We start from the raw sequence: 60,948 nt of genomic DNA, 5'->3' as shown, positions 1-60,948 counted from the left end.
ATCCCAGGACCCTGCGATCACGACCTGAGCCCAAGGCAGAGGCTTAACCCACTGAGCCACCCAGGCACCCTCCCTCACTATTTTATCTTATTTTATTTTTCCTTCCCTTCTACTAAATTCACCTGTTTTGTTTCTTAAATTCCTCCTTCCTTGACTTTCTCGATGCTGTTCTAACTTATGCCTTCTCAGTCCACACGGACTTGTCCTTCTCTGCCTTTTACCTTAAGCTATTGTTTTTTTTTTTAAATCTTGAAGTCTGTACTTTTCCTTGACAGTCTCACCCACATGCAAGATTTTAATGATGACTTTTGTGCTGATAACACCTAAATCAAAGCACATACGAATCTTCAGGAAAGAAGCAACATATAAACAAATAAAGGCTACCTGCCACACATGTGAGTTCCTGCAGACTTCTCTCAGGAGCTCCTGACTCCTTCACTGCCTGAGACAACTCTGGTGCATTGTCCTGCAGGGAACTCAACTTACTGTGGCCACCTGAACTCCCCCTTCCACACAAAACCTGCTTCTTCCAGTAAAAGACAGTTCAGTCTTTTACTTTCGGGGACATGACCAGGCCAGGGCTGTGTAAATGCCATATCCTCTAAATCTCGTTTATTCTGGTTCCTTGTTCTCTCTTGGATCTGATGCCCACCCCCTGCTCACATTTGCCTTTCCGCCAGAACTTTAGTTTGGCTCGCATTGACTTTAACAAGGAAGATGTTGGCAACTGCCTTTTAAGCCTCACCCTGCCTTCAGTCTGGCACTCCCCAAACCATTCTCTGCATGGTGACTTGTATCATTTTTAAAAATGCTCTTCATGGTATTTAGTAAAAAATTCCAGATCTTCATGACTCATTCCCAGCTTCACTATATGGACTCCTTTCTCCCATTTCCCAGGATAGGCATTACTCTCCAGTCGGATTGAATATGGTGGGTCACCAGAGCCTGCCCACCTGAACATCCTCTCCTTGCATTTGTACTTACTGATTCCTCTTCTGGAACCATCCCTATGCCCCAATTCACCCTGGTTCCTGCTGATCATCCAACAAGGTTCCGTGAGTCTTTCTACCTCAGGAAGCCTTTCCTGAGCTAGCTGTCCTTCCCAGATGATATATTAATTTTTGTTACAATTATCACATTTTATTAAAGTGATTAATTTACTTTGTTTGCCTTTCGAGTTGGTGGTGAAGAGTAAGAAACAGAATTCTGTCTTATTTCTGTATTCCTAATGCCCACAACTGCATGAGGCACGTAATTGTTATTCAATAACGGCTATTGAATGAATGAGTTGTGGACAGATGGCTGCCTGGAGCTCCAGGTTGATATTCTGTTATTTCAGTCAACTTGCTGGGGGGAACACACTTCTTTCTCAGTAGTCCAAGTGTAAGTTCAGAGACGATGCTTCTTGGACATGTCCCTGGGCATGCGCTAACTGCTGAATTAATCACTGTGGCCAGGGAGCTGTGAGACTCTTACTGTCCAGGTAGGAATTTTGTGTCGATTCTTAGAGAGAGGGAGGGTCAGTCCTATATGTGCTGTATAAACTGAGAGGGGGCAGGGAAGTTCATCGGAGGATAGGACGCTGGGGAGGCAGACATAGCAATGTTCGCCGTCGTGTGTGCAAACAACGTAGGCATTGGGGAGAGCTGGGGCTACATGCTGCCCCACGTGGCTGGCTGAGGCAGCTGGGACAATCTCTTCAGTCTAAGCTTTTTCTTTTCTTTTTTTAAAATTTAATTTTATTGTTTCAGTGTTCCAAGATTCATTGTTTATGCACCACACCCAGTGCTCCATGCAATACATGCCCTCCTTAATGTCCACCACCAGGCTCATCTAACCTCCCACCTCCCTCCCCTCCAAACCCTTGGTTTGTTTCTCAGAGTCCACAGTCTCTCATGGTTCATCTCACCCTCCGATTTACCCCAATTCACTTTTCTTTCCTTTCCCTACTGTCCTCCATGTCCTTATGCTCTACAAGTAAGTGAAACCATACGATAACTGACTCTCTCTGCTTGACTTATTTCAGTCTCAGCTCTTACCACTGCTGTCTTAGTCTGCTCGAGCTGCTATGACATATTCCACAGGCTGGCTGGATTCTTTTTTTTTTTTTTTAGATTTTATTTATTTGACAGAGAGAGATCACAAGTAGATAGAGAGGCAGGCAGAGAGAGAGAGAGAGAGGGAAGCAGGCTCCCTGCTGAGCAGAGAGCCCCATGTAGGACTCGATCCCAGGACCCCGAGATCATGACCTGAGCCGAAGGCAGCGGCTTAACCCACTGAGCCACTCAGGTGCCCCAGCTGGCTGGATTCTTAACAATGGAAAATTACTCCTCACAATTTTGGAGACTGGGAAGTCTCAGTTCAAGGTGCTGGCCGATTTGGAGTCTGGTGAGGTCTGCTTCCTGATTCACAGATAACCTGTGTCCTTGTGTCTTTGCGCGCAGCGTGTCCTCACTTGGCAGAAGGGTTGACGGAGGGCACTGGGGCTCCTTTTACAAGAGTACTAATCCTGTTCCAGAGAGTTCTATCCCATGACCTAATCACCTCGAAGGCTCCCTCTCCTAATACTATCACATGGGGATTAGATTTCAACATACAAACTAGTGGGGGAACGCAGACACAGTCTCTGGCAACTTCTTCTTGTATCCAAGGCTTTAACCACACTGCACATAAAACTCACTGAGGATATGCTGAATACACAGGCCCTCCTTATCTCTGAGCCCTTAACCTAGACAGCCTTTGGTGGGAGAACACGTTCTCTCTTGTTCTCCTTCCCCTCTTTCTAGACTAATGTACTCAGTTTCTCTCCCATTTCTTGGTTATTAAAGAGAAGCAGGGACTTTTGGGGGATCTTTTTGCTTTATCAGAGAAAGTATGGAGAGTTTCAGCTTCTGGGGGAGAAAATATTTTTATTACAACAAATAATGAATTAATATTTGTCTAACATATTATTTGTTGAATGATAGAAATATTTTTTTTTCACTCCAGGAGTAAGACTATATACCCCTGTCAGTTTCACTTAATGACATCATTCATTCACTAAATGACATTTGGACCAGCACCAGGTCGTGATGGCACAGTGTCCATGTCATACAAAGTACTGCATCTTCAGTGAGAAAGGAAATATCCTCGGGAAGCTGGTGCAGAAACAACATCGCAGAAGCGATGTCGGGAAAGGCAGTAAGTAGTTACTCAGCATGCCAGGAAACGCTAACATTCGTTTATGGGATCCTCCCAGAAATAATGAACTTTGGCCGTCTCCCTTGTGATACCTGCAGACATCTATGCTTAGAAAAGAAACTTCTCCATCATCTTGACATGCCCTTCGATGGCCTCCAGAAACTGAAGTTTGAACTTTGTTTCTTGGCATCGTTAAGTGGCTCCTATGAAAGTTGCCCTGATGCGCTCAGTTCAGCATTAGAACAGCACTCCTGGGCTGCTTTGCTCTATCTGCAGTCATTTATCCAAACTGAGAGAGCAGGGATGTGAGTGTTGCTGAAATACGTGTGTACTGACGCTCTGTACAGGCATAGGCTCTTTCTGTCCATGGAACAGTGGGCAGAGGAAGAGAACCAGCAAAATATTATGCACATTTATTGACTAACAAATGGGACAAGGAGAAAATGCAGAAATTAACCTTTGAGTTCTTATTTTTATGATTATCTATCTATCTATCTATCTATATGTATATCTCAGGTTGAATGAACCTATTTACACTGACTGATCATTTGAAGATTGTAATCATTGTGTTCTCATGGAATAGCTTTCTAAATAATTGCATTTTTTTTTTTTTTTGCATTAAATGTGTCGCATGGCTATTTCTAACCGGTATGCTTTTCTGAACAAAGCTTTAACTAGAAGTGCTGTGGCTGATTTTTCCTCCACTTGATGACATACTGACACCGCGTGAGTTTGGTGAAATCTCTTACCCTTTCTGGTCTTGCTTTTATTGTCCTCAAATTGACAAACCCTCTACTGATGCCACTGGGTAATGAAAACAATGAGCCAAGGATGGGCATGGATTGGGAAGAGAAGCTATGAATGTAATGGTTAATTATGAGACAGAGGGCAGAATAAAAACAGAAACCAATAACCTCAGATTAGATTCTAAGCCAGTAATAAGGAGCAGCTAGGATAAAAACTAGATATGAGCTGCAGTGATGAAAGATCAGTTAGAACAGATACCCTGAACAGACCAGAAACTAAGTCTACTGCTGGGCTCTTTTAAATAGCAACATTGACAATTGACATTTGTCCAACACTTGCTATGCGTAGGTGCTGTGCTAAGAGATTATCCTAGGTCATGCATGCATTTATTCATCAACTATTAATCAAGCACCTATGACATACCATGAGCAGTACATTATCTCATTTACCCTACAACAACTTTGTGAAGATCGTTGTACTGTTATTTTAAGATCATTTAACAGATGAGGACACTTAGCAACTGAGAGCTTAAGTAACTGGCTTGAAGTCCTTCAGCTAGTCCTGGAGGTTCTGGGACTCTAATCCAATTCTGATAGCCAAGCCTGAGCTCGTAACTGCTGTTCTGCACCATATTCATGAGCTTTGCACACACCTTTAACGGAATATAGGAACCTAGAAGAGGAAAGACATTGAGTTTTTTTTTTAAATTTATTTTTATTTATTTCTTTTCAGTGTAACAGAATTCATTGTTTATGCACCACACCCAGTGCTCCATGCAATACGTGCCCTCCTTAATACCCACCACCTGGTTCCCCCAACCTCCTCCCCCCCGCCCCTTCAAAACCCTCAGATTGTTTTTCAGAGTCCATAGTCTCTCATGGTTCATCTCCCCCCACTTCCCCATTTAACAGGCACCTTGATGTTCGTCTGTATATCATTTCGGTTCACCCGCATTACAGCCCTGTGGGGGGACTTTCAAGATTTCATTTTAAAGATGAGGAAACTGGGTCTCCTAGATATTGAGTGATCTCCGCTCCCCCCCCATCCCCTCCCCCGACCCTCTGAGACACATGGCTGGGAAATGGCATAATTAAAACGAAATCCAAAAGTCAACTCCTATTTTCTTTTCCCTTGGGCCTTTGCTGTTCAAAATGATTGAGGGAAGAATATTTTATAAGGAAATATCAACGGGATGGGGAGGAGGCCGTGCTGACGGCCATGATGGCTGCTTTCCCTTATTCAAAGGGTTTAACCAGACTCTGAGTCACGTGTGTGTGTTAGACATCAGGAAAGGCATCTTGACTCTAAAATACTGGGGTGTGAGGGGCGCCTGGGTAGCTCAGTGGGTTAAAGCCTCTGCCTTCGGCTCAGGTCATGATCCCAGGGTCCTGGGATCGAGCCCCACATTGGGTTCTCTGCTCGGCGGGGAGCCTGCTTCCTCCTCTCTCTGTCTGCCTGCCTCTCTGCCCCTTGTAATCTGTCTGTTAAATAAATAAATCTTAAAAAAAAAAAAATACTGGGGTGTGTTTCCATAAGGAGCCTGAAGACCCACCTTCACTGGAGAGCCAACACTTCCTGCCCCAGGTAAACTGAGAGAATGTCACTAGGCTCCTGGGTCCCTATAGTGTCTTATGCAACAGAGAATCTGAATCCAGCAGGAGAGCTTGGAACACCAGGGCTCTGCAAATGCAACAAGCTGAACGTGAATGAGGACTTGGCCTGAGTCTCCCTGGCTTAGATCCTGCTTCACCTGCAGGGGCAGATGCTTTCTAGAGATTCTTTCCAGCTCATCAGTCAGGTGTCTGAATGTCTGCTCTTGTTCAGAATGAGTCTCTTAAACATTTCCAGCAAATGGCAGAAGTGATCTGGGGGGTACAGGGTACATGCGTGTGACTGTGTAAGTGTGTGTGTGTCTATTTGTCCCATTCCAGGTGTGAAATTTCTTTGAAGTCTCATGCTTCATAGTAAAAATTAATGCAGATTTGAATTGCATTCCTTAATACTCAATAATATAATATTTGTATTCGTTTAAAATTAAAATACATTTTAAAATTGCTTATACATTAAAACTGGTGCCTATCCTGCGGCGTCCTACACACCCTTCCTGCAGGTGCTCTGTCGTGAGAAGTACTGGCTGTGCTTTGTTGAAGTCTAGTTCTGGTGATCTTATCTTAATCCACTCTTTTCGTCCTAGGTAGTATTTGACATAATTTCCCTTGATCTCCTGGCTTCGTGCAGGGAGGGGGAGCACTGGACTAAGAACCTGTGCATTTCCCAGAAGTGACGGATCCTCAACTAATCCCTTCCTGATGACTTGTGCAGAACTGTTCCTAGGCACTTTATAGCATTTCCACGGAACCAACAGTTAATATTTATTGAGCATTTACTATATGCCAAACACTTGGGAAGTGTTAATTTCATTAGAACCTTGTAATAACACTGTGAGGTCACTTCTGTTATTGTCCTCGTCTTACAGATGATGACAAGGAGACACAGAACGACTTGCCACATGTACGCAGCCAGTGGATCGTGAAGCGGGGAGCTGAGATTCACTCCCAGACAGGCTTATTCTGGGGCCGCCGGAATAAGGTGTCCTGCTCCTCTGGGGAATTTGTGTCCTATTAGACTCGCTGGCTCGGAGAACGCTCTGCGGTGACAGTGCTCTATGTCATGTAGTGGCTGTGTGAGTCACCACCACCTGCTGGCCCTTGAGGTGAGGTTAGAAGTCACAGCGGCATCTGTCTGCCACCCACTCATCCTGGTCCGGGGGCATCAATAAAATGGGGGCTGGTAAAGTGAGGGAAAGGTAGGCCATGTCTACCAGTCCAGGGCTGCTAGGGAAGACTAGAGCCATTCTCTTTCTTGAGTGAAGTACTTCGTGGCTCTTGGCAGCAGAGAAGGATACGGGGGTGGGCGGGGAGGGCAGCTTTGCAGGCAGTCAGGTAGGTGACATTGCAAGGAGTGTGCCTACACAGTGCTCCTTGGTCCTGGAGGAAATCGGCTTTGTACCCAAACCTCCACTTCTAAGAGCCACAGTCCCGGGACTGGCAGGAGGCTGATGGTGCCTGGGCCAGGCTAATCGTCGCTGGCGCTCAGACCGTGTTTTCCTGGCTCACATTCTTCCTGATAACTGGAACTGCTGACTGGCACATGGGTTCGGCTCCTAACCTGACACCCGTCGTACCTGGAGGACGGGGCAAAGCCTTGGCGGCCAATGACCGGCTGAGTCCATGAGTCCCCAGTCTCCAAGGCTGGCTCTGAGTGGGGGCTTTGCTGGAGTAAAGAGGCTGCTCTGCCTGAAACCTTCACCCTTTGACTCATTCTTAGAGTCAGAGGTAGGAGAGGCTTGCTGACTAAAAGAGCCTTCACATCTCGGACGTGGTTGGAAATGCAGCTGCGGACATTAGCCATTCATGCTCACTGACAAAGAGGTGCTTTGTTTTTTTTAAATTGTGATTTAATGTCCTTCCCCCCCATCATCCCATTGGAGCATGTGTCTTTTTTTTTTTTTAAAGATTTTATTTATTTACTTCACAGAAAGAGAGAGAGAGATCACAAGTAGGCAGAGAGGCAGGCAGAGAGAGAGGGGGAAGCAGGCTCCCTGCTGAGCGGAGAGCCTGATGCCAGGCCTGATCCCAGGGGCCTGATCTGAGATCATGACCTGAGCCGAAGGCAGAGGCTTAACCCACTGAGCCACCCAGGCGCCCCTGGAGCGTGTCTCTTAAGTATACATAGGGACCTCCGTTGAACAAGGTGTGCAGATCATTTGAATCTGTTTCTGTCTCGTCTCCACATGCCATCCTTTAACCGCTCTCTGGTCAGTCCCGTGAACTTACTGACTCAACATTCTCTTTTCATTTCTCTAGAAACTATCCCAAAGTTTAGTCTTATGCTCAGTATATGACAACTACTAGGTAGAATCAGACGGTTAGACTGTTGCTGCTGTCAGTGCGAGGTGTCCACTCACTTATAAAAAACTTTGCTGAGCCTGTGTTGTATGTCAGGCACCGTGCTGGGCACCACGGGCAGGTGTAGCATGGAATGAAGCACAGCTGGGCAGGGTGCCCATGGAGCTTCAAGTTCATCTAGGTGTCCAGTAACAGCTGCGTTTCCACCCTGCTTGTTCCTCTGAGCATGCGTTCCTGTGCACTCCCACCTTCCACGCAGGCAGAAGCAAACCCTTAGAATCAAGTCCCGTACCAAATGCTTCCCAATCTCCAGCCAGTGGAACTTGCCAGGCTATTCCATGGAGAATTCTCCACAGCTGGTGGCCATCTGTGCTCGTCTCTACCTCACTCTCCCTTTCTAAAGGGAGAGGTGTCCTTGCTCTTAGCTGGGTTCCCTTTTTGCTCCTATACTCCGGATCCCATCTATCCAGCCTCTTTGGGGATTTCCTCCTTCAGCATCTGTGTTTCTATTCTGTATCTCCATGGGAATCAACATGGGATTCCCTTCTGTCTTGTCCACACTAACCTGGTTTTGCCATGCTGAGTGTCCCGTAGCAACCCTAGCGACTGTCCCTGTTCTTCACATCTGGGCTTCTAGACAGAGGGGTTTTCCTGGCAGTCTCCTTTTCCTTACTTTCCATTCTCTGCACAAGTGACTTCTGTGCTGAATTCCTCGTTGCCCATCGTTCCATTGAAATCGTTCCGGTTATGATCATCAAATCTCCTGGCTGTCAAATCCACTGACGTGGAGAACACTTCCCGCTGGTGGCCTGTCTCAACATTTCCCTGAAGGTCGGCATGGTTGACCACTCTCCCATTTTGGAGCCATCCCCTGCCCTGGCTCCTGGCACACCATCCACCCCTGGCTCTCTGCCTGCCTTCCCGGCCCCTCCCTCTTCTCCTTCATGGGCTCCCCTTCGGTATCCAGCTCTTACACGTCAGTGTTTCTCAGAGCTCCTTTCTAGGACCTGTCTTCTAATTCCCAGCACTGTTCAGGCAACACTACCCATGCCTGTGCCTTCAATCACCCCGTCTCCCTCCTCAGACCTCTGTCTTGAGCTCTAGACTCTTAGCTTCTGCTACTTCTTGACCACTCTTACTGCTGCCCACAGGTCCCTTGGTTAGCAAGTCCAACACAGAAGGTGTCATCTCCCCCACCAAACTGGCTCCTCTCCTGAGATTATTACCCTCTCCCCCCCACCAAAGGCAGCGTGGTCCCCTCTCAACAGCCTGGAAACTTGGAATTGTCCTTCATTTCTCTTTCTTCATTTTCTACATTTAACAGAGTATCATTTCATGTTGATTCTGTTTTATAAACAAAAATACATACATATGTGTGTGTGTGTGTGTGTGTGTGTGTATGTATTTTATTTAAATATACACATAGTCTGTGTCTATATATTTTATTTCTCCCCTCTTCTCCATGTCTGAATGTCTGATGCCCCACTGGACTGAAAGCTTCTACAGGGAGGGATTATATGTTATTTATCTTTATCTTCTATGCCCGTGACAGTCTGAGCATATAGTGGATGTTTAATAAACATTTATTTAGTGAATGAATGACTTCTGGAATCTTATTTCCAGAAGAGCAGACTGAGCATTTAACCAATCTTGGACACTCTGAGGTGTTCCTATCCCTTTTAGCATAATTGTTGCCTATGAGTGCATAATTGTTGCTGACATGACGACACATTTGGATCAAGTATTGATTAAAAATAATGTTAGTTGATTTTTTTCTTTAAAAATAACATGTTTATTATAGAAGAGTTAGGAAAGATGGATAAGGAAGAAGAGAAAAATCCTCCACCATCCCATGATCCAGACCAATAATTACTGTTAACCTGTTGGATAAGGCCTCTCAGTCTGTTTTCTAAATTTTTACTTTTAGGAAAGGAATGGGGTCAAGCCTGGGGCACGTCTCCACCGCTGGGCTGTCCCTTGCAAGAGTAGGCAGTCACTGAATCATAGCGCTCACGTATTCCTGGCCAGCCTGACCTGGAGCCAGGTGGGTGTTCGCATCTATCAGCACTAGTCCTGTGGGGAGAGAGTAACAACATTACTAGCAGCGATGATACTCTTGTTAGACAGGTGTCAGACCAGGATAGTTTCTCCTATGTGAAGCAAGAATTTTGTCAGTGGCCTGGCATTTGGAAAGGGGAAGAGAGACTGGGAAAGGAAATTCACATCAATTAGCCAGCGGCCTGGGCTCCAAGTCCAGTGAAGAGTTGGAATGGAGAGCAGGAATTGGGCATGAGGATAGGACACCTGGGGAAGGGGATAATGTGAAGACTATAGCTGTTCCAGCATTCAGAAGCCTATGGGATCATGCAAGGGCCTTGCCACCAGGATTTGGGGTGACAGGACTAATTTTAGCTCACCTCCTGGTGGGGACAAACTGCTATGGTACTATCTAGCTGCACAGATTTGGTTAGAAACCAGGAGGAATTGAGCTGCTAGTTTGAAAGATTTAGTAAGTGTAGGTACGTAGGGCTGGGAAAGGCAGAGGTTGATAAGTTCCAAACCTTTGAAGTGGTGAGATCCACCACGATCTATTTCATTCCATGACCCATATACTGTTGTCTGCCATATGTTGATATAGAATAATTAAAGCTAATTAAAATTAATTTTGGTGGATGAGTATTTGAAGAGTTTCATAATAACACTTGAGATAATTAGAGCTGCTTTGGGGTGTCACACAAGGAACATTTGGAATAACTGGGCTAGATGTTTAAACCAGAGAGGTGCAATGGAAGCTAGTAACAGAATGATAATTTTGTCGTTCAAAGAACACTGAATCAGGAAGGAGGACTTCGGGGGCATCCTTAGTATGCTGTTAAACTTGCCCTCTGAAATCAACAACCACCACCTTTCTTTGTAGCATTTGGGAGTTTCTGTGTAAATCCTCCCACCATGATGGATTCCAGATTACCAGTGGTTAACTACTCAATGTTCCTAAGAACATTCCTGAATGTTCTTAATTCAGCTCTTGGAAGCTGGGTGCAATGTAACTTCAGGTTACCACTGTAATCCTGACTGAGCTTCCAGTTAGCTGTGTGGTCTTGGGTAAATCACTTCACTTTTCAGGAACTTAGTTTTATCATCAACCAAGTGAAATCACTAGAATAATCTCAAGGTCCCTTCCAGAGTTAACATTCTAGTAATGTGGAGAGCTGGCGCTCAGGACAGGACTAGCGTCGTGTCATAAGCCAAAAGGGTTACATCAGATTTTCAGGAATATTACCGTGATGTACTGGAACACGTAATTGGATACATGGGCCAATGCCATAATCAGCCCTCTTTTGATTCCTGCAGCTAATGTGTGTGTCCTTCTCTAGTCCCCCTTCTCAGGAGGATTAAAAATGGCAGAACAGCCAATGGCTTACCTGTGGGGGGTTTCTTACCTGTGGTCAGAGATGCTATACCCAGCTGCCAGGCTGGCAGTCAGCTGAAGTCAGCCGAAGCTAGGAGTCAGCTGAAGGACTGAGACAAAATCTTATAGCTTAGGTACATTACATTCTCTGACCATGAAACCCACCAAGGTGGTCTTCCCCGGACCAGTAGTAACATGAGAGTTTAACTTCCTCCTGCTTTTTGAAGTCAAGGACTCTGTCTTTCACAGTTCTGTGTCTCAAGTCCTGGCACATAATAAGCCCTCAGTAAGTGTTTGCTGAAAGAAAGAATAAGTGATTTGGGCCTTTTTAGAGCAAATTCTGAATTCTATTTATTTCCCTCCAGCTTTACTGAGATAGTTGAAATATGACATTATGCAAGCTTAGGGTATCTAACATGACGATGTGCTGAATTTTAAAACAGTGATTCAAAATCGGACATAAGCTTCTCTATGTTTGCCTGAAGAAGTGCATTTTTAAAATGCAAACAATGATTTTCTTTTTGTAATAGAAAACTCAATGCATTTAGTTCAATATCAGTCATTCAATCTGCCTTCCACCTGCTGCCACAACCAGAACCCAACAGAGAGAAACACGAATGAGAAAACCCCGAACCAGACATACCAGGTGATTACTACACACCAGTGAGGGCTCTGTCGGCCTCCTTAAAAGATTTTATTTATTTAAGAGAGAGTGAGAGAGAGGTCATGGGGGGGAGGGGCAGAGGGCGAAGCAGACTTCCTGCTGAGCAGTGAGCCTGATGCGGGGCTCGATCCCAGGACCCTCGGACCAAGACCGGAGCCAAAGGCAAATGTTTAAGCTACTGAGTCACCCAGAGCCCCCTTCCCCTTATCCGCAGTTGAAGTTGAGAGAGGAGGAAACAGACTCAGAGGATGAGCTTTAGAGCCCGCAGCGGCAGAGCCCTGAGTCAACACCCCAGAGGTGGAACGCTTCTCCTGGCCAGGCTGCCTCAGGCTTTCTGCATTTCCTCTCCATGCTGTCTCTGTTCCTTGTTTGCTCTGGGATTTGGATGCAAGTGACATGGGCTCAGCCCCAGGCTCCCACAGGCTTCTGAGCAAATGTGCCCGGGCAGCCCTGTCCCCGACCAACCGACCAACCGAGGTAGTGGGGCTGGACTTCGCCCTCATGAATCAACTCTATGCAGGCTGGCGGTTGCAACAGACACTTGACGGGCTGGAGGTCTGAAGGCCAGGTGAGTCTTGGTATATGTGGCACCTGGACTTTGACATTCCCCAAGAGGAGAGAGACACTCGTGGGCCTGGAGAGGGCTGGAGGGAGCGGCACTGGAGGAATGGGGAAGCCATCGAGCAGGTGCGTGGGGACGCTGGCTCTCTTGCTCTCTTTGTCTTGACTGTGCTGTACTGTTGGATTAGGAAAGGCAGTTTCGCCCTTGCTGGGGCCAGGGAGGGTCACTTACAGGAATGCAAAAGTGTGGCTTGTCCATGTAGATGCGAGGTCTCCACTTTGAGAATCGTGGGTGCTTTTCATTTGGGGTCGTTAACGATAACCTGAGGTCTAACCTATGGGAGTTGGTATGTCAGCGACAGAAAGATGGGATTTCTGCAATGGGATGGGGTATGGGACCTCTGCGACTGAAGAAGGGCTGTCTAGTGAAAAAATCTGCAGACAAGGCGAAAAAGGCTTCCTTCTCGTTGAACTTACTTGTGTCCAAGTGGTATCAAATTCCATGGAAAGGCCCATGTGCCCTTTCACTGTGTTGGAGGATTTGGCTTTTGCTGGGATTTGCTGGAAGAGGCTTGCATTGCACCTGGCTGGTTTCAAGGGAGGGGGCTGACACAGGAAGGGAGGTATGCGTTTTTCTGAGCTCTAACTGATCTTGAGGTAGAAGGCACTTCTCTTCTCTGTGTTCTGCTCACAGATCTTGGCTCATAGCTGTGGACCCTGCGTTCACAGCATTCAAGCCCAGTGATATCTTGATTTCAACATATACCCTTTGACCTTATGTTCTGATACAATTTTTTTAAAATGTTAGGCTGGGAGTTTCAGGAGTGGGAGCGAGTTAACTGTATTTGATCAGAATCTTTCAGCCTAAAACAGTTCCCAAGAGAGAAGAAACACGGGGTCTGACTGAGCTAACATACTCTCCTGATGTAAGAGAATCCCCAAGTCACCAGTGAGGGCTAATGTGCGCTTTCTCTTTGAGACAGCTGGAGGCAGGTGCTCCTCTGTGATACGGGGCAGAGGAACTTGGAAGACAACGTCTTCAGAGCTATTTCTCATCTGGAAAAATAAGTGGGGAAAATTAATTTGACGCTGAGAGATTTAAAAATTTCCAGCTGGGTGAAGAGTGTAAACCTGGCAATTCACAGACCTATACCCCTGGGGCTAATAATATATTATATGCTAATAAAAAATAAAAAATTTAATAAAAAAAGTTCCCAGCTGGGAATATGACAGAGACATGGCTGTCCAGTGGGTCTTGAGGACAATCCCAAACTTGATTCTCTTGCAGGAGAGGCAGCCATGGTATATTACAAAGCCTTGTTCTTCTAAGAGGTTAAGGATTCAGAAAAGAGGTCCCTTAAGGTCAATTTAGCAGCTTCTTTTTGTTTGGAAAATGTCTTCATCCATTCGTACTGCTATTTTATCTCTGGTAACACCAACTACTGCTAAAACGAACAATTACCGTGTATCAGGCAGTGTGCTGCGCACTTTGCATAAGTTTTCACTGACTCTGATGATATTCTTGCAAAGCTACTCATTCTATTTCTCAAGGAAATTGAGGCTTGAAAAAATTAACTGGTGAATAAGTGGCAGACTTAGGATTTAAACTCTGGCTTAATTCTCAGCTCACCTATTTCTCTGATAGCCGAGGGCTTCCCCGGTAATTGTTGAAGGAATCATTGCTGATGGGATAAATGAACAAACATGTATTTAATTGGAATACTTTGCTAGTGTTCCGGAGCTTTATCTCGCCCTGTTCTCTTCCTCCCCTGCCTCCCACATCTATTGTTGCTCCAAAAGACACTTTTTAGTTTTTAATGCAACATCAACGTAATTGTCTAGCCTGTTCTTTATTTCCTGTATCTGCTTGACATATTTTTTTCCAGACATATCTATGTGTTTTGTTTTAGATAAAAGATTTTGAGGACCATAGGTGCTTTTTTTTTTCTTTCCAAACCGATTCAATCATCATGTTTGGATATAAACCTAAAATGGTGATTTTTTTTTTTCGGCCAGCAGGAAGAAGAAATAACTATACAACTGACTAAAAATACGAGGGAAAATCTGAGGGTCAAGGATGGAGTTTTGGGCTCCCCAGTGGCCACCGCAGCCACGGGGGAGGCCCACAGCTCCAGCAAAGGAGCCAGACCGAGGGCTTCAGAGAGAGGGAATTCATCAGGCCGTTCCTCACTCTTGGCACAATGGAGAGAGGTACCGTCAGCGACAAGACACCCACGGGAGCCCCGCATCACAGCAGGACCCCAGGACAGACCACCAGCAGCCTCGTTATGCATCCAGGCCTGGGGAAAGGCATCGGCCTGTGTCCGGGGCTGACTATTATGAAGGTGGTTATCCCGGTCAGTTGTATTCAAGGTATGGTTCTGGAGCTTGGAATTCACCCAATTCCTAAGGGCTTCTGAATAGATTGTTCCTTTTCTTCTTCCTTTTCCTATTATTCCTGTTCTTTTTCTTCTAGTTCCTTCTCTACCCTATTACATGGACTTCCCTAAACACTTTCCTCTCCCAAATTGGAGTTCAGTGACTGTAAATAGTATTTCCCTCCTTATTGTCCCCTCATGGGTCTTCTTAAAGAGGCTATGACAGTGTGACTGGGGGTTGGGGCCAGGGAGGGGGTAGAAAGAACGGCGGATTCAAGGCAGCAGATGAGTCCCTCTTGCTCTGGGATTGCAAAAGGTAATATTTGTAGATTTTGGAGAAGTCTGTCCTAGAAATTTCTATAAAAAGTTCTTAGCGTTGTGAGCGTTGACACTAGAGCACCAAGAAGAGACGCAGTGCCTACAACAGAACTTAGGGTGTGATAGACCCCTGGAACCAATATGTGTTGGATGAGTACATGGGAATATTTTAGAAAATGAAATCAACCTCAGAGAAAGCGGGTCTAAGGCTACAGCCTCCAAGTTCAGAATGAAGAGGTCTCAGTGAGGTAATTGTAGGAGAATCTGGAATTCCTGTTCCTGAATTTTTTTTAAAAGATTTTATTTATTTATTTGACACAGAGAGATCACAAGTAGGCAGATAGGCAGGCAGAGAGAGAGGAGGAAGCAGGCTCCCCGCTGAGCAGAGAGCCCAATGCGGGACTTGATCCCAGGATCCTGAGATCATGACCTGAGCCAAAGGCAGAGACTCAACCCACTGAGCCATCCAGGTGCCCCCTGTTCCTGAATTCTAATTGATAGCAGAGGATTTAATATTTGATGGAATATTGGAAGCCATCTATGTTTCACTTTGGCTTTGCCAAGTGGGGCTATATTCACCTGCCTACAGATTTAAGATTGAAATTGTGACAGTTATTGTAAAGCATTTGCTCCTATGAAATACTAAAGAATTATTACTTGATAAAGAGACTAACAACACGACATTCCTTTCCCCAATCTTCTTGTACTGAATTCTCAAAGAAAGGGATGTTAAGGGCAGAGGCAATAAAGGCGATCAGATTTAAGACATTCCAACATGACTTCTTCATCTCATTTCCATCTGTACGTAACGTGCATGGGAATTACAGTGGCATATTGGACACCTACACAGTCATCTGAGGAAGGGGTATTCTTTTTTTTTTTTTAAAGATTTTATTTATTTATTTGACAGACAGAGATCACAAGTAGGCAGAGGCAGGCAGAGAGAGAGAGGAGGAGAAGCAGGCTCCCCACCAAGCAGAGAGCCCGATGCGGGGCTCGATCCCAGGGATCATGACCTGAGCCGAAGGCAGCGGCTTTAACCCACTGAGCCACCCAGGCGCCCCAAGGAAGGGGTATTCTAAGATAATATCATGACAGGGTAGGGATGCCTGGGTGGTTCAGTTGGTTGAACATCTGACTCCTGATTTTGGCTCAAGTCATGATCTTGGAGCTGTGAGATCAAGCCCTGCATTGGGCTCTGCGCTCAGTGTAGAGTCCGCTTGTCCCTCTCCCTCTGCTCCTCCCCCTGCTCGCTCACTCTCTCTCTCTCTCAAATAAACAAACAAACAAACAAACAAACAAAATCTTTTAAAAAATCAGGGCAGGGTTTTCTAAGAAACCCCTAAGAAACAGAGGTTTCTAAGATGGGTGTATTTGACGAGAAGGAGAAGTCATGGGGAAGGAAAATGAGTCGTTTGGCTATGGTTTTACTATAAAAAGCCCAGCCTCGTTCTGAAACAAAGGCCCTACTCCTGCTCTGATTCTGGATCTTCTGTTTATGGGATCTAGAATCAACTGGGTTGTAAAGCAGTTCTAGACTGAGGTCACAGTTTCATCCTGTGAAGTAGTCAAGTCCTCCACTGGTTTCTCTGTTTACCACACTCACCCTTGACCAGCTGGCCTTCTTTGTGGTGTTTTAGGCCAGGCATGGAGGATCCGTATTGGAGCTATCATTCTCCAGCCCTAAGGGAAGAATATGCTTATGGAAATTATTACTATCATGGACACCCGCAGCAGATGCCGGAAGAAAGAGGTATGCAGTAATCTTCAAGGAGCCCACGGGGTGGCACAGATGATCTGGTAGACAGGGCCGCTCAGAGCCTACCTTGGCCATCCTGCTCAGCTGAGGTGGAGTCCCTGTCCTCACCCACTTCTTTCTTGGTTGCAGAGGCCACAGCAGGTCACAGCAAAGACATTTCTGCTGAATGTCTTGAGGAGAAGAGACAGAAAGGAGTCATTTTTCTTTGTACGTGTTGGTGATAGTCCTGAACCTACCATCACGTTAATGGGATTATAACCAGTTTCCACGTCCTCCACATTTTTTCTTCTACTCCTGCTTATATCCAAGTTTATATAGTCTCTGACCAAGTGTCAGTGAAGTCAATTCTCTTGTCTTTTTTATTTAAATTCAATTAACCAATATAGTACATCATTAGATTCAGATGTAGTGTTCAGAAATTCATCAGCTGCATACAACACCCAGTGCTCATGACATCACGTGCCCTCCTTAATGCCCATCACCCAGTTACCCCATTTCCCCATGCACCTCCCCTTCTGAAAGCCTCAGTTTTTTTCCCCAGAGTCAAGAGCCTCTTATGGTTTGTCTCCCTCTCTGATTTCATCACGTTCAGTTTTCCCTCCCTTCCCCTGTGGTCCTCTGCTCTATTTCTTATGTTCCACATATGAGCAAAACCATATGATAATTGTCTTTCTCTGATTGACTTATTTCTCCAGTCCCAGCCACGTCGATGTAAATGGTGGGTATCCATCCTTTCTGATGGCTGAGTAATATTCCATTGTATATATGAACCACATCTTCTTTATCCATTCATCTGTTGAAGGACATCTCCGCTTCTTCCACGGTTTCGCTGTTGTAGACATTGCTGCTATGAGCACTGAGGTGCAGGTGCCCCTTCGTTTCACTACATCTGTATCTTCGGTGTAAATACCCGGTAGTGCAATTGCTGAGTCAATAGCTCTATTTTTAACTAGGGAAATCAGTTCTTTTTTTTTTTTTTTTTTTGATAGAGAGAGATCACAAGTAGGCAGAGAGGAAGGCAGAGTGAGAGGGAGAAGCAGGCTCCCTGCCGAGCAGAGAGTCCGATGTGGGGCTCGATCCCAGGATCCTGGGATCATGACCTGAACTGAAGGCAGAGGCTTAACCCATTGAGCCACCCAGGTGCTCCTGGAAATCAGTTTTTAACAATGAAGTTGTCCAGTGTGTGGCTGGGCTGTGATGAGTCCTATCATCGCTGACCTTGAGGGTGGCCGATGCGCACCAATAGGAATTTATTCCCGTCGCTGATAGTAAGGTTCTAGGGATGTGCTCTTGGCCGTTTCTGACCTGCCAGCCCGGGGAAACCTGTTTGCACACGGAACGCGCATACACACGATCCCTGTGCTCTGACAGTTGTATCGAGCCCTGCTCATCGGTTCAGGGCGGACTCAGGGGCGTGCTGTTGCCCTCCACCATCAGCTCTCACTTCCCAATTGTATCCAATTTGGTGAATACGTTTTCATTCCCGCGGTGCTCCAATAACGGAGCTCCACGGCCTGCGGTCTTCCTGAACTTTAAGGAGCAGGAAGTGACCTGTCTTCATTTTGTTTTCTCTGAGGGTGCAGTGCCGAGGCAAGAGAGTCCTTATATCTGGCAGGAAGACCACCAAGATCAGAAGTACCTAAATGAGCAGCATCATGACAGCCGGAATAGTCTGTAAGTATGAAAGGAAAGGCCAGCTCAGCCCGGTGCGGCCGAACTCAGGTGGGGTTAGGCGAGTCTTACGGCCTCTGGTGCCGGTCTCTATCTCCAGAACCCTGTCTGCTTCTGTTCCGGCTGCTGGGATGTGGAGCAGCCCACACCAGCTTTCAGTGGAGCCTTGAATTTGACAGACAGCATCCAAACTTGGGGTCATCTGAGGACTTGAGGTCCACCCTACAGGAGAGCCTTAATTCTATGTTGGCCTCAGAGCAGAGGTGGCCTTGTGGAAGTTTCCAGAATTGGGTCCATGCTGAGGTTGGGGCATTTCTTCTCTGTGCACTCCGGTGCCCCGAGAATGGGATGTCCCCTGGGCTCTGGTGAGCAGAAAAGAGACTTTTCCACAAGCACCTGCCTGGATGCCAGGAGGCCTGGTCCCTTTACCTCGCCTGCCCAACTCTTCAACCCAGCAGCTCTGATTTAAGTCAGTCCTGGATGTCTCGCTGTAGGGACCAACCCTCCTCCGCAGGGGTTGGTGTGGCCTAGTAGCCGCACTGTGGAACCCAGGAGCTCCGGTTTTTCTCATATTAATAGATGGGGGCGGGGAGCAAAGGGAGCAACACTTTTTTCCCCTGTGGCACTCAGGCCAGCCTGATGCTGCCCACGCTTTGCAGCCCAGCGGCGTCCGTGGAGAGCAGCTCAGTTTTGCTGGCTAAAAGGACCCCCTTTACCTGCTGCTGTCATTTTGCTGCAGATCCAAGGGTCAGAACACTTACAAAGACGGCGCTGCTTCTAACACTGGACAGGAGCGGCCTGGGGACCTAGTTCCGGACAGTCTGCTACCTGGAACCCAGAAGAATAAGGTAGTCTGAAGTGACGTGGGGACTGTGGGCTGTGACAGTCACAACCGACACTGTGGCAGTGGCAGGGAGGGGCCCTTGGGAGGGGATGTCTAGCGGCCAGCCCTCTGAGGGCTCCCGCTCTCCCCTCTCCGCAGAGCCTCCCCTCAGACCTCCACCTTCTCCTGCCTCCCTGTTTCAGTCTTATGGGTCTGGGGTCCTGATGTAGCCCTTTTGCATTTTTGTCAAACTGATTGGATCAGGAAGTGTCACCCAAGTCGCTCCAAGGTGTGGGGCATGAGGAGAGGCTGTCACCGGTAACCCCAGGGGACAGGCATTTTGGTTTACCTAGGAAGTGGGACATTGCTAGAATCCTTTAATTCTGGACTGAAAAGCTGAGCTTGAAACCTCTCTGGAGTCTTCCAACTCCCTCTTCTGAAATCTTGCTGGGTATACCAGCAGGGCCACAAAATGGAGTTCTTAATTTTTGAAAATAAACATTTAATTTTAGAATAATTTTAGATTTATGGGAAAGTGGCAAAGAGACTGCAGAGACAGGATCTTATTTTTGACAGTCATGTTAATTTTGTTTTCATGATGCAATCTGGCTGCTTTTTTTTTTTTTAAGATTTTATGCTATTTATTTGAAATAGAGAGAGAAGAGAGAGCACGAGCCGGGGGAGGGGCAGAAGGAGAGGAAGAAGCTCTGGGATTGTGACCTGCACCAAAGGCAGATGCTTAACTGACTGAGCCACCCAAGAACCCTGAGATCTGTCTGTGTTTCGCAAACATTTTCTTCTGTATACTTAACACTTAACAGGGCAGGGCACACACCATGCAGTATATGCCTACAAGAACAGCAGCCACACCTAAGCACAGCCTTTTACAGTGAGCAAAGAGCTTTCCTATTTATTGTTTATCCTCCCAGGATAAAATTCCATGAATTTCTTGTACACCTGATCCGCAGGGAAAGCACAGAACCTAGAGCATAGTAGGTGCTCATTCAACAGTTGGTGAATAAATGCATGAAGAAGTACTTGAACTCTACCTACACAGGGCAGATGTGATTGTATTACAGATGAGGGTGCTGAGCTCAGACAGCCCAAGTCATTCATCCAAGGTCACAGCTGGTATTGACAAAGCTGGGGTTTGAAGATCTATTTATTTTACTTTTAAGCCATGTCTACACCCACTGTGAGGATCAAACTCACAACCTCAAGATTGAGAGTTGCATGATCTACCGACTGAGCCAGCCAGGAGCCCCAACAAAGCTGGGGTTTGAATTCAGGTCCCTTGGCCTCAAGGTCTACACCTTTTCCACTAAGCCATCATTCATTTTTTCCACAAACACCTGTAATTAAATGAGCACTTCTTTTCTTTGCAACACATTCACATTCGATGTATTCCTTTGAAAGTTTCGATTTTGTTGCTTTGGAGGAACACACGGGAGGGCCATCTCTCTGAAAGTGCTTCTGATTCTTCCTGTGTGTTTTGATTATCTGTAACTTCCAGCCACCCCTGGCCGACAAGTCCAACCTTCTCCAGCAGTATGAGTCCGGGCTCAGCTCCAGCGCCTACGAGCTCAGCCAGTACATGGGTGATGCCCCAGAGCTGTACGAGCCCAGAGCGCCAGCACCTTGGAGTCCAGATCAGGCCGGTGGGTACTGAACCATGGAAGGAATTGGGAAAGTCTGGGGGGAAGAGGGCTGGGTGGCAACCTCGGGGGAAGTCACCTTCCCCCCGTCCTTCTGAGAGTGGCTCCCTGCCTCATCTACGCATGGCAGTCTCCTGGGCAGACAGGCCATTCTGGCTCCATTTCTCACCTTTTCTCTTGTACTGGAGGTTGCATCAGAGTGGATTCTTGGAAGGGAACACTGCTCCTAGCAGGGTCAGGCGGGGCGAGTAGGCACCGGAGATACTTTTATGTAACAGGTGAAGAAGTGGAAGACCAGAGTCAGTTTGGCAAACCAAAGGCAGGCCACAAAGCATTAATTGTTTTGCTTGGATGTAGGAGATGGGTCATGAGTACTGGGGACACGAGAGCCAGAGTCCCCAGCCTCTTGCCACCATGGGGTGCCTGGGGCCGGTGCTTTCCCATGTGGACCAAACCAACGAATCCCCACCTTGTATTCTGACATATTCTGAGAGGCTTAATTCTGACTTGGAGCACGCGCTTCTTCTAATGATGCCACCCGCCCAGAATCTTATCTTGGCCCAGGTGGGATCTACATAGAAACACAGCCGGGGTGTCCTGCAGTCAAGACAAGCAGTCGCAGGAACGCTAATGGGGTGTGCCTGTGTCTGTTGGACAGAGGCTGTCTCAGCACCTGGTCCCAAGGATCCCATGAAGTTCTACATCCCCCATGTGCCTGTGAGTTTTGGGCCAGGAGGCCAGCTGGTGTGTGTGGGTCCCAGTTTTCCCAGAGATGGACAAACGGCCCTTGTGGAACTACACAGCATGGAGGTAATTGACATTCTGTGTCCCAGGAAGCTGACAAGCTGCCTTCTGTCTTCCTTTGCCTGAGCCTGGGCATCTCTGGGAATGGGGAGCTTTTGGGGGAACGGGGCCATACACTGGTGGATGGGGCGTGTCTTGGGATGGAAAGGGTAGAGATCTTCTCTCTGAGAAGTGACGCTAGATTTACGTTTCTCCTGAGATGGTGTTGGCTCCCTTTTAGCAACTGGAGAACTCCCTTTTATCCTCCTGTGTCCTCCACAAGGCACTAAGCCACATCATAGGACCATAACCACAGGTTCTGATATTGGACTTGATGACAGGGGCTTTGGGTGGACATAGTCTCAAACGCCAAACCTGATTTTTCATTCCAGGTTATTCTTAATTACTCGGACGAACAAGAAGAACTGAGGACTTTCTCAGGACCCCTGATCAGGTAAATTATCTTAAGAGCTGCTAGGGGAGGGCTTTGAACCTACAAATTCTGCCTGCCCAGCTCAGCATTTGGGGGATTTGTTCTTGGCTTCCTTGAAAGAAAATGCCTATCCCCTGTGGAGTAGAATGCTCTGTGCAACAAGATAGAGATGAATGTGGCCTGAGCCTTTTTGACAAGCAATTTGATAGTTGAAGAGCAGAGAGAAAAATTAGGATTAAAAATCTGAAAACAGTTCTATTTTGGAGGAGCTATACGGTAGAAGATTTTACCATTCTGAGCCCTTAATAGATACTGGTAGAAAAGTGGAGCACAGCCTGGGAAATCATAGACAAGTGGTTCAGAGTGGGAAAAAAATTCTTGCCTTTTTCTGGAGAGAGAAATAGCATGGTGCGGGTTGAGTTTCTGGACAGCGTGCAAGTCTGCCCTCTGCAGGATTGAGCTAGAACTGCTTCTGAATTCCTAGTCCTGTTTCTGGTAAATACTTAGGACGCTCTGCTGTGAAGAGAGTCCTGGCTGGAGTCAGAGGACCCCGGTCCTGGGTCCCTGAATCCTACTAACTAGAGGACCCATGGAAGACAGGTCAGTTAGTCCTCTCTGAGTTTTAGTTTGCTGTTTGGGAAATGACGGAACACAGCCATGCCAGCTTTAAGTGTAAGGAAGTCCTGTCTATGTCATCACTACCATATAAACTTATTCTTAACCTGAAGCTTCTGCCGCCAAAAAAGCCCATAGTATTTTTTTTTTCCTAAGAGTTTGTTTATTCACTTGAGAGAGAGAGGGAGAGAACACAAGGGTTCCGAGGGGCTGGGGTTCCGAGGAGAGGCAGCAGGGAGCCCGAGGCAGGGCTTGATCCTAGGACCTTGAGATCATGACCTGAGACGAAGGCTGACGCTTAACCCGCTGAGCCTTCTTGGGCGTCCCAAGCCCATAGTATTTTGACAGGTTCTTCAAGTAAAAGTGAGCATTGAATCTACTTCTTGAGCACTGGTATACGGATGTGGGGTAGAGCACTGAGCTGGTTGTGGGGGCCTAGGGACCTGGTCCCATTGTGATTGATTTTATTGAATGACCTTGACCAAACAATACTGCCCATTTATTGATTACTTAGTATACGATAAAATATTTGCTAATGCCTTTTGTATGGAAGTAGTTTTTTTCTTATTATCCCTATTTTCAGGGAAAAAGCACAGTTTCAGACAGGGTAAGAACCTTGTACAAGCTGAGAAGTGGCAGGCTGGATTTAAATGCAGGGTTGTCTGACTCCAAAGTCTGTGCTCTCGCCTGCTATCCCGTACAGTCCCTGGGCCTTAGTTTGTTCATCTGTGAAATGGAGAGAATCTCTGTGGTCCCTTCCTGTTCTACAGAGCGGTCCCCCAGCCCTGGGTTATGAGGCTTCTCTCTCAGTGCCCCCACGCTCTGCTGATATCCTCACGATGCAGGGGGGAAGCTCGCGGTCCTGGGCAGAGACAGAGTCTGCCTCTCACTCTTTGCTCCCTGAATCTCTCCACAGGGAAGATGTACACAAGGTGGACATCATGACATTTTGCCAGCAGAAAGCAGCTCAGAGCCTAAAATCTGAGACACAGAGGAGCAGAGACTCGGCTCTACTGTGGCAATTGTTGGTTCTCCTTTGCCGGCAGAATGGGGTAAAGTCTGATCGCCCTGGGGGTGGTCAGGTCCGGGCTGGATTGCAGTGGAAATCTCTCTGGGATAGAGATTTGACTTTTCGCATGATTGCGAAACATAATATTAAAGAAGCGACGAATGGGGCTAAGGGAAAAAATTGCTCAGATGTCCACCCCGTTTTTAACGATAATCTTTTCCCTGCCCTCCTCCATGGGCCTGGGGTCATCGTACAGTTCTTGGGTTACACCTATAAGAGTATGCATAGTTCTCGTAGCGTCTGTGGCTTCCGCCAGGCAGAAAATACCCGAGAGTGTATGAGAGAGAAGCTGAAGTTTGAAATACAGCCATCCAAGAAAGGAGACTCTCGTGTTTGCTTGGACACCTCCTCACGGAGAAGGCAGGGGCTCTGGTGCTGGGGCTGCATGCACGGGGACAATCGGATTCTCCCTCAGGATGACCCTTTTGCCTTGCAGTCCATGGTGGGGTCCGACATCGCGGAGCTGCTGATGCAAGACTGCAAGAAGCTGGAGAAGTACAAGAGGCAGCCGCCAGTGGCCAACCTCATCAGCCTGACTGATGAGGACTGGCCGGTGCTGAGCTCAGGGACCCCGAACCTGCTCACCGGGGAGATTCCCCCCAGCGTGGAGACACCTGCACAGATTGTAGAGAAATTCACTAAACTGCTCTACTATGGAAGGAAGAAGGCAAGTGTGCCCTCTCCATGCTGCACCCAACCCCAGCTGTATGAGTGATAGATACTCAGGTTATAGTACTTGAGACATTCAGAAGGCACAAAGAAAAAACTGTATAGTCTTATCACTAAGAGAAAGCATCTGTTGGGACACCTGGGGGCTCAGTTGGTTAAGCATCTGACTTCAGCTCAGGTCATGATCCCGGGGTCCTGGGATCGAGCCGCAAGTCAAGTCCCTCATTGGGCTCCATGCTCACTAGAGAGTCTGCTTGTCCCTCGGTCCCTCCTCCCACTCCTGCTCTCTCTGTCTCTCAAATAAATAGATACAATCTTTTTTTTTTTAAAGATTTTATCTATTGGAGCGCCTGGGTGGCTCAGTGGGTTGAAGCCTCTGCCTTCGGCTCAGGTCGTGATCTCAGGGTCCTGGGATTGAGCCCCACATCGGGCTCTCTGCTCAGCGGGGAGCCTGCTTCCCTTCCTTTCTCTCTGCCTGCCTCTCTGCCTACCTGTGATCTCTGTCTGTCAAATAAATAGATAAAATCTTTTAAAAAAAAGATTTTATCTATTTATTTGACAGAGAAAGCCCACAAGCAGGGGGAGCAGCAGAGGGAGAAAGGGAAATAGCCTCTCCGCTTAAAAAAAAAAGATAACATCTGTTAACATCTTGATATATTTACTTCTAGCATTTTTCTATGCATGTATATGAAAAATAAAATTAAATTACATATACAATTATTTCTATTTTTTCACTTAGATTATATGGTGTAATACTCCCATGGCATTTTTATGGTGTAATACTCCCATGGTACATTTTTAAAATGTACCATTTAAAAAATGGACAATGTTCCACTATATGAATATATAATGTTTTATTTATCTAATTCACTGTTTGAATATATAAGCTACCTACAGTGCTGTCCCTCATTATACATTACACAATTGGAACATCTTGTTATATAAATCTTTGACTCATCTTCTTACTTTTTAAAGGATAAATTCCTAGAATGGAACTATAGGTTAAACTATATGCACTTTTGTATTTATTTATTTATTTTCTGCATTTTTAGAAGGTTCTTCACATCTACACTAAATTAGTTTCCAGAAAGTTTGTTTACAAATGATGTCCCCACTAGCTGTAGCTACTGTATACCTACCAACATTGAATACGTTATTTGTTTATTTATTCATTCATTTATTTATTTTAAAGATTTTATTTATTTATTTGACAGACAGAGAGAGAGAGAGCACCAGCAGGGAGAACAGCAGAGGGAGAGGGAGAAGCAGGCTCCCTGCTGAGTAGGGAGCCTAATGTGGGACTCGATCCCAGGACCCTGGGACCATGACCCAAGCCAAAGGCAGAGGTTTAACCATCTGAGCCAGCCAGGTGCCCCCCAATAACGAATACTTTAATTCAACAGATGAAGTGATGTTTTGATATGTAAATTAGACAATTTTAATCTTTGTATTATTTATTCAAAAATTTTTAATTGAGGTATTTGAAAAAATTGTAGGATATTTAAAGTGTATGTGATGGTTTGCTATACAAATATCACAAATACATTGTGAGAGGATCCTTCCCATGAGTTAATTAATAATATTCATCACCTCACATATTTACCTATTTTTTTATTTACTTTCCTATTTTTTTGCCTCGTTTAATTTTGAAACTGAACTCACATTTTACAAAAATCTTTTTTAAAAAAGATTTATTTATTTGTCAGAGAAAGAAAGAGACAGACAGTGAGAGAGGGAACACAAGCAGGGGGAGTGGGAGAGGGAGAAGCAGGCTTCCTGCTGAACATATGTCTGTTGTGGGTCTCAATCCCAGAACCCTGGGATCATGACCTGAGCCGAAGGCAGACGCTTAACCGACTGTGCCACCTGTCCCTCACATTTTACAAAAGTGTTAAAGGAAATGTAAATATTGGAATGTATAATTAAAGTCAACTTGAACCAATAGGATTCAAAACTCAAAAGGTAACAGGGATATAGTGGAGAAAATAATCCCCCCACCCTCTTGGCTGCAGAAATGCTGTCTTGAAATATCCACAGGTATTTTCTGCATATATAATTATTTTCTCTATTTATAATAGCTTACTGTATACCATTTCTTCTTCTTCTTCTTCTTTTTTTTTAAGATTTTAAGTAATCTCTACACCCAACATGGGGTTCAAATTCACAACCCCAAGTTCAAGAATTGAAAGCTCTACCGCCAGGCACCCTCTATCTACCATTTCTTCCCCCTTTTTCCATTTAACAAAATATCTTGGTACACTCTATATTGGGATTGGCAGTAGTATTCTGTAAAAGGGCAGACTGTGTGTGTGTGTGTGTGTATGTGTGTGTGTGTATAAATTGTATTGATTTAAATAATCTCTACACCCAATGTGGTGCTCGAACTCACGATCCTGAGTTCAAGAGTCAGATGATCTTTGAGCTGAGCCAGCCAGGCGCCCCAGACAATAAATGTATGAGGTTTTCCAGGCCAGTTGCACCTGCTCAGTTCTGCTATTGTCAAGTAAAAGCAGCCACAGACAATATGTAAATGAATGGGTGTGGCCGTGTCTTATGTATGGACATAGAAATTGGAATTATATATAATTTTCACAGGTAATGAAGTATTATTAGTTTTTTGATTTTTTCCCCAATCATTTAAAAATGTGAAAAGTTATCCCTAGTTTGTGGGCTATACCAAAATAAACAGTGGGCTGAATTTGGCCTCCACACCACATTTTCCTGACTCCTGCTCCTTTTGACATACAAATACCATCTTCATTATTTTTTATGGCTGCACATATTTCTAAAGATAAACTATAATTAATTTAACTAAACCCTGATAGATTGACATGTACACATAATGCTGCAGTAACAACGAAAGTCATTTGCCATGTGGGAGGATATATATATGATTTCTAGAATAGTTCCCGAAAATGGAAGTGTTGAGTCAAAGGGTACATGGCTTGAAATTTTGAGAAATAGAGACAAATTGCCTTTTTAGAGGTTGTACCAATTAACAGCAATATGTAAGCGCCCGTTTCCCCACTCTCACCAACTCGGTGTGTTTCTAAGCTTTTGATACGTACCAATCTGAGAGGTAAAAAATGCATATAATTCAGTGTAGTTATTTTCATTTCTCTTATCATAAGTGAAGTCTAACATCTTTAAGTCTGTGAGTTTTTTATCATGGATTTTCTTTATTTTTCTGACGGATTTTTAATTTCCATTTATTGATTTGTAGGAGCTCTTTATTTTTTTAGGACTTCTGTACAAAATTACTCTTTTGGGGTCATATTTAGAAAGGCTTTCCTACTTCAAAATTAAGTTATGAAAATAAAGTTCAAGTACTTTTGTGACTTTACCTTTACATTTGAATTTTTAATCTGTTTATTTGTATATGAGGCTATATTTTATTTATTTTTAAAAGATTTTATTTATTTATTTGAGAGAGAGAGCACAAGTGGGGGAAGGGGCAGAGAGAGAGGAAGAGGGACAAGCAGACTCCGCAGTGAGGGAAGAGTCGGATGTGGGGCTTGATCCCAGGACCTTGAGATCATAGCTTGAACTCAGGCACTTAACCCACTGAACCCCCCGGGTGGCACAATGATGTTAAGTGAGCGCAAGGCATGATACTCAGTGAAAATCAGTGGGATCATATACCTGCCATACCCTGTCCATTATATAGTAGGGACCTGCAATTTCACCAGGGATATATTTATTCAGTAAACATTTATTAAGCAGTCACTACTTCTAAGGCATTGGACCCAGTGGGGGATACAGAGATAAATCTGTAATAATCTCTTTCCTTAAGAAAGATTAAGTAATGACTGTAACAATAACAATAACAAAAGTGAATATTTAAAAAATGTTTTCTATGTACCAACACTTATTTAGCATGTTACATGCATTGCCTCATTTATCTTCATAGAAACCCTGTAGGTTAGGTTCTATTCTTGTTTTATGTACTTACAAATGAGCAAAGTTACTGAGTCATAGAGCCAGCGTTCAGATCTAGGCAGCCTGACGTCTGACCTTGGACTTCTAACCTTCCACCACACCACCTGTCATACCTGGACCCAAAGGTGAGCAGGGGATAGGAGGAGTATTTGGGAGTTCAGAATGGCTCATGAGGAACTAGAGTCCCAGATATCTTTCATATCTGTATGAATATTTCACTGGTGCCTCCTCTCTGGCACTGTGTGAGATTAATATCCTCAGTGTAATTTCTCAATTTCTTCACTTACTCTTAAATTATATTTTTGATGCAAATTTTTGAGCAAAGTGGTGATTCCCAACCAATTATTAGTAATTCCCTTTTAAAAATACTGTTGTGAAATAGTTTAACATATGAAAAGAGTAACTCAATGTCATTTTTCCCTGGAGTAGATGTGAGGCTGAATTTCCTAATGGTGGTGGTTTAAATTTGTTCTCTCTCTTCAAATGAGATAGTGTGGGAGATGTTGGGATAATCAAAGAAATTTGCACCTGGAGCTCGAGTTACCTCATTAGTGACTTCCTGTCCAAAAATCACATTATTTTTGAGTACTAAGGAAATGATTAATACCAGGTCAAAACCTCAAATAGAAATTAAGCGCTTACTAAATAATTCTGAAAATTGAATGAAAAGATGTGTGCGAGCGTGTCTTTGTGTGTGTTAAAATTTACAGCTTCTAACCGATCTCCCCAAGTTATTGGTGTCATTCATTTGGCGTATGGAGTTGATAGTTAACACACAGTTGGTAGGTAACAAGGAATTAGTTATCATGTTAGGTGGGGTGGGTTCACCGCTATGCGTACTGGCTTAAACACAGTAGCAGCTTCTTTCTAGTCATATGGGAGTCCCAGGAGGGGAATAGAACAGCGGGGCAGCCCTCCTCCACGGAGCAGTTCAAGGAACCCAGCCTGAGCATCTTTCTTCCAGGCAGCCTGATGGGGAAAGCGCAGGGAGGCTTGGTCAAGGGGCTTCTAGGAGGAGGTGTGGAAGCGGCACACATCACTTCTTCTTCTTCTTCTTCTTCTTTTTTTTTTTTTTTTTTGACAGACAGAGATCACAATCAGGCAGAGAGAGAGAGAGGAGGAGGCAGGCTCCCTGTTGAGCAGAGAGCCCGATGCGGGGCTCGATCCCAGAACCCCGGGATCATGACCTGAGCCGAAGGCAGAGGCTTTAACCACTGAGTCACCCAGGCGCCCCGGGTGCACATCACTTCTATTCCCAATCGCAGCCTGGAACTCAGCCACTTCTAGGGGCAAGGGAGGCGGGAAATTCAGTGCAGGAAGGGGAGCATGGGTTTTGGTGGGGAACCAGCAGTCTCTACCACAGCTGCAAAAATCAAACGGTCCCTCTAACGTTCCCTCACGAATATCAACTTGCTCCCTGTGTTTTGAGGCTCAGTCCTTGGGGCGAGGTGCTTAGGTTCCTAAAAACATTGTGTGATGTCTGCTAAAGAGATAATTCTAACTGGAAACTATGTCTGAGGGGCAGCTAATAGCCTAATGGGTTTGAGAAAGTGAAGGCTCGGGAAGGGACATCTTAGAAATACGTGCCGGTTAGAGCTCCTTTGTTGCACTCGCAGACAAGGCTCTGAGTCTTCCCGGAACCCGGCCGATATGGCTCAGGTACCCAAACGCCACCACGTGTTGTGGGTAGAGGGAGGTAGGAAGGGCCGCGTTGAAAGCTACGTGTTTTTGTCTTCAGGAAGCCTTGGAGTGGGCCATGAAGAACCATCTGTGGGGCCATGCTTTGTTCCTCTCCAGCAAGATGGACCCAAGGACCTACAGCTGGGTCATGAGCGGGTGAGTGAGCTGGATACTGGCCAAGGAGACCAATGGATCAGAGAGGCCTCCCCCCACCAATGGGTGGGGTGGTGGGGAGAAAAGCAGGATGCCCTGGGAAGCCCCCCACACCCTAAGCATCTTTCCAGTTTCTCTTCTCTGACCCGGATGTAGGATATCGCTTCTCTAGATTCTTATAACCTAGACCTGGACACGTTCTTTCTTACCTGCTTGATAAATAAACATTTTAGTAATATTTCTCAGGCTGTGTTCCAAGAATTACATAGGTTTCTACAATCTGGTAGTTCTCTTTGGGAGGGAGCTATTCTAGATAGTTCCATCAATGAGGGAATAGGGGGCCAATTATGGTTAACTGACCGGTGCTTAGACCCAAGAGTTAGGAGCTGTCTACCACTTAGCCTTGCAGTGGGGAATGTGGGCGCTGAGAGGAAGGTTGGGATATGGGGGAGCAGTAGGAACGGGCTTTATACGACTGGGGATTGGATGCTGTAGTCTTCATCTAGGGCAGAGGGACATGACAATACCCAAGGGATGTGTTTAGTCAGAGCTCATGCCAGCACACTGAGACAAAGAAGAATGCCCAAACCAGGACAAGACAGGATGGGATGCTGACTACATGGCCAGGAGTTTGGAATAAGTGGGGGTAAGTGCAGGAGCTGGGTGTCAGGGTGCTGGAGAAGGAAGGGTTTCTGAGTAAGCCCCTCGGGCTGCAGCCAGATCCGTGGGATGGCAGGGACAGACGCGTGGCGGGGGTGGGGAGGGCTGGGGGCCCCCTCCCCTAAGGGACAGGCTTGGATCCGACAGGGAGAAGGATGTTCCCTCAAAATGTTCCTCTTCCTGTGTTGGTAGAAGCTGTGAAACTGTGAACCTCACAGCTTAAGTCAAGTTTAAATTGGCCACAAATTGGCTGTTAGGCCGTTGGCTGAGAAGATCGCACCTGCTTTCACGGCTGTCACACTACCCCTCTCCACCCGTGGATTGTCTTTTCCACCCTAACCCTCAGTCCTGGCAGGGACAAGGAACGCCTCTGCGTGCTTGGTTGTGCTCAGGGCGGGTAAGGAGTCCTGGAGTTTTATTATAATAAGCGCTCCAAGCTCGTGTTCTGAGGGATGATTCTCCTTTGGGTTTTGGAAATGAACATCCCACAACCCCACGTTAGAGCATACATCTCTGCTACAGATTTTTGCCTTGGGCCATTGATTTTTGATGGGACCCAGTGAATTGTGAAGAATATCTCTTACTGAGTATGCTTAAATCTCAGATCGGCTATAGAGCTTATTATATCCTTGTTAAGCATATCCCACGGTTTGTCATCAGCAGGATCATTTCTGGTCCCTTCTCTACGCCTCTTTGGTTACTGGAAATGGCTATTTAGTGTTTGTGCATAAAAGAAGTCAGTCCACAGTGCTGGGGGCGGGGCATGAGGGGGCCGCTTCCAGGGAGCGGGAGTCAAGGGTGCCAACTAGGTTGAGGGACGCATGGAGAGCAGGTTTGTGTTGACTGCTGGGGCTCCCCAGAGACCCATGAAACGTGGGGGGCATCCTTTCCATGACAAAGATAACCTAGAGAAATGGTTACTCAAGAGTTAGGGAGTTGGGCCAATGTGGAGGAAATATCCCCCAACAGGGTATTCTGTGTGGGGCGTGGGGCGGAAGGAAGATCCTGCCAAGCCCCCCAAAAGTGGGAGTGGCAGAAGCATAACTGAGTGGCCAAGAGAAATTCATGTTCCAAAAGAAGCTGCTGAAATCAAATAGAAAAATAGGGGAGCTGTTGCCCCGCTGGCAATGGGTAAGAGGCTCTCTTGTCTTGGTTGTCCCTAACGGTCGCCTCTCTCTGCAGCTTCACCAGCACGCTGGCCACCAACGATCCACTGCAGACCCTCTTCCAGTTCATGTCCGGGAGGATCCCACAAGCAGCTACGGTACTCCTTGTGATGGGACTCCTTCAATACCCCAGCATCGTAGGGGTTTAGGGGGTGGGGACAACTTGGGAACGGAGGTGATGACTTTAGTGATTTTTATTTTTAATTTTGGAGGGGGAGAGGCAGAGGGAGAGGGAAGAAGGGGCAGGGAAGGAGAGAGAAAAATCTCAAGCAGACTCCCCGTTGAGCACAGAGCCTGACTTGGGGCTCAATCCCACATCCCTGAGATCACGACCTGACCAAAATCGAGAATCAGACTCTCAACCCACTGAGCGACCCAGGTGCCCCAAGAGGTGCTGACTTCAAAGACTAAACATAAATAATAATTGTGTGTTAATCACCTACTGTGCGCTTGGCCCTGTGCTGAGCACTTGGCTTCATATTATCTCATTTAATACACAGAGGTAGGAATTATTTTTTTTAAAGATTTTATTTATTTATTTGACAGAGAGAGAGATCACAAGTAGGCAGGGAGGCAGGCAGAGAGAGAGAGAGGGGGAAGCAGGCTCCCTGCCGAGCAGAGAGCCCGATGTGGGGCTCCATCCCAGGAGCCTGAGACCATGACTGGAGCTGAAGGCAGAGGCTTAACCCACTGAGCCACCCAGGCGCCCCAGAGGCAGGAATTATTGTCCCCTTTTTGCAGATGTGGAAACTGAGGTGCGAAGATGTAAAATGACCCGAGATCACAGAGCTTGGAGAAGTGGAGCCAGGATTGGCTCAGATCTGTCTGATCCAAAGACCTTGCCCTTTTCCCACAGCACAGCTGCCTGCATTTGTGTGCATGGATAGCGAGAGAGCACACTGTTCCCAGGCTCCCCACGGCGAGGCTGTCCTTCATTCCCTCTGCTGCACACTGAGCCTGCAAGGCTGGATATATTCCATCTCACACATTGTCTAGAGTTGGATAGAACTCAGGAGAGGTCCGAGGCCAGCTTGATGTTTTCCCCATAAAGAGAGACTTGATCTTTTTGCCCCAAAGTATCCTTCTTTATCCTCGAAGTCAGTAACTTTACTGGGATCTATCTTGATGTTGACTGTCTGAGTTAGTTTTTTTTTCTTGGTACACGGCATTTTTTTTTTTAAGATTTTTATTTATTTACTTGGCACAGAGAGAGACGCAAGAAAGGGAATACAAGCAGGGGGAGTGGGAGAAGGAGAAGCAGGCTTCCTGCTGAGCAGGGAGCCCAGTGCAAGGCTCGATCCCAGGACCCTGGGATCATGACCTGAGCTGAAGGCAGATGCTTAATGACTGAGCCACCCAGGTGACTCCACAGCATGTTCTTTTAATATCTGCATTTATATTTTGCAGTTCAGGAAAGTTTTCTTGAATTATATTCTTCAATATTAGTTTTGTTCGATTATTTTGGTTTTCTTTCAGGAATTCCAAGTATGCATAATTTTGTGTATATATAAATATATGCATATACACACGCAGATTATATGTATATCATTTTCTCTTTAATTAAAACACTTTTTTGTTTCCTTCCTTCCCTCCTCCCTCCCTCCCTCCTTCCTTCCCTCATTGTCTCTTTCTTCTTTCTCTTCCCCCTCCTCTCCCTCCCCTTCTTCTTCTCTTCCTCCTCCTCCTCCTCCTCCTCCGTCTCTCCCTCCTCTCGTTTCCATCCTGTGTGTCCCTTACTGTGCTCTCATCACTGTCTCTTCATTTTTGTGCTCTTGCCATTTTTGTCTTGATTGCTTTGATTTTTCTTCCAGTTCTTCCCTGAGCTCTGAAGGTCATATTTACCTCTTCCTCTTGTCGGCTGCCTCTTTCTCGAGCTCTTTTAACTTAGCTTTAGGCCCTTGCTTCATAAGAAATTATTTTGTTATTTTACTTAGATTTTATTTAAGTTCAGGATGAAATGTTTGCTGATACCTCTTTGTTTCGTGGTAACGTTTTTCCAGTGAGCGTTCTTTCTACCTTCCATCTATTTTTTCATGTTACTTCCCTCCTTTTATCTTTATAGTGAATTTCACAGATTCCGTGTTTGACCCTTGTCAGGAGTCAGGTCTTCCCTGGGCCAGCTGTTTGGGATAGGTCTGCACGGGGCAGGGGCCAGCGCCACACTGCAGGCCGACTGGCCTTTCCTGCATGATCTGGAGTGTCCCGTGGGTATCTGTGCAGCCTTGGCTTCTCCCCAGCCAGCGGAGATGGCTGTAGGATCCTGCCCTTCCGGAATTCTCTTTCTGCTTCCTCCTGAACTCTTCTCTGTTCACTCTCTACTACTTTTGGCCACTTTTTCTTGTATTCCAAGGCCTGGGTTTTTGCTGACACCTATAGGTTTTCATGAAAACGGACTTCACGCTTTGCTTTTTTGTTCTTCTTCTTTTTTTTTTTTTTTAAGATTTTATTTATTTATTTGACAGACAGAGATCACAAGTAGGCAGAGAGAGAGGAAGGGAAGCAGGCTTCTTGCTGAGCAGAGAGCCTGATGCGGGGCTCGATCCCAGGACCCCAGGATCATGACCTGAGCTGAAGGCAGAGGCTTTAACCCACTGAGCCAGCCAGGAGCCCCTTTTTTGTTCTTTTTATTGCTTGGGGACAAATCCTGGAAAAGGAAAGAGGAATGACGACTTTCCTGCCCCATCGTTAAGCCCACTGGCTTATGGGAACACAGAGTACTCACGGGTCTGCTGAACGGCTGTGTGCTGCCGTGAAATTGCATCATGTTGTGAAGCAGGAAATGATGTCATCAGCATACGGTCCATTGGGTCTCCCTGCGATGGGAGAGTTAGCTAAATGCTTCCTGCTTTTAGGTGGGAAAACCGAGAAGCCAGGGGTGATGTGCCAATGTGGTATTTGATCTTAGTGTTTGAGCATTTCTTTGCATCGTGGCATCCAGTAAAAGGCTAGTCTTTAGTTACTTGGAATGAGTGGGAAAAACATGGCAACCAGAAAACCCAGATGAGGGTTTAACCAGAGTCTGCTCCTTCCTGCTCTGTGAACTTGGCCTTCTTACCTCATCTCAGAATGTCAGGCTTTCCTCTTTGTGATCATTTTGATGCCTCACCAATAGAGCTATTGTGAAAATTACAGGACAGAGAATATCGGAACCCATATCAATGGCCATGCTTGACCCATTGAAGTTAGTTAGGTCTTCGCTCTCTCTTCAGTGCTCTCTCTCCATAGATCGGTTTTACAGTGAGGTTTTTTTTTTTTTTTTTTTAAATCACCTGGGGAAGAGACAGAAGAATGACTTCTAAGTGTTTGTTCTTTTCAGCAAGGATTTTTCTTTTGCTTGTTCCTTTCATTCCAGCAAGAAAAGCCGGGCTGACGTGGGGATAATAATAGTACCCAGTGCATGTGATTGCTCACAGGAGAAACGCTCAGCACTGGGTATGGTTCACGGGCAGGGTGCAGCGCGTGAGAACTGCTGCTCCTGTGACTTGTCATCGTCTCCCTCATTCACACCGCATCCCCCCCATAAACAAAGACTAACCATAAAATGCACTTGGATAAAGCATCTTTTGTTCCTTGGGATAATTACAAAGACCAAATAATTATGAACTTTTCTGACCTCCAAATCTGAGCTATTACTACTGTCCATCTTCTGCTCCACCTGCTCTGTGTATCAGACTGGGAGATGGACTGGTCTGAAAATCACCTCTTATCTTTTGCTGGGCTTCCATCTGTGTGTGTGTGTGTGTGTCTGTGTGTGTGTGTGTGTGTGTGTGTATGTGTATTTGTACCTATGTGTCATTTATAATGAGCAAACTAAGGGCAAAGCATTATGCTATGTGCTTGACCTGGCTATCTTCTTTTCTTTTCTTTTTCTAAAATTTTTTTCTCTTTTTTTTTAAAAAAAAGATTTTATTTATTTGACAGAGAGAGAGATAGATCACAAGTAGACAGCGAGGCAGGCAGAGAGAGAGGGGGAAGCAGGCGCCCCGCTGAGTGGAGAAACCGATGTGGGGCTTGATCCCAGGACCCTGAGATCATGACCTGAGCCGAAGGCAGTGGCTTAAACTGCTGAGCCACCCAGGTGCCCCTGGCTATCTTATTTTCTTATCAACACTACCCAGTTAGGTAGAAATGATGCTCTCCACTCAAGAGATGAGGAAAAAGTGTTTTGAGAAACTTGCTCAAGGTCACAAAGTGAGTAGGAAGCAGCCTGTTTGGCTCAGACGGTTGAACTGTCGACGGTTGATTTTGGATCAGGTCCTGATCTCAGGATCGTGAGATGGAGCCTGTGTGGGGCTCTGCGGTCAGCAGGGAGTCTGCTTGGAATTCTCTCTCTCCCTCTCTCCTTTTCCCTCTGCCCACCCCACTGTGCTCCTCTAAAATAAATAAATCTTAAAAAAAAAAAAAAAAAAAAGAGGCAGGACTCCATTTGAATCCAGGGACCAAATTGTTTCTGTGACATCATGTTGTTTCTTTATTGGTATTTCCTGTCCTGAAATCCCTCTTCATTCTGGAGAAGGGAGGCCCACACCCCACCCTTTGGGGTATTTTGCCTTTCCCCACTCTATGTGCACCCTACTGCCCTCTTGTGGAGCTCTGCTGCTCCTGCATTGTCCCCGGAAGGAGGGAGCACAGCCCTCAGCCAGGAGCAAGATGAGTGGAGACTGGGTGGTGGGCTGGGCCACATGGCCTGCTTTCCTTGGAGGGGTGATAGGAATTCAACTTCTAGGGTTGTTGTGAAGGTTAACTAAGGTGATGTGTGTGAAAGGCCTTTGTAAAATCAGAAAACACATGTGGTAGGGTATTAAGGGCCTAGGGTCCCCCTGACTTCTAAGCGGCTAATGTGGATTCTTTATGGGTCAAGGATGTTGGGTCTTCCTTCTCCCACTGAAACATCAGGGTTTGTTTTGTTTTGTTTTATTTTCTGGATGTTGTCCCTTGTTGGGTTTGGGCGGGAGGAGGGGCACCAGGAAGAAATCTGAAAATCAGGAAGTGATCAATAGTGTCTTTTTATTTACCTACCTCCCGATATTCCCATGAACGTATGTATGTGCACGTGTCTGTCTGCAACTCCTCCTTCTAGGAGTCTTGATTTTTTAAAAGGAGATCTGGAAATCAATGAAGGACAGTGCTGCAGCCGGGTATAAGCCGCATTCCCCGAACTCCGAACTAGGAGATGGACAACTTTCTTCTACACTCTGGCTAGCGCTGCGTTAGTCAGTAAATCTCCCATTTTATCTGCTGCCTTTCAGTGCTGTGCGGACAAGCAGTGGGGAGACTGGAGGCCTCACTTGGCTGTGATTCTGTCGAATCAGGGCGGGGACCCAGAGCTGCTTCAGCGAGCCATTATCACCATGGGGGACACCCTGGGTAAGACGAAGCCAGCCCTCCCGCCCTCTTCTCCTCTAGGGCATCTCTAGGCCACATCTCTCTGCAGGCTCTTAGGTGCTGTGCAGGGCCCGATCTGAGCCTCAGGCTCTCCTTTGACCCAGGAGCCTCTGTGTCCGGGGGGGGGGCAGAAACTCCAGGGTAAGGATTGTCGTTCTTGGCTCCATTTCCCAGAATTTCTGCTGCAAGCCAGTGCAGTCCAGACCCCGAGATTCGGGCTGTGCTGCTGGAGGAGGCAACTCTCAGCAGCTGGCTTTCTATCCCTGTCAGACTTCCTGAAGACAGAGTTAACTCTGGGGAAACTCGCCTCCTGTTACGGTTGGTCGTACAGTGACCAGCTCCGCCAGAGAGCAAACTGTCTTTGCCCGAACTGCCCTGGGTAATTGTGTCGTCGGCACTTGTATTCTCTCTCAGTGAACCTGGCCTTATAGACTCTCAGGGGCTACTGGATGTTCTCGCTCAGTGGTTCTCAAATTTGGTCAAGGGGCAGAACATCTAGGAATCATGATAGTCTTCGTAAACTTTGTGGCACAAAACTCTGTTAAACTGAAAAGAGCCGGGAGGAGCAGCGGGCTGGCTGTTCACACTCATTCAGAAGGGCAAGGTTTTGTTTAGTCATTTCTGGGTGCCGGGAACTGTGCTGGGCACTTTACTACTTGAATTAATTCAGTTCTGAGGTAATGGGAAATGAATGGGAGAATATTCTGGAAGTGGGAACAAGCTGGTAATTATCGTGAATTTTATGAGCCTTGGGAAAAGTTTCCTATTGTTTGACTTCAGCAGGAGGAGTATTAGTGCCCCAAGAAGTCTAATTGAAAAACAGCAGCTCCCCACAGCCCGTGTCTTTGCTCAGGTGTACGCATCTGCTCCCTTTTCACCTTCAGGAAGGACTAAAATGCTTAGCAAATTCCTAATCACAAATTCAGGAGGGGAACAAGCGCTAGAGACCTCTTTTGGCCGAAGAGAGCTGAAACAGAATGATGTCAAAGCCAAGAATGTGCTGTTTGGGGCATGACTCCTGACGTGAGCTGTTGTCCCCTTTGCTCCGAGGATGCTCCCCTCTGAGCCCCAAGCCCTCCCTGTCATCTCTCCCCCATCCCGCCCAGCAAGTGGGTCCCCCACACGGCCGGGCTCCGTGACTGGGGCTTGCTCTCCTCCTGCAGCAGGGAAGGGGCTGGTGGAGGCCGCTCACTTCTGCTACCTCATGGCTCACGTGCCCTTCGGCCACTACACCCTGAAGACCGACCATCTGGCCTTGCTTGGCAGCAGCCACAGGTATGTGATGTTCTGGGGGACGGAAGCAGGAAGGATGTTTTCAAGGGGATTGTTAGAGCCCTTGCTGGGTTTCATGGCCCCCTTGTCCATTTTCCTGTGTGAATTTCACCTACTGCTGCTCCCTTCCTCTAGGGGTCTTTTCTGCAAGGGGCTGGGCAGGGAGGTGCCCAGTGGGTGCTGCATCACACCAACAGGGGGCCTCAGGCCCCAGTCCTGCTCCCTGAAACTGTGCTCGTGTTCCTGTGGGGTGTATTGTGCCCCTCTGACCACTGGGTGGCACCCTGGTTCCATGAGCAGAGGTCACCTCTTCTGACTCGTTAGTGCCATCAGGGAGAGGATGGCTTGGGGCTCTGTGCTAGGCAGCCCTGGGCCTGGCTCAGAGTCAGCCCTGGGCAGAACTGGAAACTGGAAGAAGTTTATGCTTACTCCTTACATCCCTACACTGACTTGGTGCACAAGCTACTCAAAGTGCCCCGTTACTTATTTTATTTTTTTATTTTCTATATTTTATTTTTGTTTTTATTTATTTTACACAGTCATTTTATTTGCACTGTTTCCTTTAATCATTACCGATTGACCCTATAAATAAGGTATATTTTTAATCTTCACTTGATAGAGGAGGGAAACCAAGGCATAGAGAGGTTAAATAACCTACCCAAGGTTAACACAGCTGGTGTGGAGTCACGCTGGACTTGGAGCAGAGACCGGACTGACCACCGTTGTGCCAGGCGGCCTACCTCTGCGGAAACGTACAGTCTCGTGGCCGGCTCTCTTTGGCCGTGGTCTCTGTGGCCTCTGGTTGGCTTGTCACATCCCGTCTGTGCCAAATGCGGCAAGAAATGCGTAGGGGTTCATTCATCTCCCTCCTGTGTTTTTGTCGCATGAGGGCGTTTCTGAAGATAGCCGGGAGGTCATGAGTTCAGATACCACGGCAAGCTATAGGTGCACATGGAAGGGTCTGGAAGCCCCTTGGATCTCCTTTGCTCAGCCTGCTTCCTCCTTGGCTGAAAGAACAGCCAGTATATGCACTGTCACTTGATTTTTGGCTCAGCTGTCCTCCCCATTCTCGTCCCTGCCTTCCTTTCTTGGGGCCCCACATCACTCCCTCTTCTCTTCTGTTCACGCCAGGAGTGGCCTAGCACAGGTGTGCGTTCTAGACCTTCAGGGCACAAGACTCGCTCCCAGCATGTTTAAGAGGAGCACCTAGCGCTCCGAAGGGGGACAGAGAGCAGCTTGCCTTAGGGGACCCTCCAGAGAAGAAAGTGGAGGCCCCTCCTTTTCTGCAGTCTTTGCTCCCCAGCACCTCTGGTGCAGGGCTCTGTTCTGTTCCATCCCCAGCCTCAAGAAGGTGGAACGAGAGGAGGCTGGACATTCACTCCAGAGGCCCAGAGCGTCTTTCCGGTCTTGGAGCCGTCCTGGGGATCCGCCCAGGGCAGAAGCTCTTCCACGAATGGTGTTTGTTTGCTAGGATTGGAAAGCCTCCCCTCCCCTCCCTCCTCAATTTCTTTTATTATTATTCTCTGGTTTTAGTCAAGAGTTTTTGAAATTTGCAACGAACGAGGCTATCCAGAGGACGGAAATCTTCGAGTACTGTCAGATGCTGGGCCGCCCCAAATCCTTCATCCCTTCTTTCCAGGTAACCGAGCGCACGGTCGGCCGCCATCTTAGCGGACGACGACCGCTGGCAGCGGGATCTCCAGCTTTGCTGTTTGGCACAGAGTAGCCCTGGCTAAGTCATCGACAGCACTTTGCCTCTTTGGGTTGAGTGTGGGAGGAGTTAGGATGTCTTCCTAGGTCTCCTTCAGGTCCTCATTTTAAGATACGAAAGCAACACACGGCAGCGGCCCCTCTGGAAATCAGCTGGTGTCCCGGGGCACCCACCCCTCGTCCTTTCTGGGCAGAAACTTCTGTTGTGCTCTCCCCAAACAGCTCTCCCTTCTCCTCTGCCCCTTGGCCTTCCTGCCAGGGGTGGGAGTATGGGGGCCCAGCCCAGGGACTGCCGGGTCTGCTCCCTCCATCTGACCTGCTCCTGCCATCTCTTTTGGAACCCTCTGTCTTCGAGCTTGGAGAGTTCCTACCAGTGTAAGCCCAGTCCTCACCTGCCCTTCTTCCTCTTGGGGCTTTGGCTGTGCAGGTGGCGTGCACGCTGTGGGTTGGCCTCTCTTCTCTTAACTTCTCTGCTGGATGCCCTGTTGTTACCTCACATTCATCAAGACTCCTTCAGTGCCTGTCCCCAGAGTGCACCTGGACACACACACACACACACACACACACACACACACACCCCACAACACAAAGCACAAATCCAAACCTTGAAAATGAGTGAATTAGTTATGAGAAGGGAAGTGACCCTGTTAGTATCTTCTTTCGGAGTTTTACCAGACTCTCCTTCTCCGGCAAAGCCATGCCGGACCAGCTCCTTCGAGAACAGTCCTTTCATCTCTCTCCTTTCTTGGGTCATCTGCTTGCAGTCACCTCTGGGCTGAGAGTAAGGAGACTAGCTAGTTTTAGTGCATGTGCTCTAGGGGCGGGCACAGTGCCTTTGTGTTGCAGAGTGTTATGTCTCATCCCCTGAGGTGGGCATGATGACCCCCTTTCCCAAGAGACGAAACTGAAGCTCCAGAGGACTTACGTGCTCTTGGCTCACATCCCTTGGGTACCATTTGTTCTAAGACCTTTGTGTGGATTATCTAATCTTTACAACAGCCAAGGGGTGAATAGTATTATTATCCCCATATGATGGTGACGAAACTGAGGCACAGGGGGGTGGAGTAACCAGCCCCAGGTGGTATGCCCAGTGTGGCGCTGGAATTTGTCCTTGGATCTGTCTGATTCCCAAACTCTAACGCTCTAACATTGCGATGAACCGTCTTGCTCTGCCCCTCATGCTTCTGTGAATACCGGCCCACTCTGTGTCAGAGTCTTTTCTTTTTCCTTTCTGTGTACCCCCTGGTGCCTGGTCCTCTGCCCCACCTACACCAGGCTTTCCAGGTGGGAGGGTTTCCTGATAAGAAGTAAGTCGTCTGGTGCTTTCTGATGGTGACTCAGTGTACGGACACTGAGCTGGTGGTGACTCCCATCCCTCTCTCCACGACGCAGGACCGGCAGGCTGGATTTGAAATTGTGCCCACACCCAAATAGAATGCCCTAAATGGCAGGAGGCCCTCCTTGAGACTTGGATGCCAGAGTTAGTGGAAGCTGGCAGTCAGCTGCCTTCCAGGAAGTCTTATCTGCATTCTTCTCCTTCTGTGCCTGCCTGGATGGACTTGTCACTGGCTCCGTTCCTCTTCACAGGTGTATAAGCTCCTTTATGCTTCCCGGCTGGCAGATTATGGCCTTGCCTCCCAGGCCTTGCATTACTGCGAAGCCATCGGCACAGCCCTCCTTAGCCAGGAAGACAGCAATCACCCTGTGCTATTAGGGGAACTCATTAAGGTGAGGTTCTCAAAGGGTTCTCTGTAGGTGTTTTATCTTCGGTGTTCAGAGAAAGCTGTTGTGAAGAGCTTAGATTCCGTATCCCATCTCCTTTGAACGTGCCGGAAAATTGGAGCCCATGGCTGTCTTTGACCACGTACGCATGCCCAGGCGCGATAAGCCGAGTCCTGACACCCCACAAAGAAACAAGCAGAGGGCGGTGGGTGCTGGGATCGGGAGGTGGGAAGCCAGGCGTGTGCTCTGCCAGAAACTTAGTCTTGCAACTGCTTTTCTGGGACAGTGAAACTGCACGTTGTGATGAACCGTTCTAATTATAAACACCGGACTTGGAAAATGTATTTTAGTGATTAAAATGGGAAATGATCCTTATTAAAATGCTTTTAAATGCATGGAATATTTTATCACATGTGGGATACGTTAAAAAAAGAAAACAAAAACAAATCAACTTTTAGTTCCTGGGGAAGAAAACAATCAGGCCAATAGTTATTCCAATTAACTGAAGAAAAATCCATTAGCTGGAGAGTACAGCAACCCACCGTCCATTTTTGCTTTGCTTTATGTGAAGCCCAAGTGTTGGAACCTATAGCGAAAGACCCACCTGAAGTGCCGAGCTCCCTGCCCCTGGTGTCTGCCAACAGGCCGGCGGTTATGGCGAGCTCAGGGACCAGAAGTCGGGATGGTGGGAAATTTGGGGTCTTCAGAATCTTGCAAGACATAGTAGTCCCTCGACCAGCAGCATGAGCATTATTGGGAAGCTGGTTAGACATGCAGAATCTCAGGCCCCACCCAGAATTCCGGAATCAGAATTAGCATGTTGGCAATAGTCCAGGCAGTTGCCCAGAACACCAAAGTTTGAAGTTCTAGAAGCCTCGCTAGAGCAGACAGCCTTGCTCGGGTGCAGAGCTGGGTAACACTTTCTTCTTATGTCTTATGGAGGATCTAACACCAAGATGGGTTAATTGTTTATTATGCTGCAATTTCGGAAAAGTGCCTGCTGAATTTGCTACCTCTCAATTATTCTTTGTAATCTAATTTGCAAGGGAGTGAAGGCGGTCTTTCTCCTATTCCCTTACTGCCTTGTTCCCCATTGTGTTTGTGTTTCTCCTTTCCCGTCTCTTACGTCCACCCCTGACCCGGCTGGAAACCCGGCACAGCTAGCAGAGAGACTGAAGCTGTCCGATCCCTTGGTTGTCGAGAGACACCGTGGAGACAGGGACCTGGAGCCAGCCTGGCTGGTGCCCCTTCGCAGGCGGCGCGAGGAACTGGTGGTGAGTGGGGCCGGGGCCGGGCCAGGCGTCGAGACCTGCTTCTCCCTTTGCTCCCCTAGCACCGAGTAGGCAGGCCCTGACCTTGGCAAATCCCCAACCCCGTGGAGGGCCACGAAGTCCCCCAGCTCCCATGAGGCCCTGGTTGACCCAAGCAGGGGCGGTGCTCAGCCTCCCAGCTGCTGCCTCTCTCTCTCTCTCTCTCTCTCTCTCTGGCAGAATTGTTTTCCTGTGTCTGCGTGTGAGACCTGGGGCCCTCTTGCCGATCCCCCTTGCCACCCTCTCTGCAGTCCTAGAAGATACATTTTATGACCATTAAAGCTTTCATCTCTCTGTTAGGAACAACGGATCATAGTGGACCCGTGTCACTTTCATGTAATGTAGGGCAATTGCTTAAAAGATTTCCAGGCCTTTCCTTTTTGTTCTGACAAGTGCAAAAGCTGCTGGCAGTAATTGTAACATAATTGGAACGGGGCTGCCTCCCTTCTCTTTCTTCCACTGTTTTGGAAGACAGGACAGGGTAGATTTTTCAAGGCACATGCGGCCCTGACTCCCTCCATGGGTTGCGCACAAGGGACCCGGGCCCCGACCATTAGTCCCTTCCTCGGGGAGACAGTGGATGCCTTGTGCCTCCCCTGCCAGCCCTTGGCATTCAGGCAAGGTTCCCCTACCTTGCCACTCCTTCTGAAATTTCTTTTTGACTTAATTTCTATTTTTTAGAATTTTTATTTATTTTTAAAGATTTCATTTATGTATTTATTTCACTTATTTGAGAGAGAGAGAATGGGGGGAGGGGCAGAAGCTGGCTCCCCGCTGAGCAGGGGACATGTGGCTCCATCCTAGGACCCTGACCCAGGCTGGGTCATGACCCAGGCTGAAGGCAGAGGCTTAACCCACTGAGCCACCCAGGCGCCCCGACTCAATTTTTAAACTGTTGTTCCTTGTGCTTGCTTTTGTTTGTGTGGCTTAAGAAGATTTTTACTTTCTTTCACTAGCACAAGGTAGCAGCAGACAGTGGGGATCTCCATTCTGCTCACTCAGATACCGCAGGAGCCAGAGGAACAGCAGGTACCCACACCAATGGCCCGAGTGTGCGAGGGCTGACACTCAGCTTCTCCAAGGCAGAACTTGGGAAATGCTTGCCTTGCCCTTCCTGGAGCACTTCCTTGCCGGTGTAAGCCTGACGCATCGGTCCAGGCCCCTTTTCCCCACTGCTCCAGGCGGCCACGGGCATCCCCACACTGCTCAGTTCCCACATTGTGAGAGTTTCTGCCTCCATCCAGGTTTTAATACTCATTATTCTGTGTTGTGATCTCACGGTTTCACCAGCCTTCAGTAGCTTCTCCCCAGAGAGGAAGCCAGAGATGATGGGTAGTCCGTACTTCCTGTGGACGTTGGGGACATAGGGAGGTCTTTTTGAGCTATCAGTTTTGGGTTTTGAGCATTCAAAATCTATACACATGTGATGTATCTTCCATCAACACATCCCTCCTTTCCCCTCAGGCTGCCTCTGGGTGCTGGGTTGGGCGGAAATTATTTCCTCCAGTTGGTTCTGTGCCCTTTCCTCCATGGTGGGGTCAGGACAGGGCTTCATCTCTGATTCTAGCCATTTCCCACCCTTTAGCACACCCTTTACGGATTAGCAGGGGGATGGCAAGGCACGCCGGCTTTTGGTTACTGTGTCCTGGCTTTGCCGTTGTGTCACGGGACCTGTGAAGGTCAAGGACAGGACGGGAGTCAGGCTGGGTGTTTCTGAATGCTGCTTCTGCCAGGAAGCAGCCGTGTCTCTTTTCACCCAATTGAGCATGGGGGTCAGCAGCCCCACCAGCACCATGACCTTGGGCCTATCACAGCACACGTCCACACGGCCGTCCCTCACATCGGCAAAATGGCAGAGCCAGAAGGAAGACCACCACGCTCGTTTCCAGGGCCGATGCTCGGATTCTTTAAAAGCAGAGCCATCATGTCTGTGGTCTGATTTGGGTTTTAACTGGCAACTGCCTACGTTTCAAACACCCAAGTCCATGAAGAAATCATTAAAGGGGAAAGTTTATCCAAAAGTAAAAAAGTACGGCGTTAAATAAAGTGGTAATTTCTATCCTCCCAGTGAACTAATGCACTCGCTTAAGGCTCAGGGATCGTACACGGCGGTGAGGGAAATCATTTTGTCGACTCTAAGTCATAAGCAGTGAGAGGTGTTAGAACCACTGCGGGGTTGTGACTGTTATCACGTTCACGGCAGCCACCTCCAGTGGCCTGTCTCTGTGACTTCTTTCCAAGGAGGGTGTGGGCAGGAGCGGTCCTGGTGTGATCGGTCCATTCTGATGCCGTATTTCAGGTCTCAGCTCTTCCTCTTTGCTCTGTGTCCTTAGAAAGCACTTTCTACCATGATCTCTCCGGATGTCAGAGCAACTCAGGAGCCCTTGGTGCTCACCCAGCCTTGTGGCCAACCCTGGAGCAGAGGGGCACGGGCCAGCCCAGCCCTCAGCCGCCATCCTTCCCCCACCAGCTCAGCTCCCACCCGGCAGGAGGGAGTATGGGGCAGGTGGGGGGCCCAGTGCCTCTTTACTCAGTTCCTGCAACTGGTGGCAGCTTGGCAGTGACAGGGGCTCCTGGAAGAGGAGCCTGGGAGGAAACCCAGCAGATCCACCCACCCCTTGGTAAGAGCTGGGTGAGGAGTTTTGAAGGGGAGGAAGCGGGAGAGGGAAGAGGAGGTGGGATCAGAGCCCATAAAGCCCTGAATGGTGGGCGTACATCTGACTGAGGACCCCCTGCTATGGGGCTGCGGGGCACGCTGCTTCCTTCCTTTGCAGTCTGCCTCTCCGCTGGGGCAAGCATAACGAAGCCAACCCAAACCCTCCGCTTGGATGCATAGTTTCTAGGAGAGGCTGCAGAGTGGAGGAAGAAGGGAAATGCCGTCTTTGCCTTTGAGCTCTGTCGTCCTGCACCCAAGAGCTTACTGTTGGGGTTCGCTAGCACAGACCCTCTCTTCGACCACCTGGTGGTGGTGATGGGAGACAGAGGGGCGGAGTGTGCTGAACAGTGCTGAGTGACACCCGAGGAGAGCTGGCCACCAAACGGGAGCATTAGATCTTTGACCTGCGAAGATATTGTCCTGTCCTAGACAGGAGGCTCAGGAGGATCCCTGTGATCCAGCTCCCCGTGGCCCTGGTTTCCAGGATTCCTAAAGAATGGCTTGGTTCAGAGTAGAGGTCAGGTGACCAGCATGCCTTGGGGTGGCTTGAACTGAGAGGGTTTTGTATGTGGATTTCACACTTACGTGGCTCGCTTGGGCCCATGGGCTTGGACCTGCAGCTGGCAGAAAAGCAGGCTGTGTCCCCTTCCTTCTTCAGGTTAGATGGGAAAAGCACAAGTTCAAATCACAACGTTTGTTTGTGTTTTGTGCCGTAGGAGAGAGCGCCGTGTCTCAAGGAAGTTCCCAGCATCCCGATGGTCAAAAGGTTGTTTCCGAGCCTCAGGTGAGAGGGCACAGCACAGCAGATGCTGAGGTCTACGCTAACGCTTCAGGTGTTTTCCAGTGGCCCAGATTTCTCCGCCACGCGCAAACTCCTTCCCCTGCCTGGCACCCTCTCTCCTTTCCACACTGAACCGTGTGTCTTCTTGTTTCTTTCAATCCCTAATCCTAGTGGTGGGGAGGAGGGCCAGGGTCTTGTTTATGTTCAGTCCACCAACCCGTGTCCATGGGTGGAGGGATGGCGGGGCTGAGTTTCGTTTTGGCCTCAGAGATCTCTCATACCCTCTCCTCACTGCTGCACCAAAGGCTCACCGCGTCCTGCCCTGTCCTGGGAGACCCTTGATGCTTATTTGTTTTTTGTAATTTTTTTTTAACCTCACTTTTTTTCCCAAAAAGAATCTATGGTGGCTGGGTCCTTTCTCCTCAGTTAGGCTGGAAGGTCTTGGAGGTGGCCCTGGCCACCCGGCCGAGCTAGCTGGCTGTCCCGCGAATGCACCCCTCCCCCAACAATGGGTATTTGAGATGTTCTTCAGCTTTGCCGGGCTGGAGGGTTTCACTGTATAAATTTGATCACATAAATAGTGGCTACACCATATAAATGTCTCACGTAGTGATGGAGCAGCAGGAATTAAACTTTATGCTTTCCTTATTTTTTTTCTGACTGAAAAAGTAGTCCATTATTGTTATAGAAAATTTGAAAAATAAAGAAAAAGTATCATAAATTATCAACCAAATATCACTCCTGTGTTTCTAAATGTGTATATAAAACTTTATTTCCCATTTGTTATTTAATACTATAAAATGAGGTTTTCCATGTCATTCATAAGTGATTTTTATTTTTATTATTATTTTATTGTTATTTGTTTTTAAAATTTATTTTATTATTTGAGAGAGCGAGAGCGTGAGCTTGAGTAGGAGGGGAGTGGTAGAGGAAGCGGGAGAAGCAGAGTCCCCGTGGAGCAGGGAGCCCCATGTGGGACTCAATCCCAGGACCCCGGGGTCACAACCCGAGCCGAGGCAGACACTTAACCGATGAGTCACCCAGGCGCCCCTATTTTATTTAAAAAAAACATTTTTTTTAAAGATTTTATTTATTTATTTGACAGACAGAGATCACAAGTAGGCAGAGAGGCAGGCAGAGAGAGAGGAGGAAGCAGGCTCCCTGCTGAGCAGAGAACCTGATGTGGGGCTCGATCCCAGAACCCTGGGATCATGACCTAAGCCGAAGGCAGAGGCTTTAACCCACTGAGCCACCCAGGTGCCCCTTTTAAAAAAACTTTTAAAATTAATTAATTATTTTATTTTACTTTTAAAGATTTGAGAGAGAGAGCGTGAGTGAGCGCGCAGGGTGGGGGAGGGGCAAAGAGACCCTTAAGCAGACTCTGTGCTCAGTGTGGAGCCACACATGGGGCTCCGTCTCACCGCCGTGAGATCACCACCTGAGCAGAAGCCAGAGTCAGATGCCTCACCGACTGAGCCACTCAGGTGCCCCATTGATGATTTTCAATATTGGGATGATAAAGTCCATTGTGTGAAAGCACCATCATCTGTTCATTCATTCATTCATTAATTCCCTCATTCATTCATTCACAGATCCCAAGCTCCCCTGTGACTGTGCTGGGGGTATACAGGGAACCTACCCTCCTGTGCTTCCGTTTAGTGGAGGTGACTTAACAACTGTGTGCATGAGGGATTTTACTCTAGATGGGGTGACCTGGGTAGGGGGACGCATCCCTCTGGGGAGGTCTTGAGCAGAAGTCAGAATAGGGGGTCAGACAAGAGTCAGTTAAGTGTCTAGGGAACCAGCGTTCAAGGTGAGGGAATAGCGAGAACACAGGCCCTGAAACTTGGCTGACTTGGTGCCGTGAAGAAAGAACAAGGGACCCACTGTGGGTAGAAACTGGGGAGCAGTGGGCTGAGAATCGAGGTCAGAGCATTCGGGGCTGGATCACACAGGGCTCTGGGGGCCACGGCAAGGAGCACTAGGTTTCGCACATTGCTAAATATTTCACGAATATCTCTCTTCCTTTTCTCTCTTTTCTCCTCTCTCTGAGTTCCCTTCCCTTCTCCTCACATATAAAATACGGTCGTGGACATTCTAGTGACGGATTCGCAAGCCTTGTCTATTTCTTGAATTACTCAACCGGGAGAAATGCCCAGAAGGAAAGTCAGACTGCTGGGGTTTGAATCCTTGCTCTGCCAACTAAATTATCTGTGTGGCCTTAGACAGGTTGCCTAATTCTGTGTCTTAGTTCCTCATATGTAAAATGGGATGATAATAGCCCACCTCACAGGACACTCTAGAGGATTAAACAAATCACTGTAAGTGCTTAGTGTTAACTACCTAGTAAATGCTGTACCCAGAATAAGAATTGAAGATTTTTCTAGATTTGCCAAAGCATTTTCCAAAAGTGTACCAATTATGCTTTTTGGAATATAAAATGTGAATAGAACACAAAGGACAAATATTTTGTGATTCTGCTTGTATGAGGTACCTAGAAGAGGCAAATTCATGAACAAAAAAATTAGAGGTGACTAGGGGCGTGGGGGGGAGGGGAAAATGGGGCATTAGTGTCCACAGGGCACAGAGTTTCTGTTGAGGTTGATGAAATGTTCTGGAAATGGATTATTAGCGGTGGTTATACAACATTGTGAAGTTACTGATGCTACTGAATTGTACACTTAAAAATGATTAAATTGGCAAATTTTATGCCATGCACACAAATAGAAAGACCCACGGGCCCATGGGGCACATGGTTTCCTCTGGTGCATTTGTTCACTGTTGGTCTTGAGCAAGTCTGCTAGTGAGTGAGGGTCGGTCTCTGTCCTGGGCGTTTGGGTACCCGTGGGGTGTGTCCTGTCCCTCTTCCTCTCCACCGGTGCATTTCCACATGCTCTGTTCTAGGCCTCAGCCTAGTTCTGGAACTCTGATGTTGGGAGGGGTGAGCACAGCGGGCTGGAGAGAGGATTAGGGGATAACAGGAGGGCGGGGATTGGGCTCTGGCCTTGTCCTGTGGCCACCGGCAAATCATTTCTCCGAGCTAAGCCCGATTTCCTCTTCAGTAACCTGTGGGCCTGTAAGGCTGTCCCACGGATTTACCGAGTGGGGCTGCTGAGGGAGAACAGGTGCTTCGCCCTCATGACCTGTCAAGTGCCATAAAAATGTTCGTTCTTACGTTCTTTCATTTCAGGTGCCAGCGATTCCCAGATCACGAAATAATTCTGTGAGTTCCACTGTTTCAGTCAAGGAGGATGAGGAGGAGTCCTCGGATGAGGCAGATGATAAACCTTCCCAAAGCCCGGCACAGAAAGAAAAGCCAGGAGACACGAAGGAGAACACAAAGGTGGAGGGTCTTGTTCCATGGCCACTGTCCTCTTCCCAAATGGTGTGGGGGGGGGGCAGGCTTGAGAACCCGGGCTTTGGCTGGGCCTCCGACTCCCCACCAGCATACTGGTTGGGCCTGTCTCCTAGTCAGTGGGAGAAGCACACCTGTAGGTCCTATGTCTCCTCCTTTCCCTTCCAGAGCTCAGGGTTTGGCTGGTTCAGCTGGTTTCGCTCAAAGCCCACCAACAACGCATCCATCTCTGAGGAAGACTCATCTGACAGTCCCGACTCTGAGGTAAGTGTGAGGGCCTAAGGGCAAGGACCCTTCCTCTCCCGTGGGCCTGCTGGAGGAACTTTCCTCAGAATCTCTCAGGCCTGTAGTTGGCAGCTGGTAATGGGCAAAGGCCAACTGAGTCTTAAGAATCAGGATGAAGAATATTGACGTTAGGGTGCCAGTAGTTATTTGATTCTAGAGCAGAGGAGTGGCACAGAGTTTTGGGGTGGCAAGTGGAGTTTTGGGGTGAGCAGCAGGTCACAGGTCGAGGCCTCTATTGTGGGCATGAATTTAACAACCAGTACCCCCAACACTGCCTATCTTTCTCCACAACGCAGGAGACCTCCAGAGCATCTTCTCCACCTGAGGCTGGCCCTGGCTTCACACTGACCTCTCTCCCGGAGCCCCGGTCTCTGCCGGGCACCTTATCTGGAGCCACAGGTACCGCCAACCTCCTGTCCTCTGGGTCTGTGGGTGGGCTCTCTGCTTCTCAGGCCTTGAGGGTACCTTCTGGGTGTGGGGCCTCCTCAGCCCTGAGCAGGGGAAACAGGTCTGACTCATTGCTTTCTAGGTGAGGGCGAAGTCCAAGGATCTGTGTCCAGTGTGGGAGCAGCTGAGGGTACTGGGACTGGAGGCCTGTCTGGGCCTGAGGTGAGCAGCCTACAGGTTGAAGCTTTGGGCGCCACCAGACGCCTGTGTGTGTGAGGACTGAACATTCAGTGTGGGCTGGAGGCTTCTGTTGTAGTCTGCTAGGGCCACCATGACGAAATGTCACAGACCACAGGTCACACAGAGTGATTTCCTCACAGCTCTGGAGGCTGCAAGTCTGAGGCAGGGTGTTGGCAGTGTTGGTTTCTCCTGAGGCCTCTTTCCTTGGCTCGTAGATGGCCATGGTTTTCACGTGGTCTTCCTCAGTGTGTGTGTGTCCACACTTCGCCTTCTTATAAGGACACCAGTCTTACTGACTTATGGCCCACCCTAATGACTTCCATCTTACATTAATTACCTCTTTTTTTAATTTTTAAGATTTTCTTTTTAAGTAATCTTTACACCCAACGTGGGGCTCGAACTTACAACCCTGACATCAAGAGTCACATGCTCAAGTGATTGAGCCAGCCAGGCACCCGCTTAATCACTTTTTCAAAGACACTCCCTCTAAATGCATTCTGAAGTACTGGGGGTTAGACTTTCCACCCAGGAAGTTTCGAGGGGACAAGATGTAGCCCATAACGACTTCGCTTAGGTGGAGTCTAGAGCACGGCCTCTTGCCCTGTCCCGGAGTTCGTCGGTGACTTTGGCAAGGGCTGTAAAAAGTTCTTGATGAATCGTCCACGCAGTATGGATGGCTTTCATGCTGATTGCTGGGAAAACATTTTTATTTTCTTGTGATTGGGTTAGTGCACTCTTGTAGTATTTTAGGCTTTCAGAGAATATGATATTCCTTTTTATGATGCTATCAAGATAATTGACTGTGGCTTTTTCTTCTCACGTGCTCCAGGTACAGCTGCCTCCGAGCCTCTGCATTTGTCACCCCCGACCCAGGGGTTGGCTGTGCCCACTTGAATCATGTTTGTTTGCTTGAATTCCCTGAGGTCTATCAAGAAACCCTTTTCATCTGCAGCTCTTGACCAAAGCGGACACTCAAGGGAAACCCTTGATGTTCTGGAGTCAGAAGCAGTGACTGATAGGATTTTCTGTTATTTTCCATCACAGGCTGCTTCCTCTGAGCTTTACTTCAACCCTGGTGTTCTGCTTCCCCCAACCCCCTTGAGAGGGAGTGTTCCTCTCTACAACCCATCTCAGGTCCCTCAGGTAAGGGAGTCCTGAGGGAGAGGGCTTAGGAGCATAGATTTTGGATGAAGGCAATCCAAATTTATATCCTAGTCTACCACTTACTGTGTGTGGGTTCTTGTGCAATGACTTACCCTCTGTAAGACTCAGTTTCTGCATCTGTAAAGTGGGGTTACTAGTAGCCACCTCGCAGGGTAGGTGTGAAGATTAAATGGGAGCATGTGTGTGAAGGGTCTCACACACAGAAAAGGCTCGGTCAAGTGTCACTATTATTAATACCACTCTTGACCTTCCACAGGTCTTGAGACTTTGAGAGATACATAGGTGTTGGTACCAGTGGTGTGGAAATACCCTCACTCCATCCTGGGGCTGGGGGGATCACTGCAAACTTTTGAGAGAAACTAAATTCCCTGCTTTTCAATGACTCAGGGCAGACCGATTGCTCTAATGTATCCATTTGGCCTTCCTTCTTAATAAAACTGAATTTCTTTTGCCATACTTAAGAAGTGCAGGTGTTGGATGAAAGTAGATAATTAGAAGATCACCGCAGGTGGGAGGTTGGGGGAACAGGTGGTGGGTAATAGGGAGGGCACGTATTGCATGGAGCACTGGGTGTTGTGCAAAAACAATGAATACTGTTACGCTGAAAAAAATAAATAAGTTAAAAAAAAAAAAGAAGATCACCGCAGGAAGCCACATGGAGCTAGAGTGCTCTAGACTCAGGATGCCCTAGCTTAGTCCAACCAGCCAGCCCTGCAGGGAGTCCTGCTTTAATCTTGTACGACCTTTGTTCTTTCCCAGCTCTCTACGACTACTAGCCTGAACAGACCGAATCGCCTAGCTCAGCGCCGCTACCCAACCCAGCCATGTTGAGAATGGCCACCTGTCCCAGGCTGGTCTCCTTCCTCGATTTCCAGTCCCTCTACCCTACTGGGGCCCCCAAGAGGCTCATCCTGGCCTATTGCCTCCACTGGGACAGGCTGTTCCAGAACACGGCCAGTCCAGTCTCTTCACATTAGCTTCGGAATGATGGCTAAAGTACCACATCGGATGGAGAAGCTGGGTAGAACAGCAGCCTGGAGGTAGCAGAGTGCCAGGGCGGGAGCACTCGGATGGTGGCTTCTGATCTTCAGAGTCAAGCCGAAGCACCCCTTGGCTGGAATCAAGACGAACCCACCCGGCTCTGCGGCAGGAAATTATTTGGGGGAGATGCCCAGAGCGGTATTTGTGACTAACATTGACGCATTCCTCAGTCTTAGTTATAGACCAATTCACGGCTCTAGTTAGCAAAGTTTATATACTGAAACTTGATTACTGCTTCCCGGCAGAAGTCCCTCCTCCGTGACATTTCAGCAGTTTCCCTCTTGGTCCTAGTTTTGTGCACATTTTTATGTGCCTCAGATTAATTATATTTCTCTCACTTTCTTAGCTGGTCCTATTTTTTCACATTCTGGCATCTGGCTATCAAGTTAGATTGCTGTAGGCATCATATTGTCATGGTAACTACCGAACCTAATGATGCAGATGGATGGAACATCAGTGTAATAACTGATGGGAAATGTCTCCTAACATCCACCCCTTCCATAAGAGGGGAGAATGAGTGCCTGGTACTGTTAATACCGCCCTTCCCACCTCAGGCCTTTGCAAATAGATGTTGGGAGGGTCACTGGAGCCCGAGGGAGGAGGGGGACATCTTGGAAATTTCCAGTTCTCTTTTCAAACCCAAAATAGGGACGACTCTTACTGTTTGTCAGATTTGCTGAAAATTGCTCCTCACAAAGACCGGTTTTTCTATGTGTAATTGTACATACAGGTTTCGTACTCTAATGTACCACAGTTCTGATGTTGATAGTGATTAAACCAGATAATTTTATAGCAAATGCTTGTCTCTGGCTGATTTTTGCAGAGGGAGAGAGCACACGGAGCACACTCTTCCCCTGAAGTGTTTCTAATAATGGTTTCATTGTGTGATAAGGAGCCTATAGCTGGAAAGAGCCCTTTGTTAACAAAGAATCTGGGGACTGATCCTCTTAACTTCCGGCTCTAATGTTATTTTTTCAATTTAGAAAATATGGACAAAAGCGCCTCTGATTCAAATCTGTCACTCCATTAACTGAATATTGCATTTTCCGTTCCCTAAAAAGTTTATTCATCTCCCAGATTAAATTAGGAAATGTGTGCATAAATGGTTTTTTTTTTTAGACTGAGAGGGCCCTTGATAAATGCTGTTGCCTTACTTCCCCTAAAAGACCCTGCTCCTTTGGTTTGGTACGCTGACACCCAGTGGTGGTACGGTAGCAGCTGTGTTTCACAGGAACCAGTTTCGACTTGATCTCAGCGCATCCACGGTTCACCCACATCCGGCTCTCTGCTCAGCGGGGAGTCTGCTTCTCCTTCTCACTTTCCCTCTGTGCTCTCACTCTCTCAAGTAAATAAAATATTTTTAAACATTATTTGCAAACAATCTAATAAGTACAATCCAGACTGTCCCACTGCCTACCAAATCAAACTCTGGATCTTTCATTCACGATACAGGTAATGGAACAGTAATTTAGAACTACTTCTTGGGGCCCCTGGGTGGCTCAGTCGGTTGAGCACACGACTGTGGATTTCGGCTCAGGTCATGAGCTCAAGGTTGAGCCCTGCACTAGGCTCCACGATCAGCCGGGAATCTGCCTGAGATTCTCTTCCTTTGCTCCTCCCCCTGCTTGTGTGTGCATGCAAATGCTCTCTCAGATAAATAAGTCTTAATAACACAACAACAAACCCTACTACTCGATCCGTGTCTTTATTACTAAGCTAGTTTCTCTTCCTGCATCCTCTCTGCCACCAAAGCTAGGTCACGTGGCTTAGAGCTCCTGGGAAATCTGGCAGAAGGGAAGGCCCAAGAAGCTCTTGAGAGGAGGAGAGTGAGTACCAGAGAGGAAGGCAAAGATATCAGATGCCTGTGTACTCACTTCCTCTTCCCATTGGGATAATTCCTGGAGAACCCGGTGGCTGAAGTGTCCCCAGAGCCAGCGCTGAGCTGAGTTACCTCCTAGGTAGAGGACTACACGGCCGTGAACATTTCTGGGGTAAGTCAGGGGACTTTACGCACTAGAGAGGGAGGAGGTCATGCTATTTATGCTAATTCACGATGGACAGCTGGTGCTCTGCAAGGTCAGAGTGCACCCATTAATCTGCATGTGATGGCTTCAAACAAGTCCCTTTATTGGGCGGGAAAGAGCCCTCAGCTGGGTCTGGCAGGGTCTGATGACCCGGGTCACTCTGAGTACTCTGTTGGTTATCAGCTTTTTTTAGTTAGGGCGATGGTGGGGCGTTTGCTCAAGGTCCTGATCCTTTCGCAGCTTCAGCTGGTTCGAAGCAGTTGTGAAAGCAAGTGCAGCCGTGAAGCGTTGGTTTCCTTTTTTAAGATGCAAAAGCTTTGGGGGAGCAGAGCCGCTGGGGATGGGGAGTCTGAGAGCACAGGGCTTGGGGCCCTTTCCTCATCCGTAGCTGGGGGATGGCTGCCAGCCTGTCGGAGAAGATGGCTCCTTCTCCGGCCTGGTGACTTGTCCAGTGTGGCTTGAGAGCCCAAGCAGGTTGGCCTTGGGGCTGTCCGTGACCCGAGGCGGAGCTGCTGTTTCCCTTTCCCCTGGTGTATGTGGACGCCTGCAGGGTATGATGGCACAGGGTCCCTCAAGGCCCCCATGGCAGCCCAGCAGGGCAGGGCCAGACCAGTCATCTGCCCCGCATCCAAGGTAGGCCTCCTTCCCCATCTCCAGGAGCCATTTTGGGAAGTGAGACTGAGTCGAATTCTCTAAGGGAAGGCTTGACGGAGAGACCCTGCTTGAAAGAGAAGAGCCCGAGACGCTATCAGTGGGCAAGCTCCTTGTCTCCCCTCTTTAGTGGGGCGTGAGCTTGGAGCAAGAGTAACTTACAGGGAACAAAGAAGCTACATTTTCCTTAAACTGAGTGGTGATGTGCAAATGAGATCCTGCAATATACGTATGATTTAATATTTATGTGACAACATTTACACTTAATGTTCAGTAATTTGGAAGAGAACAAACCATTAAATTCCATTTATGTGTCTTTATCACATATCACCATTCCAGGCTTCTGTCTAATCCCCTTATACGGCTGGAAAACTCCAAACCCGCCTGGCTTCCCCAGTCACCTGGGCGCCCTCCCCTTTCAGCCTTAACTCAAGCTTTAGGTTGCTCGGGATCAAAGCCTCTGCAAGCTTTTCTTCCTCCTCACCACCCCCCACCTCGAAATCTTTTTATTTTTTCTCTCTTTGCTCTCTTCCCCTGGGCAACCAAGACAAGAGCGAGAGGCTGCATCCACCTCTTCACTAAAATCAGAATATTTTCTTCCCAAGAGGAAATATGCAAAACAGTCTTCTGCTTGCAAAGAACAATAGGTGTGTAATTTGGGTCTGTGCACTCACAGGAGTTTCTCTGAGACTCCCTCCCCACCCCTCCCAGAGAGTGGAATGGAAGGGACTTTTCCCCTCTTCTGTTTGCCACCCTGAGCTGGAAATTGGAAACATCGTGATCTGCACACGGTAGGAGGCGGGAACTAACCCGAGGTTGCCCCTGACCGTGGCCCCCAGCGCTGCCGGCTCCCACGTGAGCGCCTGAGCCACGCACCATCTTCTCAGGGTCCTCCAGAAATGGTTTCTTAATGAGATGTGAAGTTATTTTGAATGAGAATTAACAGCATATTAAGATGTTTTATTACAATCTCACTAAGTAGAGGAATCTGCTTTCCATACTTCTTCCTTTCTGTATGAATCTCCAGGTAATAGCTCTTCACCGGAACTAGGTCAACAGCAGCATCACCGGACTGACCCGCACGAACTGCTTGTTACTTGACCGTGCGGTGCGTTCCTGGTCTTTATCCACCTTCGAGCCGATTAAGGATCCAATTTTTAAAGCATCTCAAGAGGGGGATTCCACGGCTGCCCTTGAGGCTGCCCAGACTTTCACACCCTCGAACATTAGGAAGCGATTCCTAATACTTTATACCCAAGTCATTCACGGAGCTCTTTAAGTCTCTCAGCTGGCCCTCAGCAGAGATGGGAACAGCTGCCTACCACCACCCGTGCCCAGAGCTCTTTCACATTCTGGAAGGCCATTAAATCCCGTCTCAGCTCATGAAATGAAGCTTCACGAAATGGGGCTTTCTTGACTAGAATCAGGGATGAAATGACCTAAATGCTTGGCGTTTTCTGGTAGTTCCAGCGGTCGGACATCCTGAATTCAATAATAGTAATAATACTGAGTGTTTACTTGGTGTCAGGTGCTGTGCATTCCGTGAGGCAGCTGGTATTAGTGTAACATGTTAGAGATGGGGACTCTGGAAACTCCAGAGAGACTGAGCAGTTTGTCCGAAGGCACACAGCCGGTAAGGAGGGAGCTGGGGTCAGAATCCAGGGAGTGTGAATCAAATGTTCAGAATCTGGGCATTTAGCCACATTGGTTCTGGACATACGTACATTTATTTGTTCCATTATTCATCAAATATTAATTGAATGATACTTCAGGCACTGTACTTCTTTCCCAACAAGATTTTTTTAAAAGACTTTTATTTATTTATTAGAGAGAGAACAAGCTGGGAAAAGGGCAGAGGGAGAAGGAGAAGCAGACTCCCCGTTGAGCAGGGAGATGACTCGGGGCTGGGGCTCGATCCTAGGATTCTAGGATCATGACCTGAGCTGAAGGCACATGCTTAACCAACTGAGCGACCCAGGTGCCCCTCAAAGAGATAGTTTTGACACTTAAACTACTCATAGGCTACTGAAGGAGACAGACCTATAGACAGAATTTGCTACCTAATGCGAGAACTTTTATATTTAAAAACATGTTCAGGGGCGCCTGGGTGGCTCAGTGGGTTAAGCCGCTGCCTTCGGCTCAGGTCATGATCTCGGGGTCCTGGGATCGAGTCCCGCGTCGGGCTCTCTGCTCAGCAGGGAGCCTGCTTCCCTCCCTCTCTCTCTCTCTCTCTCTGCCTGCCTCTCTATCTACTTGTGATCTTTGTCTGTCAAATAAATAAATAAAATCTTAAAAAAAAAAAAACATGTTCAAAGAACTTAGTACTTTATACCCCTTAATAACAGAGGGGTTTCATCTATTTATATAACTTGGTGGCTAATATGTAACAATGTATCTCCTCACCTAGGCTACACCCCTGCCTTGGATTTCCTCTTCAGGACTCCTGTTTGCTCCCAAGAGATTGGGAGCAAATTCATTTAGAAACTTCATGATGATACTATGTAGATTCGCACAGAGTCCCACTGACTAGAAAAGGAGGTAACAGATCCCACGTCAATCCAGACATTTGGCTAGAATATTTTAGGTCATTTCTTATATTCTTGAAAACTGGGTTCTTGGAAATCAAACATCTTGACTTTTAAAACTTGTCTCTGAGTTCCAAGAGCCCATTTGGAAATGTAAAAGATGATCACTGACTGTTTTTTGACTTCGTTTTTCACTGTTCTTGTGTTCTGCAATCGTGATTTAGGATCACAAGGAGACCTCATTGTCCTGGGGCAGAAATAATTTGAGTTTTGGGCTTCCAGAGTTCATTGACGTTTCTTTGGTTTTTTAAAATAAATACCCATGAATTAAAGAACAAAGCAGGGCCTCCTAGTCACGACTTTTTAATGTAATTTTTCAGCTTCTTCTCTGCACACGGCAACAACCCTCCAGCCCACATGTGGTGGTAGCCAGTCCTATAACACACGTCTGTTAACATCTTGAGTTAGGATCCAGTCGGACATGCTTTGTGTAATGGGTATATTGCCTACAAGTTGCAGATAGGCTGACATTTTCTAAGTCGGTTTTTAAATACACTAGAGTAGTTTGCGATTTAAAAGTAGTCGATGTTAAGCCCCCGAAAATAAAGAATTATTTGCAAAGGAAACAACCACTCTCAATTTAACACACTGTAGAGGTTGACTTTGTAGTCTCGGGGAAGGCATTGTAGCAAGAGTAAGAAGACTTTCAGTCTAGGCTCACATTCCACCAGCAAACCTGGCGACTTGAAGTAAGTTAATTGAATTTCTCAATATCCCCAAACTCCTTGGTCAAATCCTCCGATTCGCCCATTCAACCAACATTTATTTAGGACCTCCTATAGGGTGGGGATAAATGAAAGTCAAGTACTAGCTCCCAGAGCGCACAGATGAGTTGGGAAATTGTCCCCGAGGATATCCCACGATAGTTGTCCCACGTGCTGTTGATGTGGTGCACCCTGATTCTACCTCCCAGGAAGGAGGTGATAGGGAAGGTTCTGGAACAGGAAACTTAAACCACAAAAAGACCATGGCCCAAAGAGGTTGATCAATTTTCCTAAATCCCTTTCAAGTTCAGATTTCCAGGCGAATGACCTTTCCTTTCAATATGAAAACATAATTTAAAAGGTAAAGCCCTTTAAAAAAATTATTGCATTGGGAGTGTTTGTAGTAATAAGAACATCAATAATAATAGGATTTTGTGCTATGCATTGATACAAGAGTGTAAGTTTACCTGCGTTTTTCTTTAAATTCTCAATATACAGTAAAGTGGGAATTTTATAGAAATGAAGCACGGAGTTCCAATCACTTGTGTAATGTTGCACAGCCAGTGATGGGGCTGGGCAAGCATCAGGCTTGGTGTCTCTTCTTTAATCTTTAAAACAACTCGGAGAGGTGGGTTTACTAACCTCCCTTCCCGGAAGAGGAAATAGAGGCACAGAAAGTTTAGTAACTTCCTCAAGATCACACAGTACTTGGAGGGGCTGGGATTTGACTCCGTGCCATCTGGCAAGGCTCTTACCTCTTGTTCCCTTAGTTTAAGGTGGTTGTGCCTGTTTTGCAGAGCTCAGCAGGACCACCTGGAGCATGTTCGAGTCTCAGCCGGGGTGAAGCTCAGTTCCCTCGTTTCCCATCTGCAGCTGCGGGACATTACTCATTATCCTGTGTGTTTATGCACATGTCTATTTTCTCCATTAGGCGTGTGACTTCTCAGGGACAAGTCGATGTAACTTACTCATCTTTCGATTTCCAGTACCTTGCGTAATGCCTAGGCCTAATAAGGGCTCAAAATTCAAAATAGACCTGAGTGAATAATTTCCTATCATGAGAACCTCAAAACTGCTTGTAAGAAAATACCCTCAGATGACGTCTGGCCTAGGAGTTGCTATGTGGAGGCGTCTTATTGTTAGAATTTTATCCATCTCTGCATCTTTAGAAGCTGAGCTAGGTCCTGGTATATAGTAAATGTAAAAAAAATAAAATCTCTGAATGAATGAATGGCTTTGTAAGGGAGGCCAGAGGCACAAATGAGAGCTTTTTGCATTGCAGCTTCTGAGAAGCTGTCCATGGGAGAGATGATAGATGTTTGGAAGAGAGATCCCAGCACCCTGTGCAGACCCCCAGGCAGGCAGCCTTTATGGCAGCTGATGGAAGGGAGGTAGACCCCCCCTCACTTGCGGTCAAGTCGGGAGATGTCCTGCAT

The 60,948-nt window shown here is 47.3% G+C and overlaps 1 protein-coding gene across 6 annotated transcripts; it reads left to right on the top strand.

Moving 5' to 3' along the window:
- Positions 1–6,421: 6,421 nt before the first annotated feature.
- Positions 6,422–54,345, top strand: SEC16B (SEC16 homolog B, endoplasmic reticulum export factor). Of its 6 annotated transcripts, none has more exons than XM_045982277.1 (26): positions 6,422–6,640; positions 14,489–14,842; positions 16,806–16,918; positions 18,499–18,598; positions 19,335–19,443; positions 20,932–21,076; positions 21,732–21,883; positions 22,249–22,310; positions 23,821–23,956; positions 24,410–24,640; positions 30,320–30,417; positions 32,257–32,338; positions 37,490–37,607; positions 38,789–38,900; positions 40,431–40,536; positions 42,195–42,335; positions 43,490–43,603; positions 44,596–44,668; positions 45,973–46,260; positions 47,012–47,079; positions 50,267–50,419; positions 50,600–50,695; positions 51,013–51,115; positions 51,246–51,325; positions 52,388–52,486; positions 53,267–54,345. In XM_045982277.1, exons 2-26 carry the CDS (start codon positions 14,547–14,549, stop codon positions 53,336–53,338), a joined length of 3,147 nt encoding a protein of 1,048 aa, XP_045838233.1. In that variant the 5' UTR covers positions 6,422–6,640; positions 14,489–14,546; the 3' UTR covers positions 53,339–54,345. The 6 variants fall into 6 exon arrangements, with proteins under 6 accessions (XP_045838233.1, XP_045838232.1, XP_045838230.1 ...); XM_045982276.1 differs by having other exon boundaries at positions 14,486–14,842; XM_045982274.1 differs by lacking the exon at positions 6,422–6,640 and adding an exon at positions 12,441–12,595.
- Positions 54,346–60,948: the final 6,603 nt, after the last annotated feature.

Source organism: Meles meles, chromosome 17, assembly GCF_922984935.1.
Source record: "Meles meles chromosome 17, mMelMel3.1 paternal haplotype, whole genome shotgun sequence".
NCBI classification, from domain to species: Eukaryota; Metazoa; Chordata; class Mammalia; order Carnivora; family Mustelidae; genus Meles; species Meles meles.
Note: the sequence above shows the minus strand (reverse complement) of the source record. Positions and strands in the feature narration are given on the sequence as shown.

Coding starts and splice junctions, on each gene's coding strand:
- SEC16B (XM_045982277.1), top strand. CDS start 14,547: ATGGAGTTTTGGGCTCCCCAGTGGCCACCGCAGCCACGGGGGAGGCCC. Junction 14,843..16,805: donor CCCGGTCAGTTGTATTCAAG/GTATGGTTCTGG, acceptor GTGGTGTTTTAG/GCCAGGCATGGAGGATCCGT. Junction 46,261..47,011: donor GCAGATCCACCCACCCCTTG/GTAAGAGCTGGG, acceptor TTTGTGCCGTAG/GAGAGAGCGCCGTGTCTCAA.